We start from the raw sequence: 64,830 nt of genomic DNA on the forward strand, positions 1-64,830 counted from the left end.
GGAATCCCGGATGACTTAATTGAATAGAAATGGCTAACATAGAATAGTGATGAAGGGATTTTTCACTTTCTATTTTGGAAACGTCAAGAATTTTTTGTTACTAGTCCGTCGGGCATATCGGATTACACATTTTAATTGCCCGAGGCGTAACTGATCTAGTCCCGGGCGTCGGGCTAGTGGATTTTTTAACCCCTGGACAGTCTTACTATACAAATCCTTGGTCTTTCTCTGAAAATAAATTAGAAATATACAAACCGCTATCATCCGATGATACCGTGACATGTGTTTGTGTCTTATTTCAGAATCCTCGTAGATGAGAACATTTATTTAATATTTTCTATAATTACCCCTTTGAATTATCTCCTGAATTTCTTTGTTTACTAAGCAAACTGACATACACCGAAGCCCATATATCTTTTTATTCATATAAGCAGCATCTGTTCTTTCGCTCTTGAAGTTGAAAGACGATCTGCCGACACTTGTCAGTCAAGGAAAGACAAAAAACAACGATCAAAGAATAATAAAAGACTAAATATGTCAGCAATTTTAATCTCACATGAGTGCATCGAGTCATATACTCGATGACAACACGACGTCATAAATACACGCTGGTTGGCATTGGCGATCGCATGTCAGGAATGACTGTCTCCTGCACGGTTAACGTGTTCAAGGTAATCATTATTTTTATCTATTAATTTATACAGATAAGTTGTATTTGCCGTTTAAAAAGGTTGAGGAGGTGTATATAGTCCCAGGTATATATGTTCTGCGTCCGTCAGTCACGCTTTTCAAGTTCTTGTTAATGTTTAGGTTTACTGGATTCAGATAAAATAATTAAGTTGATTTTAACATGAAACTCATAAGTAAATACATCATGACAAGTCGTTTTTATCTTAATTCCACTTTTTTATCCATTAATTCCATTTTCAAGATATATTTTATAAACTACATCTGAGATAGATATCTTATAAACTATACTTAAGGATTACATTAGTATTATCTTATACACAAATTGAAAGATCTCACTAATCAAATAAGATATCATATTTATAAAGTATAGTACTAACAAATATATCTTATAAAATGAAAAAGATATCTTATAAAAAGATATCTGATAAATTAATCGTATAGGATATCTTGTCATGATATAGCTTATAAGATATCTTATAAAAAAAATAATTAAGATATTACATAGATTAGATAAGATTAATTTACTGTCTTTGGATTTACTGTACACCTTTTTTGTGTACTTAGTCTTATATCTATTTTGGGCTCTCTCTCTCTGTCTCTTTATCTCCAAAGATGATCTTTTAAAAATTCAACGGATGACATACGACGGACGCAAACTAATGAAAAAGGCTCACACTTGGCAGGACGTACATTGATTGAACTTCATATTGGCCCTATTGGCCTGGAGGCCCGTCGAGTTCCGAAATTATTTCATCTACACTATATAACCTTACTTTGCCAAGGAACCAAATTTGTAAAAAAAAAAAATATTATAGCTATCGGTAGTTTATTGAATAAAACATGGCTATATGTTCGGGCTGTTGTCTCTTTGACACATTCCCCATTTCCATTCTCAATTTTACTATGTGTGTTAACGATGTGATTTTAGCTTGCAGCTTCCCCATTTTGTATCTCTGTATCTGTTTTACCTTAAAAGCTTCCTGAAAAATGTCGAGCGATTCGGGTGGAAAGCTGATTGAACTGGTCAACATATTTACTGGATGTTTTAGAAGGAGGAAAAGTTCTGTCATCCAACCGTTAGATACAAATAATACACAAAGAACAAAGAGACAGATAAAGTTGCCACGCTTTAAGGATGCAATAACACCTTATATATATACACCGAAACGTAAGCGAGTGATCAGAAAAAACGACGCATTTATGCAAGAATTACGAAGTGAATCTTTGTTAGCCTCTGGTTCCACTACAAGTGACAATCCAATTTTAAATATTTGTCTTGGATTTAAGAACGAAGAGCTTAAGCATGGTGGACCAAAGATTTACCATAAATCATATTGCATGTCACACTGGGATAGAGTGCTTTCCTGCAGGAAAGGTTTAAATAGAATGATTGGTTATACAACAGGTTGTAACGAGCCAATAGTTGATAACCTTCCAGCATCACTGTGGATGGAATGTTTGGAGCCAACGCTATCCGTGCTGGTAACGCTGAGTGCAATGAAGCATAGGCGCACCAATTTAAGCATAAAAAGTATATCGGACAGGTGAGCTTAATTAATGGGTTTTAAAAATGAGAATGGAAATGGGGAATATGTCAAAGAGACAACAACCCGACCAAAGATCGGCAAACAGCCGCAGGCTACCAATGCGTCTTCAATACAGCGAGCAAATCACGCACTATCAAATAAGACTGTATAATTGCTTATAAGACACCCAAACAGGGTAGACCGCAAACAAATAAATTGTAAACACCTGCTGACGGCCAACACAGCATTCAACGAAGAACATGATGATTGGGGTCTGGTTGGATAAGTGGTCTTATAAGTTTGACTATCCTATCACTAGCCTGTCAACACTGAGATTATGATTTTGAGTCCCGCATGTGGTTCGACTACAATCTTAATTGACTATAGAATTGTCAGTTTCCTATCGATGTCGGTGGTTTTCTCGAGACACTATGGCCTTGCTCTCCAATAAAACTGGCCACCTCGAATTAGCCAACATTGTCCAAAGTGACATTAAACCCAAATAAATCAATCAACGAACAGTTGAGTATAATTAATAATAATAATTTTGAATAGAACAACCAACGGCATATATCAGCTACTACTGATCTGATCAAACAAAATATATGGAAATATATGCATGCGGTAACTATTTTTTTTTTATCATTCTTTTTCTGAAAGATCAACCATTCTCTGGAAATGTTTGCTTGGTAAACCAATCTATTTGGCCGAGTTTGATATGATTAAGACATTAATTCAATGCAGGGAATGCTTGTATCATACCATAATTTGAATCAAAATTAAAATGCAGTATTATTTTTTTAAGATACAAGTAATAAATACAGATGTTACTATGCATACAAAATGATTTATATTCCAGAACTTTGAACTCAAGAGTAAGAGATTCTCGGGTACTCCATGGGGACTATAACAGAGACCCTTGGATTGGGTTTATAGGTCCTCGTTTTATACGTACAGATCACAATGTGTTATTACCAACTGAAGAAGTAAGGCCATCCAGGATGCTAGACTTTGGTGGAACAGTGCGTTTAAACGTCGACGTTGTTGTTGAGGTAGTATTTTATTCATCGATTATGTATTGCTTGACCCTCAATGCCTCATGGGTGTAATTTTGCAATAAAGATTACTAATATGGAAAATTATATGGCAATTGTACGAAATTGTGTTCTCAAACCGTTAACGTAGGAATGTACCCTAGTTTATACATCAGTCCGAACTGTACGTATCACATTTTCTGACTGCCGGTTTTTTTCCAGACGCATCATGTCATGGCTTCTTGGTATAGTACCAATTTTCATCTGGTTATATCATACCATGTGACACGTTTTTCAGTTCCTTCGACTTTCGCATTAAAATTTAATGCACGTATGTATAATTTCTCGTAATATTTTTCATGTCAACGACATTGAGCGGGGGTATTGTGATTTGTAGAAATAAAATATAAGGTTTAAAAAAATTATTGAGTACCTCAATTAATAATTAACAGAGTAACAAATCCAATTTCGTGCCCTTTCTTTGCATGCATATGATGAAGATCACAATAGATCATATTTCATTTTAAAGACACGCGTCGGACCTCAGGCTTGAGAATTTTACATAAAAAGAAGTTGATATAGTGAATAGTCGCCTTCATGATAAACCACAACACAAATACGAAACAACCTACTCGAAGTCCTCGAACACATCCAGACCCATGCACATGAAAACACGTCCTGTGTATTTTTTTTAGAATAAGGCCGGTTCGGGTTCATTAAAGGTCGAAAAGATAATCTGCATATCAAGCTTTTAATTTTTTTTTTTTAATAATTCATTCATTGCATACAAATAAAATTGAAAAACACATAATTTCAGCGCAATGCACGGTCAACGCGAAGGAATCATAACAGGACCATATTAACCCTTCCTGCGCATGATCCATATGAAATTGAGGAGGACGAGCCTTTGGCATACACATTCCCGGAAAGTGAATTTGATGATGATAGCGATGACAGTGATATTGATGGTATATTTATTGATTCAGATGATGAATTTGTTGCCAACAATATCAACCAATCAGCTTCACCAAACCATCAAGCAACTGGAGACAATGCTCAAATAGTGTATACAGCTAAACCTATAACTCATAACACGAATCAAACCTATATTTCTAAAAGTAGGTTACGGACATGGCGATATCATGCAAATTTTGGTGCCTATACAGTCTTGGAGGCAGATGACCAGAAGCTAGAGAAAGCAAAGACAATGCAGAAACACTGGTCTGAATATCTTGACCATTTATCATCTGGTTGTCAGACAGACAAAGAAGCCGATGAATTGCAGGAAGGGTTATTGGAGGATCCTGCCTATAGGAGACTGTTTTTGAAAGATGCAGTATTATTTTTAGAAGATATTGATAGGCAATCACAACTTAAGGTTTATATATATATACTATTTTATAAGGATGATAAATCTAAAAACTAGAAAACATACAAGTCAGACAATTAAATACTTCAAAGATCTAGATAGTCATCAACAAGTCTAACAATATAACACGTAACATGATGATGTGTTTTTCAGCCAGACTACGAAATAAATTTGAAACCGGGTCTTAATTTCACCAAGGTCGGAAGGAAAAATATTTATGCTTTTGAAATATCCTTTAAAATGCTCCCTCTAGACTAATTCTCATTTATAGGTGGATGGTATTTGTCTTAAATTTTTTTAATGAAAAGCAGTTTGATTATTTTTTTTAAAACTATCTGGCTTCTGCAGTGTTGGTTTGTGTTTATTCTTAGGGACAGTGCAAAGATCACTTGCAATTTTGGTATAAGTTGTTAGATATAGGAAGATATGGTATGAGTACCAATGCGAAAACTCTCATTCCAAGCAACATTTTATAAAACTAAATCAATTTAGGTCAAGGTACGGCCTTCTACATTATTCTGGCAAACGCATATTATTATAGTTGCCGTTCATGAATCATGGAGACAGTATATCTATGTTCCTGATGAATCTGCACGACACATTGCAATATTTCTGGCGTTCGTGGTCCAAAATTAAAGATACAGAAAATAAGATATATGTTCATATATCTTTTGAAACGTAAAGCCACTCAAGGTTTCTTCATACAAACAAGTTTAAACTTAACAGCCTAGGCCTAATTTCAGATTCGGTCGTAAACGTTCTCCAGTAAAAAGTAAACGCTTCTGACGCAAGAAATGTATAAACTGACTGTGCTGTTTTCTTGTTTTTGTTTGCTATACATTTGATGCAAAAGAGTTACCCGGTAACAGATTAGAAAACACTAAGTTCTAATCTATATATATGCGTAATTTTAGATATAACTAGAAATTGTGGCTATTTTGACTAAAAGTTAAATAATATCATTTTTCCTTTCAGCAGAAAGAGGCAGGAGATTCAGTAGAAAACCCGAATGACACCTCCGACAATCAATCAAATACAGTGTCCAATGATTCAAATACCAACTATGTTACCCCTGATGAAGCACGTGATCGATACATCCGCCACAAAAGCTCCATTCAAATAGACAATTCTAACACAAATGACCTTACTATACAGTCAGTTTCAGATACTTCCCACGTGGATGACGAACTACCTTCCCTTCCGGAGACACCTATAAAAAACAAGCAGTTAATGTCCGATGACTATGTCATTTGTAATGTTAAACCAAGATCGACCGAATCTCAAATTAGTTCAGGAGAATCTATGGAGTCAATTTGCACGACTGCTACATATTCCTACAATGATAGCGAAGAATTGTCGTCCGAACCATTACACGAAGCCGTCATCATAGTGACAGACTCGTACGTTATTCCACAACATATTCTAGATAAACATTTGGAATCAAAACAACCTAAACATTTCCCGTCTAATAATGTTTGCGCAGAAATGACCACCTCTTCAGATTTATTGTCTGTCTATGCTGATCGGTCATCTGAGGACATTCATTCGAGTGAAAAGGAATGTGATTCTCCAAAACTAAAATTAAATTATCAAAAAAGTCCAGAAATATGAACAAAAGAAGAAAATCATTTAACAACAAAATGTGTCTGCAACCAGTTACTTAGATGACGCACTAAGTATAAGCTTTAGAATACATTTATTATCAGACGCAGAACTGGTTTTATTATATATACGTCTCAAAATGATTGTCAACATATTGCTCAACTTAATATGCTTCATATTTATAAAGGCTGTCTTTTATGATTTTTTGACATGTTTAATGTATGGATTTCAGAAAAATAAAAATACAGTTTCGTGCATTTGATTTTTGTCATTGTGTATTATTTTATTATAAATGATTTATTATACGTACCAGTAATCTGTGTCATGTATACACAATAAATAAATATGGTCAGTCATAGAGTCTTTTTCGGTTACCGAACTTCAAATACATTATGTATATAAGATTTTTGGGAAAATATATATGTAAGACTCAGATCGACGTCCAAATCTAACGTCATAATCGTTCTTCCCTACGCCTATATCATTCACCTTGCTCTGTCGCTCAGTAATTCTCGTATCAAGAGTTCAAAACGAGACCAGCGACGTCACAATGTGAGAGGAGAAGTTATCAGCGACGTCACAATGCGAGAGGAGACGTTATCAAGCTTGCTTTCGTCAAGCGTAAAACTGTATTAGGGAGAGGAAACAAGGCCATTAATTAATAGAACGATAAACAGATAATCGGGTTTTCTACGTATAGATATCGTAAAATATCAGCCTCTCGACACAATGTGAAATTTTTTAGCTCGTTTGCTACGCTCAATCGCCAAAAAGGTTCACCTTGTGGCTCGCGACTGACATTTTACGATATCAATGTGTAGAAAACCCGATAATCTATACATCAAATAGACGGCCAATGTTATGCCTAATATCTAATTGATGTCCAATGTTGGCTCCTCAGCTAATGGACGTCCAATTCACGGTTAGCTTCTCTAATCGACGTCCAATTTTAGCTTCTCTGATCGACGTCCAATTTTAGCTTCTCTGATCGACGTCCAATTTTAGCTTCTCTGATCGACGTCCAATTTTAGCTTCTCAACTCGTCGTTTCTTTTGGACACAGAATATGACTGAAACTGAAATTTATCTAAAAAAAATATAGTGTTTGAACGGGAATGTTTACTTTTTTTTTATAGTTTGATCTTACAATATTTTAACGTAACCAATAGAATGGCTTTGAGCGATCATGCTACATGCTTCCTACGGATCGGGAAAATGTATACGTAATAACAAACATTATACTATGACATTATCCTAGAGGTACTAAAGACCTGAATCTACGGGCGTTTTCAGCTACTGCCACTCTCCAACATTGTAGACTAGGATGTATAATTCATGACTAAAATCTATCTTTGGTTGATTTTTTTAGTTTTTCTGTATCCACAACTGGATAAAATCATTTTCAACGAGCAATACCTCTTGTTCATTCTGTCCTGTTAATCGTTTATGTTTGTAAGATGTCTCTATATCTTTAATAATTTTCAAGATATAAGACCAAAACGTGAAAAAATAAATTGGTAAAAAAGGTAATTTATAATTACATAAATTAATCGTGTTTACTATTATAAGGTTAACTGACATTTTTGACCATGTTAACTTATTTGTTATCTTGTTCATCGTTTTTATTATTTACGGTTTCTTTCTTTCTATTATAGTTGTTAAGAAAATAGACATAAAACGGAAACTGTCTAATTGATAAAATTTGTCATTTAAGGACAATAACTCCTATAAGAATTCGTCTCGCAGATTTCAGGATGTAGGACAGTATCTCGATCACCATTCTGAACGTTTTATCTATCCACGGTTATTTACAAGATAGTAGATAACGAATATCATCTTATATCGGTGCTTTGAGTGTATTGTTTTTATATTAGTTTGTTTATGAGATTCCTTGCAATCAATTGAATTTAGATATTTACAACTACTTTTTCACACTTTGTTCTACTGTTACACGACCTTACACCATTGTCCCAGGATAGATGAAGGTTTAGGGCTCACAAACCTGTGTAACGCCGCCATAATCTTTATGATTCTGTCTTAAGTCAGGAGCTCGTGGTCTAGTGTTTGTAGTTGTGTGTCTTTTTTTTCTTTCGTAAATTGAATTTTTACAAATAAGGCACACACGAAATGCTGATACATAAGTTTGAGTTTAGGATCGTATATTGTTTATTTTATACTTTTTTTTTTAATTTGGATATACGTTTGAGTATGTTATAAGTCGAATACGAGAATTCGAGTCAAATTGGTGAACTTGAATTTTGACAGCTAGTGCCCCTTTAAGGTTTGTCTAGTGCATGCTTGTAGAAAATTAATATAAAATATGTTGTTTTTTATTGCTCATCTCACACTTAAGTCGTTCGTCACCGTCAACACCCAATTAGGACCCCCATTATCGCACTCGGAAAAGTAACACCAAACTTAGTCGTCATCGTCCTTAGGGTTTCTTTCATATATACAAATATTGAAATGTGGAATGTTTGTCAATGAAACAACTCTGCATGAATGAATCTTGTATTCTCATAAACTAAATACCAGAGACTAAATTATAAGCTAACGCTCAGGATAAAATTCGAATATCACGGCCCAGGCCATGTGTAAATTTCCAACAAATCTATGGCTTTCATGAATTATTTCTTAAGTTTACTAATCGATCTATGGTGGTCATTGATATGGTATACAGACTCTCTTTATTTAATAAACTCTGTGACCGCCGTAGATAGTAAACTTGAAAATGATAGCAGATAGAATTCTGAAAATACACTATTTTCTTTGTATATGTATGTTCAAAGAAAAACGCAAACCGGAAGTCTAATCTGACTTAAAATTTCGTTCAATGACGGGACAATATCCGGATGCATTTGTTCTCGTTTTTCTCCCAAAATAACTCAATCTGAATAATCATATGAATGGATGACAAATGCGACTATGCACTGTACCTATGGGACACAGAGGCGTGTTGATTAATTTATTGTGGAAAGAAGAGAAGCGACACCCAAAATGAGGTCTTCTCGTTTAATAGTATAGATAGAAGATAGCAAAATCAGACTCTTCGCAGATGACAGTATAATCTACCGACAAATTATATCTCAAAACAACTGCCCCAAGCTTCAAGTAGACCCAGTACTAGAAATTATGATATTTTAAAACTTTGATCAAAATTCCAAAAATCTAAAATTTCAACACTTTTTAAAACTTTGAATTGATAAGTGTTACACGGACCGGAGACAATTTTGAGTCGGTACGTAAAACATGCTAAATACTTTTATAGTTATCACCATCTCAGCAGACCTAAAATGGAACACTCACATTCAACAAACCGCTGCTAAAACAAATAAATTCTTGTTTCATCAGAAGAAATCTCAAAGTCCAATCACAAACAATTAAAGAAAGAGCATAACAAACACTTATTAGACCAAATTTAGAATAATGTTGTACTGTATGGGATTCATATACAAATGAAAATATAAGATCACTAGAAAAGGTATAGAGACGGGTGGCAAGGTATGCATGGTATTAGTGTAACAGACATCACAACACCAGCAGTGTGTCTGAGATGCGCACTTATCATAAACATAAACATACAGCATGTGTACAGTCTCTTGGTGCTCTATCATAATGATTGCTAGTACATTCGTACTATAGAAGTCATTATGATATACCATGAAAAGGCAAATATTACTAGAACGCCAACTATAACAATGCCGCTATGTATAGATTATCGGGTTTTCTACACATTGATATCGTAAAATATCAGCCGCGAGCCACAATGTGAACCTTTTTGGCGAGAGAGCGCAGCTGATATTTTACGATATCTATACAGGGGTTAAAAAATCCACTAGCCCGACGCCCGGGACTAGATCAGTTACGCCTCGGGCAATTAAAATGTGTAATCCGATATGCCCGACGGACTAGTAACAAAAAATTCTTGACGTTTCCAAAATAGAAAGTGAAAAATCCCTTCATCACTATTCTATGTTAGCCATTTCTATTCAATTAAGTCATCCGGGATTCCAAGAATTTGAACTGGTTTGTACAGGTCCTGTTGCACATATTTTAAACATAGAACAAATAACTCTGGCATGTCTGGGTGGCCTGGTATCGTGTGTTGATTCTCGTACTTTAAATATCGATTGAGGTATTGTACATTTGTACATTGCTTATCGTGCCGAGATTTTCAATTAACGTTATTTGGGGGTATGATGTATTGATTGGTATTGACATGTCTTGTTGCACAGCTCTTGAGCACGAAACTATGCAACAAAAAAATTCTTAATATTTTAGTACGGGAACCCCAGGAACTTTGTTAGTTTCAAAACGAAAAACAGTAGATGAATGGAGTAACGAGGCGGCTGAAAATTCATCCCCCCCAAATGCTAAATACGACAGGGAAACACCGCGGAAAAAAAATAATGGTGTCCAGGACAGCAGGGCTGTTAAGTCTTCAGCGCGAAACTCACACATGTTCATGCTTATTTGGCGGCATTTTCCTTTGATCTATTGTTTTTTTCGCTTTGATCTTAACAATTTGGCCAACAAATCACGCATTCACTTCCTGAAAAGTTGACAGAACTGGGACACAATGATTACCCTGGCAAGGTTGGCTGTTGCTGATGAAAAAAAAAGACAATGCTCTGTGAATATTGCCGTTAGTTGCCCCAAGCACGCCAATAAAAAGTCTGCTTTGAATGTGTTAACAACTAAGTTAGGTTAAGCACCAAAGGAATAAATAACAGATCAACAAAAAATATTAAATACAGTGTATAATGTCTCCTTCAAAACAAAGGGCACCTACTTTGTATTATGCAGCAAACTCTTACTTTTTAAGGCATACTAGGGCTAGCAGGTCAGTTTTGATGGACTAGCAGTTCTTCCAACAGGGCTAGTAAAATCCTGCTGCCAATAAGTCCTGGGCTAGCTAGCTGTTACACAATTTTTTAACCCCTGCTATACGTAGAAAACCCGATTATCTGTTTATCGTTCTATTAATGATCTTTTTTTCTCTCCCTAAGACCGTTTTACGCTTGACGAAAGCAAGCTTGATAACGTCTCCTCTCGCATTGTGACGTCGCTGATAACTTCTCCTCTCACATTGTGACGTCGCTGATAATGCCTGGTCTCGTTTTGAAGTCTTGATACGACTGAGCGACAGAGCAGGGTGATATAGGCGTATGGAAGGACGATAAAATGTGAAATGCCTTCCATAATGGAAATATAGCCATTCCATGGCATAATCACAACAGTCAGTCTACCACAAGATCTACCCATACAAAATCCTACAGACAAATTCAATCAGTGTTATAAAGACAGCTATAATTACTTTTTTTTAAAACCATCAGAGACTCCAGAAATTACTAAAACACTTTCTGAAGTACTGCAGAAACCTTCAAGGGTGCACTCACTCACGATGTGCTCCTTGCATATGATACCCGGCCACATCTGAAATAAATCTTTTTTTTATCTTAAAAAAAAAAACAAAAAACTTAATTGTACAAACTAAAAATAAAGAAAATTTGCTAAGAAAAAATAATATGAAAATTCGTAATTTTATGACCAAACAAAAGGTATCGAAAACAACATTGATCAATAATTTTTTGTGAATCTATGTTTTGATAAAAAAAAATCCATATCAACTTATTTAAAACTGGTCTACCAGGCCGGAAAGTAAACATCAGCATGTTGATGGTTTTCTGTAACAAAAGTAGAACAAAGTTCCCAGTGGAACTTCTGTTATGTGTAACAAATATACGTCGACACAAGCACGGAAATAATTGATGTTCGTCCAGAATTGTAGTAATATTATATGCTTCTATTCATTTCCGGTTCATGTAATGCCAAAACAATGAATTTTGAAATACACTTTTTAAGCATTTTTAAGAATCTTTGAGTATGCATTGACTCCATACTTATCAGTTATTATCCAAGCAAAATACTGAAAACATAAATGCATTACAAATTGATAAAACATGGCCTAGTAAATACACTGTATTATACACTACAATCACTCATTCTCATTCTCAATCACGAATCCGGGTCTGTTCGCTCCAAATCACGTTCGCACCCTTCCACATTCGCCCCCATTCACTTTCGCACCCCACATGTTCGCACCCGAATTGTGCGAAAAGTTCGTTCGCACCCCACACGTTCGCACCCAATTTTACCGATTTTTTGGAGGTGTATTGGTATAAATATATTTGCCATTGTTTCTAAATAATTCGAGATACTGACAAGTTTTTTTGTGTCATGACAAGTTTATATAAAAAAAAAGTCCTTGTTTTTAAGTCGGATTATGTTATTCTGATAACAACTATTTCATTTATGTGTTGAATAATTCTTAATCGTGTTTTGGTTAGTGTATTGAAATAATTTGTTTTTCACTGTTTCTAGTCAATTAAGTGTGAATCTGACAACATGTTGAACAACTGGTATGCATGGTAAGTGTATTGCTATAATTAATATTTATTTTATTAGTATTTACATCAAAGCAATTTAAAACAACAATCATGATTTATAAACAACAGTAAACAATAACACCAAATTAGGCTGTTTATAAATACCAATTAGCAATAATCATATATAATCAACATTTAATAATCAATCATCAGATTGATAAAAAAAAAATCTATTCAATAAATTCTCAAATTTTATTCAAATAGAATACAATCATTTGTTATATTCATATGAATAATTTCTAACCATGCTAACAATTTAACTTAAATTTTATTAAAAATTGGGCGCGAACATGTAGGGTGCGAACGGACGCGGGGGGCGAAAATGTGAGGTGCGAACGTGTAGGGTGCGAAACTATATTGGGCGCGAACGGACCTGATACCCTCAATCACCATGAACCAGGTTCATCATAACAAACGAACAAATATGGCTGTATTTACATGCCAAAAACTACTCTGAGTACAGAAAGTAATTCAGGTGTTTGTTTATTTTTACACCTTCTGCAGAAAGGAAAAAAAATGCCCATCAAAAACCAAGAAAGATTTTATCTTTCTTAAACACAAAATGCATTTAACTTTTATATATCTAGTGTATGCTAGGCCTTAAAACTTTCCAAACAGCACAGGTAAGTCTGTACACAGAGCAGTTTTTGAGGTGAAAATACGGCCATATTTGTCCATTTGTTATGATGAACCTTAATCTGTTAATATTACATTTGTACCTGAGACTACTGTTATAGTAGTCTCAGTTATTACTGGAATTAGACTATTTATATTGATGTCTGTCTTAGATGATTAGACATTACAAATAGAGAATGTTGGTATGGTCTATGTTTGTTCCTGGTATGGACCATGATCCATTTATACATTATAATTAATCATAAGAACAACAACACCAACAAAAACAAAACAAACAACCATAAGATTACAAATATTTGGGTACCACAATTTCCCGAGGTTACATGAACAAATAAATATCCCAAGGGCAAATTTATTTGTGCCAAAAACATGATTTTACATGGTGCTATACTGCTTTAACTTGTAGAATTAAAAGGTCTGAGACAATTCATTTGTAATTACTCCATATATTAATACCAGAAATCAATTGGTATGCAAAATTTTAAAGTTGTTTACCTTTTGAATAATTACATCCGCCATATTGTTTTCAACAAGTAAGATATGCTAATACATGTAGTTTTCCTGAAGTTAAATTGCACTTTTATTGAGTAATCATGACTAATATCTTAAAATTATATACTTGAATATTATTTTAAGTAGTATATAACACTTTGTTTTTCGAGACAAATCAATTTGTCCTTTGGATATAAATTAGTTCTTGTAATCCTTGGGAAATTGTGGTACCGCAAATAATCCCAGTCTTAGATTTGTACGCCTTTTCGACTCTGTTGGATAATTGTTTAATTATCAAACTGTTTAACATAACACATCTCCTTATTTTTATAAGCTATATATATACATGTACATGTTCAAGCTAAGGATATTTACATAATAACCATATTTCCCTTATTTTACTTGATGGACATCATGAAATTAATCAGAGATTTAATATTCAATGTGATAATACATGTAATAGAAGGTAGACTTTAAAATACTTAAATTACAATAAAATTTTATTTTAGATTACAGACACAGCTACTATGGGTCCACTGACTGGTAAAATAGATGAGAAGACAGAGAAACTAGAAGGAGTTGATATGCATGGTATGTAACACACCTTATCTTAAAGTTTGTGGATCACTGAAATTCTAATGAAGTTATTGCAAAATTCAAAATTGCTATTTTTTCTATTACTTAAGGAATGACTAACGTTTTTTTCTGTCTATGAAGAAATAATATCAAAAATGTGGTGCACATTAGATAATCTGCGTAGTGAGTTATTTAAAGTGTGCAACACATTTTTTATGTTATTTTGAATAGACAGAAAAATATTAGTAATTCCTTATAATTAATACTAAATTCCATTTGAAGCCGTAATGATTCATGAAAAAACATTGATGACAAAATTATGTCTGTGAGCTGATAGACAAAACACTACTAGCCAATCAGAAGACGTGTTACATCCAAAATTAAATTATATTAAATTGCAATATATATTCTGTGTGCATCTTGTCAAGTCTCACTCAAGATTTCAAAATGGCAAAAATCATGTGTATCTGTCAATCCTGAAAAGTTAAAAATAATGTCATGAGCTATGAAAACTTATTTACAATAATTCAATTCACTTAAAATGTTAAATATATTATAGACATGATAGAGTGCAATTTTTTTTTCTAATTGTACACTGAATTGTAGTTTTTGGTTAAGATATAAGAATAAGAATACTTTATTAATCCAATTATGGACCCTTGCTGGTTTTAAATTTCATACAATGATTACAATGATTTGTGTTATAACAATGAAATAATAAATGAAATACATGACAATAGAACACTGTTATTGCATGCACATGGAAGAGAAAGTAATATGGGAGACAATAAATTTCTGTAAGGATTATTCCCCTTTAAACAGATATGGTATTTTGGGCTGCATAAAAATGAAATACAGCCCCAAAATATATAAACAATGATATTAATCTGAGTCCTTAATATGATTGAATGGTTAATTTGAAAAGAAAAGTTATATTGGGTTGATGTCTAAAATTCAAAACAATGAAGCAGTGTATCCATAAGATACATCTTTAACTTGAAAATTATAAAGTGCATTAACAGAATGAACTGAAACATGTTATACTGTATAGCGGGTTATTTTCGCGGTGTGTAAATTTTCGTTTATTTTCGCAGATAGAACAATAAATTCAGCCAATTTAAAAGTGCACATGCAATGGTATTGATAAAAGTTTTTAATCCGCCAAATATTTCGTATTCCTAATTTAATGAAAATAACGAAAAATTTACACCCGTGAAAATAACCCGCTATACAGTACTTCACATGTACTCACACAGTTTTTCTACCAAAAAAAAACAGTATTTTGTTGGAAAAGAAAATCCAATGGAACGAAAGCACCATGTCATTAAAAAAAAGCAGTAAAGCTATGCTTGAATGGTTACATAGGAGGACATGATCTGTTTATTATAATCTGTATAGGTACATGTAGATGTGATCAATCACAATTCAGGCACTGAGACTAAAGTTATTATGATATGAATTCTTATTATTCACAGTCAACACTCTAATCTTCCTTTGAAATACCACTATCAGTAGTACAAAATGTATAAAAATCAGTGACTGGTTTTCAATTTAATGATATTACTTTTTTTAGGTACACTACCACCTATATTACCACTGATTCAACAAAGTGGATTACAAGCTCTGTCACAGGTTCTGGCATCCATACCAACTGATAATCCATTGTACACATCCCAGCTATCAGAACAAGTACAGTCTGTCACTTATAGTCAACAGCCTCTATCTCCCCAGATACCTGACAGTCAACAGTTACAGGCACAACTTTTAGCTACATTACACCAACAAAACCACAGCCAGAATCTCAATTGGAATGAAAGTATTGAATATTTACTACCTCAAGACAAGGACTGTTCAGATAAGATGCAAGCAGTTCAGGCAGTTTCTAAGTCTATACACAAAAAATTAGGACAAGATGGTTCTTTAGAAGATGAGAATGAATCTAGTACTAATGATATTCAGGAGATAGATGACAGTATTGGTAATACAGAAATTAGATGTTTGCCCATGACCTCTGTCAAGTCTAAATCCAGATCTGGAAAAAATAAACCGAGAACATCTAAGAAAAGTCAAAAGATCAAACAATTATTATCACATCAAGTTAAAATAAGACAGGATAAACACTCACTGGTAGCAATAGCACCAAAAGAAGTAGATCATATACCTGGCAATAGCACATCACCAGAAAGACAAAATTCTAGTACAAACTCATCATCAACTTTGCCTAAAAATAAATTAGGTGTTCAAAACAGTACTTCAGTATGTCAAACTTTAGCATCATCAAACAAACCTTCTCAACTATTTGCATCTAATTTAATGAGAAAAGTTCTTCTTCAAGACATGATGTCTAATACCCATACAGAAATGAGCAGTCCAATGACAGGGGTGTCTGTAACTAACCTGATTCAACAAGTAATACCATCATCATCTGTATCTAGCTTACAGTCAGACCCAGTGACCAATCCTGCGCTGTCCAGAACTACACTGTCAACAACTGGTCTCAATACTGTAGGTCTTGCAGGGAACAGTCCTGCATTACCATCAGTTCAATCTCTCAATCAGTTCATGCCAATAGCTGGTTTTCAGTCTGCTCAATCTTTGCAGGGCCCACATGCTACCAATTTACAACCGACAGTTGCACATATGTCTGGTACCAATACATCAGTTCCAAGCATGAACAACTTTTCACTTCCATTTGGTAATGTGTTGCCTGGTTTGCCTTCAGTTCAAAATGGACTAACTTTGTCAAGTGCAACAGGGATACAGACCACACCAAATATCACTCAGCTGTCACCAAGTTCTTTGTCTGTTATCACTTCACTGATTGGTCAGCTTGTCAATTCTGAATCAACTCAACATGGGAAAGATACAGAATTATCTAACACTAACAAACAGTCGCATACCTTACATTCTTTACCTTTAATAGAAAATGAAATGACACTATCCACTGAAGGAGATAACTCTGAAAAAGCCCATCACACTGACAATAGTAACAGCAGAACAAATCAGCAGATACTTGTGGCTGGTTCACAGCAAAATGATATGTCTGCCTTTGAACCAACTACAATATTACAACAGGAAAAGCAACCCGGACAGCCAGGATCTATATTAATTAAATCTACAAGTGGAGAAAATGTGACAGTTAATTATCAACACATTCAATCAGTTTTGAGTTCTTTAATATCTAGCTTACAAGGGCAATTGGATGCTACTAGAAAACTGTATTCACCAATTATGAGTACATCTGTGCAAAATGGTTCTAGTCATGCTCAAATTGGATCTGGTCTCAACCAACCAATACTGGATATAACTGGTTCTAATCAATTACCTGATATCCCATACTCCTTTGTACCACTTCCTATTAATCCAATTCAACCAGATCATCAAAATAATAATACAGTTGATCAAAACATCTTATCTTGCAATTCAGCTGTAGAAATTGCTCAAAACTTAACATGTGAAACTAGAACTTGTCATCAGACGACTCCAAATCAAACTATCAGGAATAGCATAGATGTTGATGGTCACTTGATAAATGAGTCAGACATGACTGGAGGAAACCAGATAGAAGGAGACCAGATAGGACATGTTGGAGATAGATTGGTGGATGAATCATTTTTGTCTGAACAGTCTGGTATGTTTAAAGCATCTCCATATTTTATTAATTTATGAAAGTACAGAAAAAAAAAAAATATTTTAGTTTTGTTTCAAAGTTTATATTTATACCTTAAAATACAAGATTTAATGATATCCTGGCATGACTGGCAATATTTATGAAATTATCATATTTTGCAATAACTCTATTAATTTAAAAAGATTTATTTGGAAAAAAAATATTTAAAGAAGTCGTTTTAAATAGAAAAAAAAATATGTTGTGATTAAAAACATGAGTATTATTGAAATTAATGAAATTATAACCTATCCATGGAAATATTGAAAACTTATTATTAAACAATTTTAAACATATTCATCCACATTGTGCCATTACCATGATTACTTCTAAGTTTCTGTTTACAAAATATATTGCACCTTGGCTTTTGTTATTTGTCAAGATTGATATTCACTTGGTTTTTTCCATGCATCTTGAACACTGTTGATAATATCACTTTAAATACTCTTATTAAAATCAAAGTATACATATGAATGTCTTTGACTTTTCAGAAGCCCTTTATGAGGAGCAACATTTCTTGTACAACAAAAGCATTGACTTTCTGAATTCAAGAGGTCATAGTTCATCTGTAACTATAAATAACATTGAGGAAGGTTTGGTGAACCATGATACAATGCACCTTACAGATGATTCAGGTAATTTTGTAATTTAATTCTTATTTATTTTGTTTCTATATAAAACTTTAAATAAGAAGATGTGATATGATTGCCAATGAGACAAATCTCAATAGAGACCAAATATATTTGAACTATATGTCACATTGCAGCCTTCCAAAATGAGCAAAACACATCCGTGTAGTGAGCTGAAAAAGGTCCAGAGAGACTAATATAAAACAATTCAAACAGGAAAACTAAGGGCCTGATTTATGCACAAAACAGACGAAAATAATATGATGTACAGTAACAAAAGACGACCACTTCAATACAGGCTTCTGACTTAGGACAGGTACATCAAGAATGTGACAAGGTTAATCATGTTTGCTGGCTCAATACCCCTTGCTCTTATGTGGGACAGGATGTTACAGTAAAACATAAGTAGCTATAAAATCAGTTAAAATAGTTTATACATTTAATTATATTTCTACCTGAAGGTTCATGTTTTTTTTTTATAAAAAGATATTTCCCTTTCTTGAGTTGCATAGATTTCATATATATAATCAAAAATATGTAGAAAAGAAATTAAGAAACTGCAGGAATGCCCTTGTTTTGGACATGTTCTGATTGGAGTAGATGTAATTTCCATGGACACTGAGTCAAAATGATTTAATTCAAGAGTATAGAAGCTGAATTTCCAAACTGGTCCATTTTAAGCAAGAAGAGTGCTCAAATTGGTGCTTTTTTTATTGCAGGTTGCCAAGATATAACAGAATCAAACACATTAAAGGCACAAATGTTGCTAACACAAGACCAAGAGGAAGATTTCACTGATGTCCCAAATATGTTTAAACAGTGTAAGTGTTTTAAAGATTTTTAGCAATATTTAGTTGCAGCATCAATATGAAAATTCCTGATTCTGTCTTGGCTGTGTATATATCAATCCTTCCTTAATTAGTTTCTGTATTTAATTATTTAAGAGACATATTGTTAAAAATGTACCATCAATTTTGTTCAAGTCAACCAAAAAGCGTCAAAAAATGGAATTTGAGTACTTCTAAGTGCTATCAGGTTTAAAAGACCACTCTATAGAACAAACTACATAAGGTTTGATTGGTCCAAATCTAAGGTTTAGAATTGGATAACCAATAGCCTGACATTAGAACATAGCAAAAAATAAAGAAACACATTTATGTAACACTATCATGCAGTGCTCTCCCCAGATATTTCATATGGCATCCTGGTAAAAAAAGAAATTTGAACTACCATATTTTTTTCTAAAAATTAAATCATCACATCCATAACACAATCTATAAGAAAATCAATTTAGATAGCATCACATTACCATGATGCTAAAAGGTCCATGTTGATTAGTAGTATGTAGGGAAGAAGGACCTTTTTTATGTCAGGATTATTGGGTCTTTATTGTTGTGAGAATTAAGGATTTACACTTATTAGAACTTGGGAATTAATGGTTAATTTATTTGAATCTGGGAAAGTTTTTTTTTTTTTTAAATTCAGGATTCAGCATTTATATTTTAGTGAATTCTGGATGACACACCTCCCCTCCTACTCAGGTATCTCCCCCTCTCTCATGCTCAGGTTTTACCAAGTTTACAAAGGACAAAAATAAGGAAGATTTTGATTAACATTATATAAGTTAATAACTATTTATTTCCTTTTTGTGCTTTTCTAAAAATAAAATGTTTGATATTCAATAAATACATGTGTAATTCTGTTTAATTATTTTTTGTTTGTTTAATTATTGATATGTGTTTCAAAATTGTCACTTCAGATTGCCTATCCTGTAAAGCAGCCATGTTGAATGAAGATTGTCAATTTCATAAGATTGGCTACAATCATATAAAAGATACTCCAATTTTGTCTAAAGCCAGAACATCAATACCTAGTTGTCTGACCCTGCAGCCTACATCAACATTTGGATATAATGTTTATTTGGGTGTGTAAATTAATAGATATTAGATACTCTGATAGTATAACATTAAGATTATAGAAATAAGAAAGTTTTAAACAACTAAAATGTAATTGAAAAAAAATATCTTATTGTTGAGTATAATCTATGTTTTGATTGTATTGTATCTTGGAAATGAAATTGAGAATGGAAATAGGGGATGTGATAAAAAAGGGACAACAACCTGACCAAAGAGCAGAAAACAGCTGAAGGCCACCTAGGGTTGTATATAAATGAGAAGATAAGTTATGATTGCCAATTAATGAGACAACTATGGACCAGAGATCAAATAATGTAGCTATAACTATTTTAAAGTAACACTTTATATACTTTGATCAGGAAACCCCATTCATCTCTAAAAAGTCTTTTCACAAATTATTTTTTTAAGGTTTTGTTCACAACTGTAGAAAAAAGTAGTTCAAATATAGAAATATGGTGTACAGTTTCCAGATAGATAAAAGTATTAGTTTTTTTTTTTTTTTTTTTTTTAAAGATTTTTACATTTCAAAATAAGTTAAAAACGAATAATGTTGGTGTTCATTAGGAATTTTTTGAAGTGAGAAATGTTGAATATGGAACATTTAAATATTGTCTTGTTTGCCTTATGAGTCATAGTGTACATAGTGTAATGTTTGTTTTTCATTTTAGGAGTGTGGACTAAAGAAAATATCCCAGCTCACACAAAGTTTGGTCCATTGGCTGGTAAAATTGAAAGTGAATGTGAAAGAAATTCAGAAACTGTTCAATGTTTTCCTGCTTGGAAGGTTTGTTTTTGTTGACAGCTTTGTCAAATAGTATAAAAAAATCATTCATGTTTGTTTTCAGATAAAAAAAAAAAACTATAGATAACACATACATTCAAATACATGTATTTGTAATACTCAAACTCCAAATTACCAAATTATTGTTTTATAAAGGGTGTGCATTACAGTTGAGATCTTTCATTATTTGGTTCCTTATAATTTTGAAACTAAGTATATGTTGATATACTCTCTTCTATACTATTAAACGAGAAGACCTCATTTTTTGTGTCGCTTCTCTTCTTTCCACAATAAATTAATCAACACACCTCTGTGTCCTATAGGTACAGTACATAGTCGCATTTGTCATCCATTCATATGATAATTCAGATTGAGTTATTTGGGAGAAAAACGAGAAAAAAGGCATCCGGATATTGTCCGGTCATCTGACGAAATTTTAAGTCAGATTAGACTTCCGGTTTGCGTTCTTCTGTATACTTTGAACATACATATACAAAGAATAAAGTGTATTTTCAGAATTCTATCTGCTATCATTTTCAAGTTTACTATCCAGGGCGGTCACAGAGTTTATTAAATAGAGAGGGTCTGTATACTATATCAATGACCACCATGGATCGATTAGTAAAACTTAGAATTGAAAGTAAATACACTATATTTATATAGTAATGAATGTTCATAATATACAGTTAAGCGCTAAAAATATTCATGTGAACTTTTGATACCTTTTCTGAAATTCTCCAGTCATTAAATCTTTACAAAATTCATCGATTACAAAAAAAAAGAAGATGTGGTATGATTGCCATGTTGAGACAACTCTCCACAAGAGACCAATATGACACAGAAATTAACAACTATAGGTCACCGTACAACCTTCAACAACGAGCAAAGCCCATACTGCATACTGAGCTTTAAAAGGCCCCGAACTGACAATGTAAAACAATTCAAACTAGAAACTAGCGGCCTTATTAATGTACAAAAAATGAATGAAAAACAAATATGTAACAAATATGTAACACATAAACAAACGACAACCACTGAATTACGATTTTTTGGGTGTGTTCTAGTTTAATATATAAATAGAGATATAGCCTTACTTTTTGAGATATTTTAGTGTTATTTTCATATGTGTGTGGTAAAAAGTTTTTTTCAATTGTGCTTCAACTTATGGAAGTCTAGGCTTAGCAAATGGTTGTATATTTTATTTTCTAATATAACTTGATTTGTTGCTGTATTATCTGAAATAGTGAATTGGTCTGACAGCGTTACAAGAATAAGTAAAACAATGAATTAGGTCATTAGTTAAAGGAGGAAGATATTTTTGACTGCCAATGAAAATGAGGAAAAAATTGTCACTTTCACCACATGGGGATGCAAATTCTGCTAGTCTTGCTATGTGATGAAGTGTTACTATATGTTTGAAATAAATTGAAATGTTATAAAATATTTACATGAATGCATAATGAATCCATTTGCAATTGTTGATCTCATAAATGTTAGAGATTATTTCAAGAACAGCAGCAGAAGGGAACAGTCATGTTTTTTATCTAACCTAAGTATGAATTTGAAATCCCAAATTTTAGATGTATACATTTTATATAACGTTTTCCCTAGATATTTTTGGAGACCCGATCTGAGATGATTGATGGAAGTGATGAGAATGAGTGTAATTGGATGATGTTTTTGAAACCCGCACGATGTGAGAAAACCCAGAATCTCATAGCACATCAGTTAGGCAGACATATTTATTTTTTCACTACCAAGGAAGTGTTCTGTGGTCAGGAGCTACTGTATTGGTTCTCAAAAGAATATGCCACTTTGTCAGGTATTGTTAGCTGGTATTTCCTGCTTTCAAAGATTTTATATTATACTGTGGTTTCATTAATATTCCTTGGATGCCAATTTTCATGGATTTAGTGTGTAAAAAGAAACCACAAATTTAAATGTTAAATAAATTACAAATCTTATAAGGGAATGTATGCAGACATTGAATTAAATTTCCACAATATGGATGTTTTCCTCAATCCATGAAAGTTTTTACCCATGAAAATAAATGAATCCACAGTATATCAATAAATATTGTAATTTATTGGTGAGAAAAAAAGTGAGATACAAGACAAGAATTGAGAAGAGAAGACAAGACAAATACTTTATGAAAGTCTCATTTTAATTATGTACATACATATAAAAAATAGACATATATACATGCATTTGAAATTGTTATATGATTGCAAACTTTCTGTGTTGTATAATGGATAGAATACATTTTCTTTGTTGTTGCCCTAGCATCAAATAAAGGTTAATATGACGCGACTCTATAAGATTTTCACCATTTTGAATTTATATCTGCTTTTTTAATTTATTTTTGATTAATTATATTTATACAGAATTTGCATATAAATGTTAAAAGCATCCTTTTTTTTAATTATAGGATATCCCTGTCTACCAGGTGAAGCTAGTCTGTCAGAGTGCCCAATTTGTGGTAAAGTGTTCATTGACAAGTCCACAAGAAAGCTTCACATGAAGGAACATCCTCATTACCAGAAGTTTAAATGTCACATATGTGATCATTTATATTCTTCGTTGTCTTCATTAAAAAGACATACAATGTTACACATGGGAGTAAAGCCTCATATTTGTCATGTCTGTCACAAAACCTTCAATGATAGCAGTAACCTTAAAGTACATCTCAAAGTTCATACAGGTATGTATTACACAACAAATTTGACCTGATTGGGAATAGCTTAAATTGCTTGATGTCATTTTAGCATACTCTGAGGAAAAAATGTATTATATTGAGATTAGTTACACCTACCAATTTTTAGATACATTGTCATTCATACCTAAAAGTGAGATTTTTTTTTACCTCAAAGGTTTGTTAAAATTTATACCAATATGAAAAAAGAAATTTAGGGCATATATCAATGAGGCATCAAAATACATCTAGAGATCAGTATAACTGTACCTTCTTCATATAAAAATAGCCTAAATAAATTGAGAATGGAAATTGGGAATGTGTCAAAGAGAATACAACAAATCAGAAAACAGACCAAGACCATCAATGGTCTTCAACACAGCAAGACAATCCCTTAATCAGATGCAGGTTATAGCTGGCATGTAAACAAAAATGTGTACTAGTTCAGTGTCAATAAAAGTTGTGTATTTATTTAATAGACTATCAAAGACCTGCAATCAACACAAATTTTTAAAGGTGCATATACATTCATTATTTGTTTAAAGATTGGTTGCAATTAGCCCATTATAGCATTTTCTAAGTTTTTATGCCCTGATTGAACAGAGCCAATATGTTTTCTTTCCATGTAATAGTCTGTCACAGTAATGGTCATGTCAACTTGAAACTTTTAAAATACATGTATACACATTCATTATGACGTGAACTTCAAAATTTTTATACCAAATTACAGTTATAACCCTGATGACATCAGAGTCCTTCAATCAACACACAATTCTTCAAATTACAAAATAATATAAGGATTATATATATGACAAAATAGTAAAAGTATGACATGATTATTTTATTTTTCAGGTATGAAGGTATTTACCTGTAACATATGTCAGAAAACATTCCGACAAAAGGCTCATCTAAAAACACATCTACTGATACATACTGGACAAAAGAATCTCAAATGTTATTTCTGTGATAAAACATTCGCACGTGAAGGGGACAGGAAACAACACGAATATCAGCACACGAAAGAAAAAACGTTTAAATGTGAGGAGTGTGGTAAAGTTTTCTATAAACTACAGAATTATAAACGCCATTTGTTAATTCACACAGGAGTAAGAGACTTTGAATGTCAGTTTTGTATGAAAACTTTCGGACGTAAATTTCATCTACAGAGACATATGGAGAAGTGTCAAGCTAGGAATGAGATATTTGAAGAAAAGGATTTAATACTCAATAATGTTGATCTGAAGGGCATTTTGAATTCTTAATTGTGCAATATTTGTATACATTTTTTTCATTTGATATGATTGTCATTAAAAACATCTTTTGAAGAGAAGTTTATACAAAAATAAGAGTAGCCGACTGTTTCCAATTTGTCTCCACTTGCCAATAATGGCAAGAGTCACTTGATCTTATAGAATGTGATCAAGTTTGTTATTTTCAGACAGTAAATGGTAAACCTTAATCTTTCTGAGCATGGTCACATTCCACATGCCCCCACATTGACACTTGGCAAACAAAGTATCACCATATTCCTTAGTTCAAAAGACTCATAACTCCTTAAAAATTGAATTGATAAAAAATCTTATGGATATGCACAACTACATATTATATCCCCCTTTAACTACAAATTTCATAAAATTCTGTTGAGAAGTTGTCAGAGGAGTTGTGAAGACAACAGTTTTAAAAAAAAATTGAATAACAACTTGCTGACCATATGCACATCTACATAAAATTGAGAATGAATGGGGAATATGTCAAAGAGACAACAACCTGACCAAAGTGAAGACAACAACCAAAGGCCACCAATTAGTCTTAAACGCAGCGAGAAAATCCTGCATCCGGAGCCTGGACAGTGGTCCTCAGCTGGCCCCTAAATATATATGGATGTCACAGTATACTCCAAAAAAAATATAAAAGAACTAAAATTAAAAAACATACAAGACTAACAAAGGCCAGAGGCTCCCGACTTGGGACAGACGCAAAATGTGGCGGGTGAAACATGTTTTGTGAGATCTCAACCCTCCATTTATACCTCTAGCCAGTGTAGAATAAAAAAACGCATAGCAATACCCACAGTAAAACTCAGTTTTAAAAGAAGTCTGAGTCTGATGTCATAATAGTAACAAAAGAAACTAAGCAAAATGACAATGATACATGAACAGGCATTCTGTGTGCATTGCATGGAAATACATAGTCCCCTAGCGATTAAAGATTCATTGTATTGGAACAAAATTCAAATTTGATTTATAACTTGTCATGGTTAAAACTATATCCAAGGACCATAACTCTGCACGAAATCATTAGAACGGAACAAAATTCGAACTAGATCTCACTTGTGATGATAAAACTGTATCACAATTTTCAAATCGATATCTTTAAACATGACAAAAATAAGTGGGGAAAACTGACAATTTGAGTGCTTTTTTAAGTCCAAGGACCATAACTCTGCATTAAATCATCAGACTTGAACTAAATTCACACTTGAACTGTTACTTTTTCATGATTAAACTATATACCCAAAGTGCAGAAAACTGATTGTTTCAGGGAATTTTTTAACTCGTAAGGACTATAATTTACCCAAAATCATCAGACCAGAAAGAAATTCAAATTTGCTCTGTAACTTTTCATGATAAAACAATACCCCAAATATCAAAACAATATCTTCAAGCATTAAGAAAACTAGAGGCTCTCAAGAGCCTTTGTTGCTCACCTGACTCCACTTTGGTTTTGGAAATCATGTAAAAATAAATAAAAATCATAACAGATACCCAAATAATGATTGAGGCCAAATTTGGTTTAATATTGGCCCCATAATTTAATACAGTAATTAAAATCCTGGTTGCCATCTTCAACAGTAAATCAGCAACAAAGTAGCAACAGTTCATCAGCACCCAATAAGGAACACTTATGCCATGTTTGGTTTCATTCCATTCAGGGGTTCACTAAAAGAAGACATTTGTATGTATTTCCCTAAGGGTTCTATGTTAAACTAAGTCTCCCCCTGGTGGCCATCTTAGATGAAAGATCAGCTTTAAAGTATCAACACTTGATCAGCCCCTCATACGGTACATTTATGCCATGTTTGGTTTCATTCCATTCCGATAAAAGAAGACATTTGTATGTATTTCCCTTAGGGTCCTATGTTTAACTAACCCCCAGCCCATCTTCGGGCCAGGTGAGCTAACTAGTATAGACAAGAGTGCACACGCTGAAATGTCTCGCCTTCTTTACTAATCATTGATGTTATGTTGATAGACCTACCGGTAAATATAAAGCTTTATTACAACTGTCACATAAACTCAACATTAACCAAGAAAACGAAACATTGATCAAGAAACCATGAAAATGAGGTCAAGGTCAGATGAACCATGCCAGGCAGACATGTACAGCTAACAATTCTTCAATTGCTTATAAATTAAGAAAAACAGACCAAAGCACAAACACTTAACACTTAGCAATGGACAGGGAAAATGAGGTAAAGGTCAAATAAAATGTGCGTAACAGACATATAGATCATAAAATATTTCCATACACCAAATATAGTTGACCTAATACATAAAGTATTAGAAAAATAGACCAAAACTCAAAAACTTAACTTTGACCACTGAACCATGAAAATGAGGTCAAGGTCAGATGAGACCTGTCAGCTAGACATGTACACCTTACAACCATTCCATACACCAAATATAGTAGACCTATTGCATATAGTATAAGAAAAACAGACCAAAACACAAAAAACTTAACTATAACCACTGAACCATGAAAATGAGGTCAAGGTCAGATGACACCTGCCAGTTGGACATGTACACCTTACAGTCCTTCCATACACTGAATATACTAGACCTATTGTTTATAGTATCTGAAATATGGACTTTACCACCAAAACTTTACCTTGTTCACTGATCCATGAAATGAGGTTGAGGTCAGGTGAAAACTGTCTGACGGGCATGAGGACCTTGCAAGGTATGCACAAACCAAATATAGTTATCCAATTACTTATGATAAGAGAGAATTTAACATTACAAAAAATCTTAACTTTTTTTTCAAATAGTCACTGAACCATGAAAATGAGGTCAAGGACATTGGACTGTGTGACTGACAGAAAGTTCGTAACATGAGGCATCTATATACAAAGTATGAAGCATCCAGGTCTTCTACCTTTTAAAATATAAAGCTTTGAAGAAGTGAGCTAACACTGCCGCCGCCGCCAGATCACTACCCCTATGTCGAGCTTTCTGCAACAAAAGTTGCAGGCTCCACAAATACTGATATGACGGATGGACAGTTAGACAGACAGAGTGCAAATCTAAAGTCCCCTTTGACTTTGTTGGTAGGGGACTAGTTAACAAAGGACTACAAGCAGTTACTGACATTAACATGCCAGTTCCAGACCTTAATTAAACTGATTGAAAGATTATGTCTAAATCAAGTTCAATCCCTCCTGTTGGGAATTTAGTATCATAACCTACAAGAATTTGTGCATTAAAGAATCGTGTAATGGAAAGGTTTACATATATAGGTAACCAACTAGCTTGACCAAACACATATTTATGTACCTTTCTCTATCAGGAATCTTCTGAGTTGTTGCTATTATGTTTTTGCCTAATGAGAATTTAGTTATCTAGTTGCTGTCTCATTAAAATTTTCTAAAAGTATATTTACATTAAGACAGTTGGCATTATTTTGCCCCAGTTTGTTGAATGTTGAGTTGTTGACTTTAATTTAAATATAGTTTTGCAATTCTATATGTATAGATCCTAAATATGGTTTCTGAGGGATAGCTAAATTTTGATAGCATTCATTCACAGTTGTGTCGAGGACTAATTATATAATTGAAAAAAATATTTATAAATACTCTCACAAGCTTTGACTCCAAAATTTATCTTTCAAATTAACATGCATTTACCAGGGACATTAACAAAAATTCTTTTTAAAGAGTCAGTTTCTGTGGTTGTCATTTACATTCATCAGATAACTGTAAAACAACAGAAAATCAAGTAAATTACACACAACTATGGAATAACTAAGCTGTTTATGCCAATACACTGCCTCAAATTAAATTTGAAAAAATAGTGAATGTGTCCATGTATATTGGACACAGATGATGCTCCCACTTGGATATCATTTAAAGTTATAAAGGGACATAAATGAAGGACCGTAAAAGTGACACTACCGAAATGTGCACTTGATCTGATTTTTGTGGTAATAAGTATTAAGTTTCATAACATTTGGTTGAGGCAAACTAAAGTTAGAAAACGGAAAGGAAAAAATTAGCAATTTTTATGTTTATAACGGGGCAGAACTCAAGAGCAGTAAAATTGACTCCACCCAATTTCAACCTTGATTTGTATTATGTGATAATAAGTGTTGTTTACAAGTTTCATAACATTTGATTCATACAAACTTAAGTTAAGAGAGTAGAAATGAAACAGCATTACTCTTGAACGGTTATAGTGACACCACCAAAATTCAAACTTTATGTGTGTTTTGTGGTAATAAGCATCTTAACATTTGGTTGAGGCAAACTAAAGTTAGAAAACAGACACCATCTATGGGACATACGGACGGACAAAGGTAAAACTTACAATCGTTCATCAGGCTACACAAATAGTTGAACTATAGCTTGTAGTATATAAGAAACAGACTATACCATGAAAACTTAAAAAAGACCAATGAACCATTATCAGTTCAAGGTCAGATGAATCTTGCTAGCCAGACATTTCCACATTACAATAATTCTGTATACTGTACCAATAATAGATGACCTATTGATTATATCTTGGAAAGACAACTCTACTACTGAAACTTAATACTGAGATATGAACCATGAAAATGAGGTCAAGGACATATGCTACCTCATAGACAAATATGTTCACCTTGCAAACACCAAATATAGTTGACTTATAGTTGTTAATGTCTGTGTGATTTTGGTCTTTTGTGGATAGTTGTCTCATTGGCAATCATACATCTTCTTTTTTATATAATTATTACTTATTGATATTCAATTGTAGCATTAGTGAACAGACCAAAACACAAACATAGCAGTGAATATGAAAGTATGAAAAACATGAAACCGTCAAGGGTACTTATCTGACATATATCACTCAATACACCAAATATAGTTGTAATGCTGTTGTAAGTACCAAAGTAACAGACCAAATCAAGTTGCTTTTACCTTGATCACTGATACACAAAATGAGGTCCAGTTCAAGTGAACCATGACAAGTAGAATTTGAAAGGAACTCATATACTTAATATAGTTACTCTATTTAAAATTAAGAAATTCACATGACAAAAATCAAACAGTCTTTGAACTTTGTAAATGTCAAGGAAAATGGACATAACAGAAATTTTGGTAACATTAGGCATCTTTAATCAAGGAATAAGGTCACTTTAAAGCCTGCAGGTCTTCTACCCTTAGGGCTATTCCAGAAAAAAATGTATGGGAGGGTTGGAAGGCAGTTTTTGTCAGCACCCGCCACCCAGACAATTGTAATTGAGAATTATAGTGCATTATAGTGTGAAAAGTTGCTCAGATACCCATCCCCCATGTATTATTAATATAATGTGCCTTCCAACCCCTCCATACATTTTTTTTCTGGAATAGCCCTTATGAAATATACAGCCTTAAACAAATAGTTTACTGGTAATACTGAAATTTCCCATTCAGATGATATTCCTCACAGACAAGATACAAATTGAAGTAACATATTTATGGTGTCTCGAACATAGTTTGGAGATGATGAAAAAAAGCATCATATGTTGATGCCTTATGTGTTCAAGGACACGAAGAGGACAAAGTAAGTAAGTAAGAATAAGCAACTACATAAATTGAAAAAGATTTTTAATTTTAATATTCAGCACTTCTTTTTTTATCTTATTAGTTATATAAACTCAAAAGGATACCACAAATTTCAAAAGTCAATTTAGATTTTGTCTCTATCAATTTTTGTTTTGTTCATTTCATGCTTATTTTATAATTTTAAACACTTTATCTCAAATTAAAATAAAATACTAATTTTATATTGATTTAAAATTCTCCTTTACTTTAACCAAATCAACATTGCATTTCATTGCCAAATTGTTTAATTTTTATGAATGAATAGCAAGATTTCCCCCCTTAAAATGACATCATATATTATAAATAAGTATATTTTTAAACAACCCTATTAATTTAAAGTTTCTAAATGAATTTATTATAAAAATGTTGTAACAGAAGAATATCTAGATAACACTAAGGATGAGGATATGAGACAATGAAATGAATAAATGACTTTATATTATACACAATAATATAGAAACAAAGCCGTACATCTATAACATCTAGTTTCAATGACTTCCAATTTATGTTACCCTTTATGGCATTTAAATTGGTTAATAATTATGATCCCATTTGATAATCTTATTATTTTAATTTTCAAATTCATTGTGCACTATAAGTGCATTTAACAACCAATGAGAACATTCTCTCAATGGAGTGTTTACATTGTAAAATCTTATCAATATACACTGTACACATCTATGACAGTTATACATTCAAATGTTTAAATGTTTTTTAGCATGTTTAGGATATTGGCTTCTGAAATTTTCAAAGCAAATTCATCCAAATTATGTAAGAATAAAAATAGGTTATCGTGTTATTGCTTCTGATTGAAGCATTAAAAGAATTGGTATATTTAGCAAGAAAATTATCACAGAAATAGATCAGAGCAAAAATCTAAGGAAATAGAAATGATCAGAAGTATGTTATATTAATTGCAGATCAAAATCTCAAAACTCAAGGGTTACGAAAATATAAAGAAATAGTAGAAAAATAGAAGCTAATATCCTAAAATATTATAACAGTAACTAGTAACAAATTAAAAAATACATAAATATATAATATGTTTACTTGGAACTCTTGTATTTAGTTATTAATATACTGTCTATTCCCCATAGAGCTCATAATTTCAATAATATTATTCTCTCTTTGAACTTGAATGATTCAAACATCTTCAATTCAACTTATTGACCTGAACTAATAAAATATGTGTTTTGAATCAGTGTTGTCCATTAATTTTCAAAAAAGGTGACAATTGTTGTTTTATGGTCAGATATGCAAACAGATAAATAAGCTCAACAGAACAGACAGTATTAAAGTATATACAGACATAACCATTAAACTAACCGAATAGTCTTGTTTTCTTTAAGAATTTTATTTCAATTTAATAATAGGTTAATGCATTTTTTTTGGGATTGTTTTTCATAAATGGCACAAGTTTTTAAAAAATAAAAGTATGAGCTCAATATCATTAAAAGATAGCATATGAATCTTTTAATCAAAGAAGCCATTAATTAATGCTAATAAGTTTTAAGACAAAATTTGCTGCCTTATTCCACAGGATGTGTATGAGATTTTAAACATATCCTCGATTAAATCTAAACAGAAAATGAACATTCATGCTTTAATATCAAATGAATATCCAAGTCAAAATATGGTAGAAATCACAGTAATGTCTTTCACAAATCAAATCAAGTTCGTAGTCAAATTTCTTCATAACTGAAATAGAAAACATAATGCATATTAATCAAGTTGAATAAGTATAAACATTGATAAACAAGATATAATAAAATGTCAATCTTTTTAAGAGTGAGAATGGAAGTATGAATAAGGCATCAGTATTTCAATATTTTGTGTGCTAAAATAATTTTTTACTTTTGTAGACAGTGGACATGGTGGAAAGCATTTGTTTAAAAAAATTCAAATCCATGACTGTATGAAGTGTATGAATTTAAAATAGCCAAAAATCCATGAAAGGTAGTACTCACAAATAAAACATCACTGTTTCATTGTGTTGTCCAGAAATGACAATGTTATCTATTAGTTCATGTCAATATTTATATACAAGACAGGATTTTAAATCATTAATTTATTTCTTTAAACTGCATATGAATAGATTAAGTGGTTAATATTATTCATATCACCAAAAAAAAGTTTGCCAATGACTAACATGACTAAAAAGTATAACAAGTTGAACTAAAATATACCTCTAGGCCTGTTTTAAGTATTCCATAAACAAGAAGTTCAAAGTCATGGATGTGAAATCACATCAGACAGATAGCAAGCTCCATTGAAGCTTGTATCCCCATATTAGAAAGTCTTGATTTGTAGTTTCTCAGTAAAATGTGATGAAAAGGCCATTATTGGTAAGAATATATATATTGAGTGAACAGGAAGTTGATAGACGACAAATCTGAAAATGAATGGCACAGTAGAAGATTGATGATAAATTTCAGAAACTCTGATCTGTTGCGCCTTAAAAAAGAGTGAACATTTTTTTATGTGAAGGACGAAACACAGACAGATGTTAATCTAAATTCCCTCATACTGTGGAGGGGTGACTTTAAAAACAAAACTGGTGTGGGTATACATACATCATCAATGTCTTCATCCTCGTCATCAACATCGTCGAAAATGATATTATCTCCTCCTTGCTCCTCATCAAATGCAGCATCATTAATTCTGGCTGTAATGGAAAATATATTGTTTTGTTAAACAGGTTGAGAATTAGACTCAAAGCATAATTTTGTTAATAAATGCAATCTTTGGTGAAAGGTTTGATCGCTATTGTGATCATGATGTACATGTTTAATAATAATGATGTGGATGCTAGCAATTTATTTGTTTTATGATAAATCATTATTTTGAAAATGGTGAGTCCAGACAGATTTTGATGAGTCCATGACTCATGTCTCGCCTTAACGAGAACCCTAAATTTATAAGCTTAAGAAAATGTCTGTCAGAAGTAACAAAAAACAATTTAAAAGTCACATGTTTGACTATAAAGCCAGAACCAAATAACTTCAAAACTTGAGGTGAGCACAATACCACTTTTACTTAAAGAAGTAATCATCTCTAATATGTCCGATGCAAGGTTATTTAAAATCTTCTACAAGAATAATAAAACTTAACAGTCCAAGTCACAGGATTTCTTTGACTGAAGATTATCATGGTTAAACACAATTTGTCTGCATCATACACTTGCTTAAAATTAAGAATGTCTATATATGATAGCCCTCAGATGTTAAGATATTCAATAACTCATCTCTTTGGAATCTTAGGAAAATTCCAATGCATGTTTCTTTGACAGTTCTGCCATAGATCTTTGTTTTAATATTGATAAAAACAAACCTGATTCTGGCAATTCTCCATATGCTTTTAAGTTTCTAGCTTCATCTGGTGTATATTTTAATATAACATCTGCTTTTGTATCTTGATAGTCTCTTAAACCAAGTAATATAATATCACCACCATTTATCCATACCTTAAAGGAGAGTTTAGTTTTATGGTAAAAGTATTTACTTATTACTCATCATACATTAGTATGTTTTTAAACAATTAGTCAATCAAAACAAATAAATTTTTAAGCTAAAGGGTTTATTTCATTCATATATTTTATCATAGTGTCGGCAAACAACTGTCTACAAAACATATATTTCGGAGTTGACTATGTGATATGGGCTTTGCTCATTGTTGAAGGCTGTGCAGTGACCTACAGTTGTAAATATCTGTGTTGATTTGTTTTTTGAGAAGACTTGTCTCATTGGCATTCATACCACATCTTCATTTTTTTATATCTTTATTTTATTGTGTTTTGTCATCTATTTTTAATTCTAAAACTTGTATTTTCTGATAAAGAATTAATCTGATTTGTCTAAATTTCATAAATACACCTGTATATGATTTTCTTTCCCTGTTATTAATTTTATGATTGTGTATTTTTTTTAAATCAAAGCTTGTTGGTAGGTTAAAATATCTTGCGAGTTACATTTTCATGATTTACTTTAGGCTAAATGTAAAAGAAAGCTTTTAATTCATTATCCAAACACAGAGACACACTGTTATCTTTTTGTATGACTTATCATGATGAAACTAAGCTAAACAAGCAAAAAGGATCAACATTTTTTTTTCATACAAACAGTCCCTGAAAAGATTATAATTTTCTGGTATTAACGTAATCAAGTATTAGCAAACTAAAAATGTTCAGTTTATAACACACTTATTGTTATTTTACCTTTTTCCTTAACTTTCCTCGTATGTGACACAATCTTTTGACACCATCAAAACACATAGCTTCAAGTCTGCCGTTTCCAAGCATCTTTGTCACCTGGGCATATTCTGGATTTAAAAGTAAACAAATGGTTAGTTCTATAGCAAGTATCATACAAGTACAATGCAATTATCTATTAATCTGTGTTAAGTTGCATTTTTATACAAAACTCAATTTAACATCATGAACATGTTAAATATTACAATGTAAGTATCAGTTGAATTAAATACATAAAAACTTAAACAAGATTTACTTTGAAACTTAAATGAAATATTTCTATTTGAACAAAATAAATGGGGAATGTGTACATGGGACAACAATATGATAAATATGAGTGAGCTGATTTCAAAGCTGAAAGTTGTCTTTTATTACAAGTAAAAGTAGAAAAGTTTTAGTAAACTATATAAAGAATGCTATCCAAATTCTTATCACAAACAATTAATGGTGAATGTGCTCACTATTTTCGTAATGGCTTAGGCATAACTTGGTTCACTATGGTAAGGGATTATTTGACATACCTTGTCCATCTTCTTTAAACACCAATTCACGCTTTTCATTTTCATTTTCATTCTTTCCTCTTCTTCGATTCTTACCTCCCTTTCCTAGAAAAATGAAGAAAAAAAATGTTTTACATACATTGTATATCATCCTTAACACACTAGAATGTGTATCCATCTGATGAGTTAAGCCATTTTCAACTGATTTTTATCGCTTTTTTTATGTTGTACTGTTACACCACTGTTTTGTGTAAGGGGAGGGTTGGGCGCCAGCTAATTTATTTAACCCCACCACATTCTCTAGTGCCAGTCCCAGGTCAGAAGTCTGTAATTCAGTGGTTATTGTTTGATGCTGTGTAACATATTTTTCTTTCTTTCATCATTTTGTACCTAAATTAGGTTGTTTGTTTTCTCATTTGAATTGTTTTACATTTGTCATTTCAGGGTCTTTTACAAATGGTTTATAGCTGACTATGTGGTATGGACTTTTCTCATTGTTGAAGGCTGTACAGTGACCTATATTTTTAATTTCTATGTCATTTGATGTCTTGTGTGAAGAGTTGTCTCATTTGCAATCATAGAATAAACTAAAATGGGTAATTGGTTACTTTTGAGTCTGGATTGGTAAAAAGTGCCCCCTACTTTGACCTGGATATCAATCTACTGATATCTTTTTGGTTTGACTGTTTTCGCTGAGTGTCCTGGTGGATCTCTCTGAGTACTTCGGTTTCCTACACCATTAGGCATAACAGAATTCCAAATGTCATAGCACTCCCTTAGAGTTGGGGTGGGGATTGTCCTTCTAAATATTATTGATTCATCGTTTACGTGACAGGAAACCAAACAGGAAACCAATCTTTATTTTCTTTATTTTGCACAATATATTTCAAAAGACATAAATGAACACCATTACTAGTGTTACTTGCTTCATGTTAATATTTAAAATCTATTTTCAATGTTAAATTAAAGTTTTTTTCAAATGCGACAGGACACCATAAGAAACCGAAAGCATTTTTTTAGTTTTATTTTATTGCAAAATCTGCTTAAAATAATCTGAACAGTATACTTTTTCTTAAAATCCATCTTAAATGTAACAGTATTATAAAACTCCTAAATATGTGCTTGTTTTGAAAACAATTAGTACAATTTAATCAGAAATTTCCATATTTTCTTCATTGATACAGGATACCATAATCGTTGTACCTTGATGTTTTAGCCAAAAAAATGTATTTATATTTGGTTTTGAAATTCCAGTTATATACAATTTATTCCAAATCATTGGCAATGTAAAATTCTTTAAATCCAGTAAAGAAAAAAACTTTTAACTTGGAATTAAAATCTTTAAAATAGGCACCATGTGATATTTGTGACCTGTACACCATCTACATGGTTTCCACATTTTAACCTACTTTAGTGGGCTAAAATCAATAAAGTACTTCCTCTCATGTCATGCATGGTAAAAGTTTACTTCTCCTTTGACAAGTTTATTGCGTTTCTGAAAAGTGTTTGCAGAACATGAATAAAAAAAAATAATTAAAAATTGTGACAAAGATACCAACTTTGTACATTCCAAGTGTAATGGTACATTAACATGTATTTTTTATTAAATTATCTTTATTCACCTAAAATATCCAGTAATATTTACTGCTGAAGCAAAATCAATCCAACGAGCATCGGCACAATGATAAGAGACGTAATGTCGATTGAATTTTCCAAGGACCCTTTACATCGTTATCTGGAAACAAGTGTGTTATAACGTCTGTAAAATCTGAACTCGATTTAGTCAAGTCATTGGGGATTTATTTTCACACAAGATCGTATGTAACATTAAGCACATAGGAAAAATAATAGACCCCAGGCACAATCTCTTTGAAAATTGTATTTTCCTTTTTTAAACAAGACGAAACAAGTCTACAGATTATGTTTGCTAACATCCCGTTGGAAACAAAAACAATGTTTAGACCTAGTATTTCATATATCCGGCTGTAAGGGTGTGATCACATGTTAGTCACATGTTTCACGTATGACCGGAAATGATTAGAACTTAACGACAAAAACAATTTTAATAAAAAAAAAAGGAAATAACTGGACTTCTGTTTCGTTTGAAATGTAACGCATAACGATAACGTCATTTTCTAACTTAATTATTACGAAGAACAAAACTAGAATGTAAATCATCTCTGATTTACCTGTTTGAACATCTCGCGAGAGTTCATATTTACATATTGTTATAAAGAATTCTATTACAACAAAGCAGATTACATCATCTAAAATTTGCGTTACGAAATTGGAAACCAAAATAACGCTTGTGTTCTTACACTGCTACAGAAATACTTATAGTTCTCGGCATTTTCTTCTGACTATTCTTATTGGGTGATGTTCATTATTTTTTGAAAGCAAAAGTTACGAATTTGCCGGTGACGATTATCTATAAATCAGTCAGCGTTATGCACTTTGGAAGCGAAAAGTAACGCGAGAAACGACACAAAAATACGGTCATATAATCTTTGAAATTTGATAATTTCAATTTTTTTTCTGGGGAAGAGTAGCATACACTTGTATGTTGATAAAAATAAAGGCATCTTTAGATGTAGTTACAACTTTTCTTACAGTAACACACATTTTTATCACTTTTCTATAGTTATAGGAAACGAGCCCAATAGCAAATTATGGTCCATATCTCCATTATGAATCCTGAAAGGGAATGTACATGGATTCCACTGTACCCAATACCCTTGCAGCTAAAAGGGGTGATTTGAATATCGGAGGAATATACCAGCACATACATATAATTTTGACCTTAGGACATGTAGGATCAGGTTTAAGAATAAGACAACCCCTCAGATTCTTAGGTATTAACATGACTAAGGTGGTTAAAAGGTTAACCACCTCATCTTATCCAACAAATATTTAAACCCTAAATTGTCATGGAACCATTAAAATTAAATTGTTCAGTAGAACAGGTTGTCTTTTGACTTTTCTGTTATGTTTGCAATAGAAGTGACAACTTCAATCATTATGTCATCTTCAAAAGATTTAAATATCATGATAATCTTTTCACGTCATTGCCATGAAAAGGAACTTAATTGTTATGACATGTTATATACATTTATTCGTTTTTTCCTTCCTAACATGTGGTACACATTTTTATGTTTCCTTAGAAATATCTTATGGTATATTTTAAATGTCAATGTTTACCTTTATTTTTAGGCATATCTGCTTTAATATGTCTGCTTTAATTGATGATTCTTTCTGTATTTACTTCTGTAAATTAGTTTCTTTTGTATAATTCGCAAAAACAGAAGTGAATGGCCGTGGTTTCCCAGTTACCGGAAGTAATAAATCCGACTGGATTGTGGTACATTTTACAGTAACAAGACAATTCATCACCACGACACATCGGCACTTAGGTCCGAAAACATTTCGGCATCCATTTTGGACATATCGGGATCAGTTCATTTCGAGACCAAGACAATCCAGCATCCGGCACCTTATCTTTGTTTTTCTATATATTTATATATGTTGTGTACAAGTTGTACGAAATTTGCCGAAAATTCACTGATAACTTGTACAATAAGTTATATTATATTAGTCCATCAGCTAGTTTTCAAAAGCTCTAGTTAAGGAGTTTGTGTTACACCCCAGGGTACCGCAATTTTTTTTTGGATAGAATTCAACTTCAGTATCTTATTGATAAAATACAAGGTGTTAGACCAAAAAAAAATGTCCAAAAGATGTTTAAAAACGTCCCTTACAATGGTCCCCTTATTTAGCTATCACCACTAAGTAATTTTTAATTAAAATTTTTAATATAAAGCGATTGAAAAAAAAAATAAAGTATAGGTTAAAACAACTAAAACAGATATAAAACTATCATATTTAATGTAAAACTAAAGATTTTTTGTTTTAAGAAAGTGTGTATTTACATTACAAACAATTCGATTGTTTTGGGTTAAAATTAAGGCATATTTTCTCATTTCATGAAGAAATTCGTAATACAATTGTCCGTTTTTGTGAATTAAACTTTAAAATTGACCAGTATGCAATGTTTAAACTATTTGCAGTATGTATATATCGTCTAAAATATGAATTATTCAATAAAACATATGTACGTGCAAATACTCGTAAAATACCGGAAATCATCAAATTACCGTCTTCGATTCAGTCAACAATATATTCATACCTGAGTGCACACATACGCACTTTAATCTCATAAATTTGCAACTGAAAACAAACATTTAATTGTCGATTATGTTGTTTTTGTGAGACAAATTATTTTAGAAAGTAAATGTGTAACAAAATATTTATGAAAAAATTACAAATTAAAGTTAATTTTTTGCGTTTGAAAAGGTGCACTCTATCGAACTCAATAAAGGTGTGCTTGTTTACATTTTGTGTTTTAGCTATGTGGTGATTGAGTTACGATTGTTAAGTCATTCAATCGACAAGCATTGCTTTGAACGTAGGTCAAATAGTCAGTTGGGAAATTTGTTAAGACTTTTTACTTTCTTTGGCACACAATTATGTCGATTTGACATACCATCTGGTTATTATTTATTTGCTTTTCGTAATATATACATTGTTCCTCATTTGATAGTGTTTTTTATCATTTTTCTTTCCTTCTTGATTGGATATATTGCTTCACTATTGTTTTATAAATTTTGTACATATTGTCACACTACATGTGCTTTTATAGCAGTCATTGGGAAACGGTTTGGCGATGCAGGGCTGGGCGATCTGCTGTTGGAGTTATTGGGTCAGGTTCTTTGACTGGTGTATTTGCAGGTAAAACATTATAATCGAGCGCTGCGATTGCTCAAAATTGTTTTTGAAGCTTTTAAACGATTACGTTGGGAAGCATTTGGCTCTTGGCTTAATTCAAATGATGAGAATGAATTTTTCGATCCTAATTTTCAGCATCTGTTCTGTCAATCTTAGCTCAAATCAGACAAAATTTAACAGAAAACAAATTAAAAACCTTGCTAATTTCACCTTATGTTGGTAAACTATTTGAGGCCTTTAGTGTATATTGTAATCTAAGTGAGGGACTAATGAAAAAGTTCTGGAATTCTTACATAGAAATGGTCGAACTTTTATTGGCATTTATAAGAGCAACAAGGGAAGGTAATTGGGAACTTCATTTGGCTTGTGTTGAAAAAATGTTACCATGGTTTTTCGCATGACGTCAAAACTATCCGGGGGGACCCGATATATGTCAGTCTATTTGCTTCATATGCAAAAACTGCCAAATACATATCCTGATACCCATGTATATCTTTCATCTGGTGGTTTTTGTGTTGAGAGAAGCTCTCATGGATTTTCTAGATCTCCAGTTGACCAAACAATCGAGCAAACGTTGAACAGAGATACCGAAACAAGAGATGTCGTTGTTGGTTTCAGTTTGAATAAAGGTTCTGTTAAACGTTGGTTGCTAAATGCACATGAAAGAGCTTCAATATCATCAAAATGTCGAGATTTGGCATGAATAGTTAATCCTGAAACATCCACAAAAACAGAACTTGACAAAACTCGAATGAAATGAAATGAAACTGACGTTTTGAAATTGGTTCAAACACTGCAAAGGTGGACAAACCCATTTGAGACATCTGAGCAGCTATCAGGCTTGTCCTCGGGCACTGTTTCTTCCTCTGAATTAATGTGCGACGCCTATAAAAAGGGAAAGTTGGCATCAGACAATTTCATCAGTGAACGGCTTGTTCAAAAGTCAATCGGCATTTTCAAACCAATTAAAAGACAATCATTGCTTACATTTTCAACAAAGGAAATAAAAGGTAAGCAGTTAATAACTGATATATGAACAACAACACATTGAAAGTAGATATAGAGTAATAGCCCAGACAAGACAGTTGGATATGCGAGAGGTCCTCAAGTTTGAATTTTGTCCTCTTCCATAGTCTCTTGCAAACGTTGATGGTACACTAGTAAAGACAAATAAATCTGTCATTGCTGGTCTTATAGAAAAGGGCGTTGAACAAATGCAAGCTATTCCTGAGGAAAGTATGTGGATATTTGATGGCATGGCAGTCATTCAATCCATCACAAAGATACCAAGTACTTTTTCTGATTTGGCAAATGTTGTTTTTAAAACCATCCTTTCAGTTTCAAAAAGAGCTCCCCGCATTGATTTTGTCACTGATCAGTATCCCACAATATCCATAAAAAATTAGAACGGGATCGCAGGTCCTTAGGAGGGCAAATCATAACAATAATTTCGAGACCATCACAATCGTGTCCTCGGCAATGGAAGAAATTGTTGTCAGTTGGTAGAAACAAAGTTGCTTTTGTTAAATTTTTGTGTCGGAATGGAGTAAACAATCCTATAGATTTTATACACTTGAAGGAATTGATTTATTTGTATCACTGTTGAAAATGAAACAGTGATAAGTGTAAAATGTAAAAAAGCTTCTAAGCAAACAGGAAGAAGCCGACACAAAAATGTTTCTTCATGCAAAACACGCAGCTGACAAAGGTAACGATTCCATTGTAATAAAATCAATCTGATGTGGAAGTATTGGCCTGCTATTTTCAGAATCGCATAATAAATAATAAATACAATATTTATAGAGCGCATTATATAATAACAAAAACTACTCTAAGCGCTTCACATTTAAAAATATATAAATACAAAAATACATAAATCATAGATTACAAAGCACTATCTTAAAAGAATCAAACAAGCATATAAAAATTTATAAGATACTTAAAAAAAGAAAAAACAGAAATAAAAGAAATGAAAAATGCATGTACCCTAAAATATACAAAACTGTCTAAAACTAATGCAGTCAATTAAAAGTATATAAAATCTACAAGAAATCCTTAAAAGCAGTCCGAAATAAATGAGTCTTGAGTTGCTTTTTAAAACCATCTAAAGAATTTACACTCCGTAAAGACAATGGCAAATTGTTCCAGAGTGTAGGTGCAGCCTTGTCAAAACGCCTCTCACCGTAGCTTTTTGTTCGAACGTCATTTGGAGGATGTAGAAGCATACTATTTTCCGACCTGAGGGATCTACTTGGCTTGTATGGAGAAATTAAATTTTGAAGGTAACTAGGAGCCTTGCCATGCTGTGCTTTATAAACATATAAAAGAAGTTTATATTGGCAACGGTAATGTACGGGTAGCCAGTGTAATGATATTAAAACAGGCGTAATTGAGTCAAATTTCCTTTTTCGTGTTATCAAACGCGCTGCTGTGTTTTGGACCCGCTGCAATTTACTGATAATGTTGGTGTTAGTACCGTACAACAATGCATTGCCATAGTCCAGCCTTGATGTAACTAGGGAGCACACTAGTGTTTTACAGGCTTCAACTGAAATTAAAGCTCGAATTCTACCAATATTCCAAATTTAGTAAAAACAAGCCTTAGTGATCGCACTGGCTTGATGTTCCATACTGATGGTTTTATCAAAGTACATTCCCAGATTTTTCACACAAGAAACGTCGCTTAACACTGTTCCATCAAATGTCAGACGAAAATCTGAAAGATGCTTCAATTGATGTTTTGGTGCAAAAATTATTAATTCTGTCTTGTCTTCATTAAGTTTCAACATGTTGGCACTCATCCAATCACCAATATCTGACAAACATTTTTCTAGTCGTTTGGACAGATCGCACCAGTCTCCTTTCGGTCTTATGATTTGATAAACCTGAGTGTCGTCTGCGTACGAATGGTATGACATTCCATGGCGCCTACAAATTTCGCCTACTGGTTTTGCAAAAATACAATATAGTTTCGGCCCCAAGACCGAGCCCTGCGGTACACCAAAATCAAGTTTGATATCGTCAGATTGTACTGATCCTATAGCAACACGTTGAGTCCTGTTTATAAGATACGATTTTAACCATAGCAAAGCATCTCCGGTAACGCCAAAAGAATATTCCAAACGATCAAAAAGAATCTGATGGTCGATGGTATCAAAAGCGGCCGAAAGATCGAGCATGATCGCATCAGTTCAAATATTATTCTTCTGATAGGTACGTCTTCCAAATGCAGATTATTAAATGTGCAATCAATGTGCGCAAAATTTGGGGAGAATGTTTGTAGAGCACTGACAGGATTTCACGCCTTTAGTGGTTGTGATTCAGTTAGTGCTTTGTCTGGTAAGGGAAAAAGCAAAGCATTTGGCGTTTTGAATCGTTCTGTGGAGTTTTCAGAAGGTCTATCCCGTCTTGGTGAAAATTTTAAAGAGGTAGGCGAAGAACTGTCAAAAACACTCGATAGGTTTTTGTGTGCTATATATGGATACGATTATAATAACATCAATGGATTTAAGATTTTTTTTGCAATGCAAAAAACATTCATTGTCATCTACTGACTAAACAAAAGATGCAATGTTAAAGCACATCAAACGATTCAACATTCAGGCAAAGATTTGGAAATCTACTCTATAACACAACACTGTTCCATCGCCAAACAACCATGATTGGATTGTTAAGAACGATTTGATCAGCATCAATTGGCTAGACCAACCGCCAGCGTTAGATGCTTTATTGATACTGATAAGCTGTTCATGTATAGCTGCGCTGGTTGTGCCACCAAAAGATGTTCATGTATTCGACAAGGTTTATCCTGTACAGATGGCTGCAAATATACAAGTGATTGTAGCAACAAGAATAATCAAATCGTTGATATGGCTGACGATGACGACGAAGATGATGAAGATGATGGGGATGATGATTCGGTAGATGGCGTTGACGAAAATGAAGATGATTCTATGGATTGACCTTCTTCATGACCTTAAAAAGTGGTGATTCTGTTGTTAAAAAAACTTTGATATAGACCTTGAAACCCTGACAGTTCTTTTAATTGTTTAGTACTATGTGTGTTTTTCAATGACTGTGATGTACATTGCTTATGTTTGTGTTTGTCATTGATTCCATGTTTTTTTCCCTTTCTTACCTTTGAATTTTGTTCAACTGCCTTTAGTTACTTTATGCTTTATGTTTCAATGTAAAAATATACCCTTTTTTATCAAGAAAACTAGTATGTATGCTTTGGTTCATTCAACATCATGAATTTTGGATATTACCCTCCCCCTTTTTTTCTTGGTCCTATACGATTTAAAAATCAAATAAAAATTAGCCTCCGTATTAATAAGATATGATTTGTTCAATTTAAGGGTAATTGTACCGAATACTTGGTTATTTTTTCTTTTTTCTGTATATATGTGTGAAACAAAATTTTTGATATACTCTTAAAAAAGACCCCTTTTAACCCCTTTTGGACACTTTTTCAAAAGTCTAACACCTCTTAAAATATTCTTCAGACATTACTCTTTAGACTTATACCAAAAAATTGCGGTACCCTGGGGTGTAACACAGAATTGAAATTTTGCCTTACCAGCTGATGGACTATATATTTTGGTGGAAAAAGCTTTGATACACACAACAGAATTGTAATTTTTTTTTTATATTTGAATTGATTTGAGTTGAGTTGTTCTTATTTGAGCCATGTTGTCAAATTGGTTGACGAGCAATAAGTATATTTTCAAAGCTAGTTCCCCTTATGATCATCGGATAGTGGCAAGTTTTGATTAAAGTTTGGCATAGTGGTTTCAGACTGAGAGTAGAAGATTTTTGTACAGGTATTACGACCCCTAGTTGTAAAAAAAGCTCTGTTGGCCTCTGAGCAATGTGAGCTGAAATAAATTGCTTCACCGAGTGCAGCTGTATACGACCCGGAGGTCCAACCCTGAACAGTTGGAGCAAAATGGACACAATATTCGCCCTTGATACAGGTCTTAATTTGGATTGTAATAAAATATTTGACACATAATATGTTTCTGACACAGAATAACTATAGTCAATGAACTTGAATTTGTTATGTGATTTGAATGTATATTCATTTTTTTGCTGTGTGCAATACACTATGCTGTTGTAAATCCCCTTCCCCCTTTTATTTTAGCAAAAAATAATTATATTTGAAGAAATTTTCTCTTTAATTTCTGTTATCTTGAGAACAAATTGTCTCCTATCCCCACCAACATTTTTTTACCCCCCCCCCCCCCCTCAATTCAAATAATTATTTAACATGGAGTTTGCAACCATAATAACCCATTTAAATATATCATAAGTCTTAAAATAGAAAATGACATACATGATCATGGCTAAAATTAAATTACCATTTATCAGCATTTAAAAAAAAGTAAATTCCAAAAAATAAATTGACAGCTAACCACCTCAAGACAATACATTTCTTTATACATAATTTTAAAGCAGTCTAAGGAAGGCAATTCAAAATGTTGTGTTTGAATTACCTCCCTTACACGGCTTTTAAATTATGTTTTGTACTTTAGTAATTGTCAGTTAACCAGGACAACCTTGTTTGCCCCGTATTCCTAAACAGTTTGAGCCATAACCCCTCAAAGCCAATCCTTACCTTTCCTTTGAGGTATGGAAACTTGTTGTATAATTTCAGAGAGATCCATACGTCATTCCACAAGTTATTGTCTGAAAACTAGAAATAGTTTATTTGAGCCCCTTTTTGGACCCATATTCCTAAACGAGGAGTGAAGATACCAGAGGGACAGTCAATCTCATAGATTGAAAATAAACTGACAAACAGACAAATAATAGTACACAAGACACAACATAGAAAACTAAAGACTAAGCAACACAAACCCCATCAAAAACCAGGGGTAATCTCAGGTGCTCTGGAAGGTAAGCAGATCTTGCTCTACATGTGGCACCCTTCGTGTTACTCATGTCATTTAAAATCCTGTAAAAAGTCTTATTCGGTAGGTCACATCCCTGATAAGGGAAGGGTATTGTAGTAACGATATAAGGTGCATATCCGATATCATCTGTGAAACGGTTATTCCATAATGGTCAACCAACTCGTAAACTGTTGGGACCATAACCCCCAAAATCAATCCCAACCTTCCTTTTGTGGTCATAAAACTTGTGTTTAAATTTCATAGACTTCTATTAACTTATACTAAAGTTATTGTCAGGAAACCAAATATCAACGACGACCTGATACCGATTTAAGACTTCAAATTTTTTTTGCAGTCGTATAAAAAAGATGAAGAAAAAAGTGTCTGTTCTTTTTTACTGTCATACTCCAAAGTGTTTTCATCTTTCAAAAGCATCCTTGCCACACCCTGACTAAAAGTTATCAAGTGCCAAGCAGACACTATCCTGTACATTACTTTTTATTTGTAGTACAATTATACCAATGCTTTCATAGTTTTAATTATGGCACACCAAATACAAATTTAAATCTTCAACTAAAATTTAAACAATATATTAGTTTTGCAAAGAGTTTTGCCAGCACATATATTGTTGGTAGAATTACATTCATGCATTAAGAAACTCGATTTTATGTTTTATTTTTTTTATTTTTAGATAAAATATCTGTGTGATTTTGAAACTGATTAAATATAAACCTACAGAAAGCTCAGTTTACTTTTTATACATGTGTTAACATTTTGTATCTTGTTATGTGTGTAAACAGTGGATTCAATAAAGGAATAAACATCATTATATCAGCAGTATTACAAAGTATATTTTGATACTTGTATTCAGATGTTGAGGTTAATTAAAGTACAAAATGAACAGTACAGGACAAAATTTCCCAAATTAAGTAATGAATCATCATTTTGATATGCAATTTAGCAATACATCATTAAGAACACTAGTAGAAAGATAACTTTGAATTTGCAACCAGAATTTTAGATTTCAACAAAAAGTCTTTTTTTATGCTTATTGTGAAAATAAACAAATTTCAAAAACATCCTTGTAGTCAATTGTGAAAAAACTCCCAGTAAATTTGAGGATTTCAAAACCAAAAAAAAAACCAGATGCTCCGCAGGGCGTAGCTTTATACGACCGCAGAGGTTGAACCCTGAACGGTTGGGGCAAGTATGGACACAACATTCAAGCTGGATTCAGCTCTAAATTTGGATTGGGATTAAATAGTTGACACAGCATAGGTTTCTGACACAGAATGAATGTGTTCTAATGAACTTAAAATTTTTGTTTTCTCTTAGAGCAATTCACTATGCTGTTGAATATTAATCCTCTCAAAACAAGAATGTGTCCTCAGTACACGAATGCCCCACTCGCACTATCATTTTCCATGTTCAGTGGACCGTGAAATTGGGGTAAAAACTCTAATTTGGCATTAAAATTAGAAAGATCATATCATAGGGGACATGTGTACTAAGTTTGAAGTCGATTGGACTTAAACTTCATCAAAAACTACCTTGACCAAAAACTTTAACCTGAAGCGGGACAGACGGACGGACGAACGGACGGACGAACGGACAGACGGACGGACGGACGCACAGACCAGAAAACATAATGCCCCTCTACTATCGTAGGTGGGGCATAAAAATGTTTGAAGAAATTTTCTTTTTTATTTATGAAATTTCAAATGAGAAAAATTGAACCCAATTTTTTTAATCACATCCCCCTTTCCCTTATTCCAAAACTAATCTCAATTAAAATTTCTAATGGAGTTTGCAACAATAACTACTCATTTAAATACATCATAAAATATTAAGATGTAAAAAAAAACTGCTTGTTATCACTGAATGTTATTTATTATAATTTATCAGTTGGTAGTAAAAAGTGAATATACATTGTATATTGTATATTGTATATAACAAAGATTTAAGTTGATTCTGGACAAAGAAAGATAACTCCAATTAAAAAAAAAATCTTGCTATTGCACAATATTTTGCAATTAGATATTTCTTGCTTACTATTCTGGACAAAGAAAGATAACTCTAATTAAAAAAAAATTTGCTATTTCACAATATTGTGCAATTAGATATTTCTTGCCATTGCGCAATACTGTGCAATTGAAAAGACTTGCTATTGCACAACACTTAATATAACAATTTTAGATCCTGATTTGGACCAACTTGAAAACTGGGCCCATAATAAAAAATCTAAGTACATTTTTGGATTCAGCATATCAAAGAACCCCAAGATTTCAATTTTTGTTGAAATCAGACTAAGTTTAATTTTGGACCCTTTGGACTTTAGTGTAGACCAATTTAAAAACAGGACCAAAAATGAAGAATCTACATACACAGTTAGATTTGGTATATCAAAGAACCCCATTTATTCAATTTTTGATGAAATCAAACAAAGTTTAATTTTGGACCCCGATTTGGACCAAGTTGAAAACTGGGCCAATAATCAAGAATCTAAGTACATTTTTAGATTCAGCATATCAAAGAACCTAACTGATTCATTTTTTGTCAAAATCAAACTAAGTTTAATTTTGGACCCTTTGGACCTTAATGTAGACCAATTTGAAAACGGGACCAAAAGTTAAGAATCTACATACACAGTCATGACAGTTAGATTCGGCATATCAAAGAACCCCATTTATTCAATTTTTGATGAAATCAAAGTTTAATTTTGGACCCCGATTTGGACCAAGTTGAAAACTGGGCCAATAATCAAGAATCTAAGTACATTTTTAGATTCAGCATATCAAAGAACCTAACTGATTCATTTTTTGTCAAAATCAAACTAAGTTTAATTTTGGACCCTTTGGACCTTAATGTAGACCAATTTGAAAACGGGACCAAAAGTTAAGAATCTACATACACAGTCATGACAGTTAGATTCGGCATATCAAAGAACCCCAATTATTCAATTTTGATGAAATCAAACAAAGTTTAATTTTGGACCCTTTGGGCCCCTTATTTTGTTGGGACCAAAACTCCCAAAATCAATACCAACCTTCCTTTTATGGTCATAAACCTTGTGTTTAAATTTCATAGATTTCTAATTACTTATACTAACGTTATGGTGCGAAAACCAAGAATAATGCTTATTTGGGTCTCTTTTTGGCCCCTAATTCCTAAACTGTTGGGACCTAAACTCCCAAAATCAATACCAACCTTCCTTTTGTAGTCATTAACATTGTGTTTAAATTTCATTGATTTCTATTAACTTAAACTAAAGTTATAGTGCGAAAACCAAGAAAATGCTTATTTGGGCCCTTTTTGGCCCCTAATTCCTAAAATGTTGGGACCAAAACTCCCAAAATCAATACCAACCTTCCTTTTGTGGTCATAAACCTTGTGTTAAAATTTCATAGATTTCCATTCACTTTTACTAAAGTTAGAGTGCGAAAAATAAAGTATTCGGACGCCGGACGACGACGACGACGACGCCAACGTGATAGCAATATACGACGAAAATTTTTTCAAATTTTGCGGTCGTATAAAAAAATGCAAAGAGAACATTTTGGTGTAGTTTATAAAGTGCAATATATGTCTGGACTGACTCTGGAGTAGACAAAACACGTTTGGAATACCAAAATAAAGCTTAGTATCTTTGATGAATATTTGATAGATTCTTAGAGTTAGACATGCACAACAAAAAAGGAATTGGTCTCTTACTGTCAGATAAACATACAAATAAGAAGATGTGGTATATTGCCAATGAGACAACTCTCAACAAGAAACAAAGTGACAAAGGAATTAACAACTATATATCTCTGTACCTCCTTCAAGTTGAGCCAAACCCATAGTCTTTTTTTAATGTTATGTTTCATGTGTTTTTGTAGTGAATATGTATAAACTAATATAGTTATTTGTTATTAAACGTGTCAAAGTACAGGTTGTGTGCATTTCTTCATTCTAATGATCATCTTCAAGCTGAGACATTTTCACGTATGTGGTTAAATTTTCAGGCTACGAAGTGAGATTACTGTTTCAGTAAATTAGCAAACCCCTGAGTATCCTTTTGTGATGTGGCTCCTCGTGCTAAAAAATCCCATTTTTAACACAATAAGGTTCTTCGAAAAATTAATACTTTGAACACATTTAATAGCTCCATGGTTTTTACACATTTATTCTGTGTTCCCCTACTTTCTAAATTAACACAGATGGTTAAGCTCAGTCACTTGTTTATCATAGAAATGTGTCAGATATCACTACACAGAGATTTGTTTTTATGCCCCACCTACGATAGTAGAGCGGCATTATGTTTTCTGGTCTGTGCCTCCGTTCGTCCGTCTGCTTCAGGTTAAAGTTTTTGGTCAAGGTAGTTTTTGAAGAAGTTGAAGTCCAATCAACTTGAAACTTAGTACACTAGTTCCCCATGATATGATCTTTCTAATTTAATGCCAAATTATAGTTTTGACCCCAATTTCATGGTCCACTGAACATAGAAAATGATAGTGCGAAGTTCAGGTTAAAGTTTTTGGTCAAGGTAGTTTTTGATGAAGTTAAAGTTACATCAACTTGAAACTTAGTACACATGTTCCCTATGATATGATCTTTCTAATTTCAATTCCAAATTAAAGTTTTGACCCCAATTTCACGGTCCACTGAACATAGAAAATGATAGTGCGAGTGGGGCATTTGTGTACTATTGACACATTCTTGTTTACACATGTCTTTTGAGTTCCTCATTTCAAGGTCCATTAGGGATATTGTCCCAGATTTATTCAAATATGTATTAGAATAATTTGATAAAAAATATTGCAATCTGAACCTCATCATATTGTTCTTATTAGTAAAAAATGGCATTAATTTCTAAAAGTATGGTATATATTCTACCTGCAAACCAACCAAATTATAAGTTTTAATATGCTTTAAGAATGACTTGCATTGTATCAACAGAAAAGTTTTTTTTCTTCTGATTTATGAAATAAATATGTTTATACAAACAATCATATATAGATGTATGGCCAGCTTTCAGTGTCAATATAAAACAATAAACAATAATTATTTAAATCAATATATTTATCTTTTATAATAATACAAATTAAGCTTCTAATTGAGATAGTGTTTCATTTCTAATCAATCCATTTTCTCCAAGTGATTCCTGTAAAATATCTTGATTCTCAATAAAATATTCCCTGAACCACTGAATATGCTCCCTCTTTTGCTCAGCAGTTATAAAGGCATTCTTGGACAATGCTACAACAACATGATTCATAAATTGTCTTAATGGACCTTTCTTGGGAAAGTCCTCTGTTAAATGTTCTAGAAAGATATGTTCATGGAATCCGGTTTTCTGTTCTAATTCCCAACCTGTAAGAAATTGAATATATATTATCGTACTATAATTACAAGCAAAGTTGATGAGCAACGACTGATGTTCATTCATGATCCTTTATGTTAACGATGTCTTTAAACTAAATCTATTGGATGTGTACTGATTGATATACATTTTTTAGTCATTGTCACATTCTTTATGAAACTGTCACAAGTCAGAGGCCCATTATTGAGTGGTTGTTGTTGTTGTTGTTGTCATTGTTTTGTTTTTTGTTTTGTTTATTTGTTTATAATTTAATTTTAGATGTAACACGTCTTCTGATTGGCTGACGTTATTTTGTTATCAGCCCAGACATAATTTAGTCATGTGATTGTGACATCATCAACGTTTTTTCATGGTTTTCTACAGTTTAAAATTGAATTTAGAATTAAATTATAAGAAATGACTAATATTTTTTCTGTCTATTCGAAATAACATAAAAAATGTGGTCCACACTGTTAAATAACCTGCTACGCTCGTTATTCAGTGTGTACCACATTTTTATGGTATTTCTAATAGACAGAAAAAAAATTACAGTCATTCCTTAAATAAATCAGGATGTTCATTTTCCTGTTTAAATTGATTTCTATTTGTCATTTAAGCCTTTTATAACTTGTTATAGACACAATATGGGTTTAGCTAATTGTTGAAGGTTGTACTCTGGTGGAGATTTATCCCATTTGCAATTATTTCACATCTACTAATTTGTATTTTCAAATAGAAATTTGAATTAGAAGTGGCTCTGTGAATAATGAAACAGACTACACAATCCAAACATCATCCAATAATCAACAATATATACGAAAATCATTTTTTAAGTGTATTATTTGATCAATATCAAATTTGATTTCCATTATTTCATGGATGCCAAATATCAATGCTTCATCATTTATACCCCTTCTTTACAAAGAAAATATTATATTTTTTGGTAAACAAATATAAAATCAGTGAAATATGACACAAAAATTATTCTAAATATACCAAACAAGAGTGCACACACTGAAATTTCTCGCATCTTTACTAATCATTGATATTATGTTGATAGTCCTAAATATAAAGCTTTATTATAAATGTCACATAAACTTAACATTGACCAAGAAAACTTAACATTTACCAATGAACCATTAAAATGAGGTCAAGGTCAGAAAACCATGCCAGGCAAGCATGTACAGCTAACAATTCTTCCATACAACAAATATAGTTGACCTATTGCTTATAGTTTATGAAAAACAGACCAAAACACAAAACCTAACACTGTGCAATGAACCATGAAAATGAGGTCAAGGTCAAATAAAACCTGCACAACTGACATATAGATCATAAAATATTTCCATACACCAAATATAGTTGACCTATTGCATTTAGTATTAGAAAAAAGACCAAAAACTCAAAAACTTAACTTTGACCACTGAACCATGAAAATGAGGTCAAAGTCAGATGACACATGCCACCTAGACATGTACACCTTACAATCATTTCATACACCAAATATAGTAGACCTATTGCATACAGTATAAGAAAAACAGACCAAAACACAAAAACTTAACTATAACCACAGAACCATGAAAATAAGGTCAAGGTCAGATGACACCTGCCAGCTAGACATGTACACCTTACAATCATTTCATACACCAAATATAGTAGACCTATCACTAATAGTATCTGAGAAATGGACTTGACCACCAAAGCTTAACCTTGCTCACTGATCCATGAAATGAGGTTGAGGTCAAGTGAAAACTATATGATGGGCACGAGGACCTTGCAAGGTAAGCACATACCAAATATAGTTATCCTATTACTTATAATAAGAGAGAATTTAACATTACAAAAAATCTTAACCTTTTAAGTAGTCACTGAACAATGAAAATGAGGTCAATGACATTGGACAAGTGACTGACTGAAACTTCACAACATGAGGCATCCATATACAAAGTATGAAACATCCAGGTCTCACACCTTCTAAAATATAAAGCTTTTAAGAAGTTAGCTAACACTGCCGTAGCCGCTGCCAGATCACTATCCCTATGTCAAGCTTTCTGCGACAAAAGTCGCAGGCTCAACAAAAATAATATGTTAATCAAAAACATTACATTCCATAGACCAAAGGTGATTTGCACATGCCATGATGTCACAAAGGTCAAACATAAGGTCAGTAAAAGTATCATCCTGGAACAAAACACTGTTGAATATATCATCTTAATGGAATAATGCATTTGTAACAATTGTTACAGTTACCCACTTCCCAGTAAAGTGCTTATTCCAAATAATCTCTTTAGATAGGAAAGGTACAACCAATGTACAGCCTCTAAGACATTAACCCACCTTGTTCATTATCAATAGGGAAATGCCACAATTTCCCTTGCTTTGTCCAAACAATCATCTCTTCAAAACCATTTTTAGGTGCTGCAGTTTGTAACTTTGTAAGCTCTTCTTTCTCCAATACATCCCATAATGTTTCTACAGAAATACAAGGTTAAATATTATATGCAATGTTTTTTTTCATTTCATGTAAGATTTCCTATTTACAATAATAAAAAAATTAAGTCTGAATATGAATTCTTTTTCTATAGCAATTTTTATCTAAAAGAAGAATGTGTCTGCAGAAAACACCTGCTAAAAGTTGATAATGATATGTGAAAATACTTTTGGGATAAACAGAAGGAAGAATAGAGGGTCAAGGGTAACACTTATTGCCCCCTTCACCTAGCAGCTGAGGTATAAAAATCCAGCAAATAACATCTTCATAAAATTAGAACAAAACATTGCCACTTTTAACATATTTATTTACAGCATTAAAGGGGGGACTAGCTACGACATATATAAAAAATCTAAAGTTTGATTTTTTTTGTTCAATCAATGATGAAAGTGAAAAAGTGAAATAACAATTCATTTTTTACAGCCAAAAAGGTTCAATTTTGTCAAATTACGCTAAGAAACATTGATAATTAGTTCTTGCAAGTGATGAGTCGTCTTCTTTAAATCCGTATTAATGTGAACTTCAATTTAACCCCTAGCTAGAGATTGACAATGCATGCATTGTACATGTACTGGTTATTTATGGAAAAAGAAGGTCAACAATGAAAGTGAAACTACGGTAAATTAAAATTAAGAAATTTTGTACAACTTACATTTGATTTATAATTAAACAATGCACATTCCAATCTGTCAGTATAATTATACTATGCTATGTATATTAAGTTATGAAAGGAATTATTTTGGGAAAATAACTGAAAAGTTAATAACCAGGAATGTGTCCAAAGTACAAGAATGCCCCACTCGCACTATCATTTACCATGTTCAATGGACCGTGAAATTGGATAAACAAGAATGTGTCCCCAGTACACAAATGCCCCACTCGCACTATCATTTTCTATGTTCAGTGGACCGTGAAATTGGGGTAAACCCTCCAATTTGGCATTAAAATTAAAAAGATCATATCATAGGGAACATGTATACTAAGTTTGAAGTCGATTGGACTTCAACTTCATCAAAAACTACCTTGACCAAAAACTTTAACCTGAAGCGGGACAGACGGACGAACAAATGAACGGACGGACGAATGAACGGACGGACGAACGAACGCACAGACCAGAAAACATAATGCCCCTCTACTATCGTAGGTGGGGCATAAAAATATAATTAGGCATTAAAATAGAAAGATAATATCATAGGGGACATGTGTACTAAGTTTCAAGTTGATTGGACTTCAACTTCATCAAAAACTACCTTGACCAAAAACTTTAACCTGAAACATGCACTTTCATTTTCTATGTTCAGTGGACCGTGAAATTGGGGTCAAAAGTTTAATTTGGCTTTCAAATTAGAAAGATCATATTATAAGGAACATGTGTACTAAGTTTCAAGTTGATTGGACTTCAACATCATCAAAAACTACCTTGACCAAAAACTTTAACCTGAAGCGGGACAGACGGACGAACGAACAGACGGACAAACGAACAGACAGACGGACGGACACACAGACCAGAAAACATAATGCCCCTCTACTATCGTAGGTGGGGCATAAAAATGACCTCATGAGTTTAACATCAAAACATAAGACAAACAAACCTTTTTCTTTTTTTACTTCAGTCTTAATGTCTTCTGGAGAAAATATGCCCAATCTGTCTCCCTCAAAAAGTTTGAAATCTCTATCTGCTCTAAAAAATATAATATATACATTTTGATATTAAAATTTTGTAGGTATTTTTTTGTCTTCTTATATGCAAGATGATGTGAAGAAACTAATTTGATCTTGGCCAATCAATTGCTAAAAGAACAGTTTGCCATACAAGTTAAAGGTCAATTTATAGGTGCTATATATAGGCTATATTTGAACTATTGTGAACAAAGATGCATCCATTTGTGACTGCCATCAATTTAACAGAAGCTGCCATTCATGTTTTGAATATGATTCAAACTCAGAAATTTAAAATAAATTGATATCTGTCTGACAGGTCGATCTGGACTTAATTTTCTAATTTCTTCAGTCTGAATGTGTTTTTATCTTTGACTCAATAATCCTAGTTTACTTACACTTGTTTTAACAGGAAAGTCCTTAGTGCAAAACGATTATGGAATTACATATATGTTTGAAAGTTTAAATCACAAAGATGGGCTGATGGTTACAAAGTATAATTGTCATTGATTTCAGTAATCATGAAATATATGTGTCTAACTTGAAAGAACACTTTCGCACACAATTGAGTTGTTATTGTAGCCTGTCCATGTTAACTGTTTCTGATCTTAATCTTTAATTTTGCTGTTTGATTTGGTAATGAATATGTAAAATGTGAAATTAAAAAATTGAAAATTTACTGGTACAAACATGGTAAATGTAAAAAAAGACAATATATCATAAAATAATATAAGAATATGTTAAAAGACAAAACTGCAACTCTTCAGATGTCATGATCATACATATTTAAAGTTTAAAGAAAAAAAAAGGTTGAAAATTTCTAGATCTATCATGTATATTCTCAAAAACATGGATAAATAAAATAATATTCAAAACTTGATTTATAAAATAATTTTCAAAACAGTTAAGTCCTAATAAATCATTTACCCTGGTTGTCTGGTCCATTTCCTAGGTCCACGCTGATCAGAGGATTTTCTATCAGGATATTTCCTTTCAACTCCCTGGGGGTTTGGCTTTTTCATGGCATGATAATCTGAGGAAAAAATCACACTCTGATAAACAAGCACCAAAAACATCATATGAATATTTTTACTTTCTTAGATTTTTTTAAATCATGTGCAGGAAACGCGGGAGAAAATAATTGCCTTACAGACAACAACACATATCTTTTACAATATTCATACAACTCCTCAAGCTGCAAATAAACCTAAATTAATTCCTGATCTACAGAGGGCAAATTTAAGTAAGACTACTTACAAAACTCAGTCATTTTTTTAATTGTCAGATACAAAATATGATAAAATAAAATATAATTTACTGTAATAAGCTTTTGTACTTACCATAATTTTCTGAATCTTGATATCTAACTGCTGACATATCATCAAACATACCACTGAAAATAAACAAAAAAAACTTAATCAAAATGTGATTCAGATCATTCCTCAAATGCTCCCTGTCACTCCCTTTAAATATCTTTTATAAACTTTGACTGATTCTCGTATTAAGCTAAGAAATAAAATTTTCAAGGAAACATAAATAATTGTTTGCATTTATTGTAATTACAAAATAAGGGGGCACTTCAATATTTAATTGATAGGGGTATTGCTGGGGTTCTGTTACACCCCCCTTTTCAAACAATTTAGATTTTAACAAGAATGTGTCAATAGTACACGAATGCCCCACTTGCACTATCATTTTCTATGTTTAGTGGACCGTGAAATTGGGGTCAAAACTTTAATTTGGAATTAAAATTAGAAAGATCATATCATAGGGAACATGTGTACTAAGTTTCAAAATGATGTAACTTTAACTTCATCAAAAACTACCTTGACCAAAAACTTTAACCTGAACTTCGCACTATCATTTTCTATGTTCAGTGGACCATGAAATTGGGGTCAAAACTATAATTTGGCATTAAAATTAGAAAGATCATATCATGGGGAACAAGTGTACTAAGTTTCAAGTTGATTGGACTTCAACTTCTTCAAAAACTACCTTGACCAAAAACTTTAACCTGAAGCGGACAGACGAACGGAGGCACAGACGAACGGACGGACTGACGGATGAACAGAGGCACAGACCAGAAAACATAATGCCCCTCTACTATCGTAGGTATGGCATAAAAATGTATACCTTATCATATATTGCATAGGTTAAAATGTAACCTTTTTCCATATTGTTTGGATTTTATGTGGTGTTTTATGTAAGAGTAAAGTGCCAAAGTGACAAAAGAGGGAAAATTGGTTGATAAAAATACGGCCTGTGACACCAAAAAGATGAAAAACTATCACTAAGAAATAATGGGAACTTTATTGACCTTATCATATATTTCTGATAGTTTTCACAACCTATTCACAAATTTTTAAGCTTGAAATAGTGACCTATTCCATTGGTATGTCCTATCAGCTTGTATATTGGAAGTGGCCCTCATCTATCAGACTTAAAAATTTTTACATTTTCTAGAATCTTGGTTATAAACCACATAACTACCTCAAAGCCTGTACTTCTTTTCTGTTATCTCTTTTATCATCTCTTTGTCCTCTACGCTTGGATCTGCCTTCTAAAATAAATATATCTATGTTTTGCCATGGCTTGTGTAACTCAAGTCAATAACTTTAACTAAAGTTTGATACATACAAATTGAAGTCACTGATATTTAAATCAATAAAAACCTCACATGTACGAAATCTTTGAGCAAATTATCTTTATCAAATGCATGAGGTTGATAATATAAATAAGAATATTAATGTGCCCATAGTACACGGATGCCCCACTTGCACTATCATATTCTAAGTTCAGTGGACCATGAAATCAGGGTTGGCAAAGTATTACCCGCACAGGAAAACCTGGTGGGAATTCCCGGGTTTTCTCGGGCTGGGCAATACTCCCAGAAACGGGTAATACTGGGCAATATAATTTTTTAAGCCAATAAGGTTTTTTCAACACAAAATGATATAGACTTATTGAAGTTTCATAGTATTATTTCTAAATATATACATTTTATACAGATAACCATTGAGAGTAATTTCTAGAAGATTGAAAATTCAGTTTCATTCTATTCTACACTACTTAAATAAAAACCCTGCATGGTCATGCCATTAACAATTATAGAAATGAAAGCTGAATATTGTTATATAAACATATCTGTGTCCTAATCTGAATAATTACTTATTAATTAGTGATGTAAATTTGTACATATATCTAATAAAGTATGCAAAAGTAATTTTACTTACATGTTATTTTTAATTCTTCTTGTTAGTTATATACATTTGAAAAAAAAAATCTTGTGATTTATATATATGTTAACAGTTTGACCAATCTACATGATCTAGACAGATGGGCGATTTAAAAGACTTTTAGAAGAATTATGTAGAAAGGCCTTTTCCATCAATATTTGTCTAATGCGTGTCTACATGTACACTTGTCTCTTACTTGCTAGAATTAGACTTTCTCAAATGCATACACTTGTATTATCAGACTCTCAAACAAGAAAACTTATTTATAAATCAAAATGTGTTTATCAAATACATGTATCTTAAATGTATTACATTTGAGTTTGATCACTGATTTCTCTTTAAAATTCAGACCAGTATTCTATATTACCCAGTATTGCCCAGTAAAACCCAGTAAAACCCGGGTTTTCCCAGTATTTCCCACTGGGCTGGGCAATACTCATAAAACCCGGGTTTTTGCCAACCCTGCATGAAATTGGGATAAAAACTCTAATTTGGCATTAAAATTAAAAAGATAATATCAGAGGGAACATATTATGTACTTAGTTCCAAGTTTATTGGACTTTAACTTCATAATAAACTACCCTGACCAAAAACTTTAACCTGAAGCGGGACAGACGGGCAAATGGACAGAATGATGGACAAACAAAGGGACAGACAAACAAACCGATGCAGACCAAAAAACATAATGCCCCTAGGTGGGTCATAAACAAACTAATTTATATCATTAAGTTAAATGAAGTGTACACAAATGCTCAACATAAAGGTTCAAGATTATAATACCTCCTCTGTGTTTGACTTGATCTGTTGTCATTTTGCTTAAAATGGAACTGAAACAAACAGGACAAACAATAAATATACTGACGTTTATAGCAATAATTGCAATGCACAATTTCTGATATTGGTCTTAATATTAATGTATATAAAATAATTTTTAATTTTCTTTGAATAGCAATTTTTTTTAAAACAAGCAAGAGTCAGAAATGATTATATTATTTTAATAATTTCCAACACTGTTCTTCAGAGATAAAAAGTGTCATGAATGCTTAAAGTTTGATTTCCTTCACAACTATTTAGAAACTAAGCACTGAAAACTGTAATTAAGAAAATCAAATTATCCTTAAAACATTAATTAAATAAGATACATTACAATGATAGTAATTGTGTTGTCTATTTACCCTAAATTTTGTTGTCCATTTGTATCTTCCCTCTCAGGTTTTGTCATTTTCATCATTTTGAGTTTTTGTATTAAATCTGTAGCTACGTGTCTTCCCTTTTCACCAGATATCTTGTTAGACAAGTCTTCAGCAGCAGACTGTAATGTTTTGTCCAAAGGATCATCTTCACTTTATAATAAAAAATATTTTGTTTATACAATCATGATACACAAGCCTTTGTTTCTGGCAGACTTCTTATCATAAATTATACTAAAATGTAATACAATGTACTTCCTTATTTCATTTTTAGTTTAGATAAGGGTTTATTTATAAGCATAGAACACAATTATTTTCCAAAGGAAATTTTTGCAGCTGACATTTGTCAATGCAATATAGCATACTTGAAAACCCGGCCACATTCTTTATATAACTGTCTCAAGTCATGGGCCTGTAGTTCCCTTATAGAATATAAACAGTAATACATGACATACAAGTTACACTTGTGTAAAGAAATATTCAGCAATATTCAAGACAAAACTCAACATTTTTTTCAAAGAATAGTATTTAAAAGTTTGTCTTTATAACTAAAAATTTTACTGCAAGTTTGTAGTTACATGAAGGGTGCCAAAAGTGGAACAGAATCTGCTTATCCTTCAGGATAACCTGAGATTTTACATGTTTTTTTTGGTGGGTTTTGTATTGATCAGTTTAATATATCATGTTATTTAGTATATTGTTCATTGTTGTTTGTCTTTCAGGTTTTTTCTTATTTTTTCATTTCATTGTTAGTTTATTTTCAACTTGTGAGTTTTAATTTCCCTTTTGGGATCTATCACCTCTCTTTTGCTACTTCAACAAGTTATACAAGAAATCAATCAAATAATAAGTATAACATACCTTTCTCCTTGGTGAGGATCATTTGGTTTTTTTCTACTAAGTAAATTTGTTGTACTAAATATACTTCTGGTAGGAAACGTTATTTTAAACCTGAAACAGTAAATATTTTAAAATTACTTACATTGGAGGATAAATAAAGAAATAGAAATTTACTATAATGAAGAGGTTATTTACATAAAACTTAAATTCTGATGGAGTTAAAATGTGTGCTTTTGTAGATTTCATGCCATAAATTGAAATATACATTGTAGTATAACAATCTGTACATGTATATATACAAACACTTCAATTGTTATAAAATATTTTTATGAATTTGTATAAATTTTTGTCAATCACGCATGCACAATAACATGTTTTCTTCAGTATTGAAGCCTTGTTGACCTTAAAGAACTTGACAGAAGCAAAGAATTGTGACATCCATTTTGGATCAACAATTATGAACATTTTAATATTGGACAGGCTCTGACGTCCCACAGCACTTGCATGTCTTGCAAAAGAGCCAGCCCTTGGCGGTTGGAACTTGGACATCAGAGCAATCCCTAATTATGACATTTCAAGCGCCACAAGTCAGAATCTAGTCCAAATAATTATGACGTCTTGCAAGGGTATTTTCTTTTTTTCTGGTCAAAGGATAGTCACAATAATAATGACGTCTTGAAAGGCTATTATATTTTTTTTCTTTGACGCCTTAAGAAAAAAAATATCCAGCTATGTTGGTAAGTTGTTCACTTATGGACATTTTTTCTTATTTTTTCTGTGAATTAGCTTTGATTTTTTGTTACCCTGTATTGTCAAGCTAGGTTACTCATCATTGTTTCTTTGTCACTCAGTGTACGATGTTGTTCCATACTAAAGCTGCTGACCCTGTCTGTTTACATTCAAATTCCCATGGCGTCAAAACCATGTGATGCCTTGAATCGTTTTACCCAATGAAATTGCTCTATTGTCAATTAGGGGATTTTTTCAGTCTAAGGCAATTATATTATTTGTTTGAGTGATATTGCTTTGAAATAGTTTGCAATAATTTGGGAGTTTATTCAACGGGAAACCTCAATTTTAGCCATGACATTCGACATCAATAGAATTTTGTATGAATATTTACCTATGGACATGATGGTAAGAATATTGAACTTTTTATATTGAATCAAAAAAAATTCTAAGAAAAATGAAAGTAAATCGTTTTTTTATTAACCTACTCTATATTCCTGAAAAGAAATTATGGCATGAACATTGTTTTTTTCATATAGTTTTCCTTTCATATTTGGATGGTTTTTTTGCGGGAAAATCTCGTAAGACGTAAGGTGCTTGTCATTTTGAAATTCATAAATATACAATTTGCTCGATCTTATTTGAGTGCCACTAAGATTGATTACGCTGAATGGAATGTACACAGAGGCTGGAAGTGGGATTTTGTGAAGTTCTAAATTATTTTAGGCATTAGGAAGTCAGGTTTGAAATGGCCATTAGAAAAATAATGTTTTTGTACAATACTTTTGAATAACAATGAAAACATATCTTTAGAAATGGTTTTTTATTTAGAAGAGTAGAAAAAAAACGTATTCTGCACTAATTATAAGGGCTGGTATTAGCGTAGTGACGTCAATGCGTAGTTTTCCCATGTGATAAGTACAAACACAAATACCGAAAGAATCAACAATATGACCGATTTTAGACTACTGTAGGATAATATGGGGACGAAGTCCCCTATTACAGTAGAAAATTCAATAAAAAAAAAAAAAAAAAAACAAATCAGGAAAATTTCCCGAATTTTTTTATTGTATTAATCAACTCAAAATCGTTAAAAAAAATGTCAGATCTGGAATGTCGTGTTTTTGAATTTCCAGATCTACGCAGAAATCTACTTCTGTTTGCGGTCTTGTTTGCATGAGACTTTGAATAAAATGTATATATATCAGTCTAAGAAAGGAACTCAATAAAAGTTCAGTTATAAAAAAGACGTTACCTAATGACAGTGTTTCTTTGTTTACATTGAAAATGATATCATAACGTCACAACTAAATTCCTAACAACAGAACCATAATCCGCAACGTTACGGTATTTCTGTTTCTCTTTTTAACATGTTTGATTTTAAAAAAAAACCATACAGACTTCGTCCCCATTTCACAGGTAATGCCTGCCTCATATTATGGGGACGAAGTCCCCTATTACAGTAGAAAATTCAATAAAAAAAAAAAAAAAAAAAAAAATCGGGAAAATTTCCCGAATTTTTCATTGTACTAATGAACTAAAAATCTTCAATTTTTTTTTGGTCACGTTTTTTAATTTCCGGATCTGCGCAGAACACATAACTCTTCTTCCTTTTTCTGTTCTTGTTGTCGTGAGACTTTGATTAGTCTAGTAAAATATAGGAACTAAAGGAACACAATACCAATATTTAATTTTTAATCATTCTTTGTCTTTAATATAAATAAACGTTACCTGATGCATTGCGTTTCTTTGTTTACATTGAACATGACGCCATAACTTAAATAACGTCACAATTAAAATCCCTAACAACAGAACCCAAATTGGAAACGTTACAGTATTTCCGTTTCTTTTTATTTAACAAATATTTAAGTTACAAAAAATTTTATTTAAACAAACTTCGTCCCCATTCACAGGTAATGCCTGCCTCATATTAGCCTTTAAAGACGTCATAATTATTTGGACTAGTCAAAGGAAGGCATCCCAGAAAAAAATAGCCATACCAGGGCAGTTGTCATAATTATTTGGACTAGTCAGAATCGATCTATGGACCTTCAGCACTGCAGCCATGGGCTTTAACCACAAGACCACGAAATCAGTGCGCATATATCCGCGATAGGATCCTGCATTGAATAACATACATTATTTACACTCACAGATACAATTTACAAATTTCACAAAAGCCAGTGTCGAAATGTTTGATTTTTTCTTTGCCATAGTGATTTTAAAATAATCTAATCACTGAAAGGATTGAAACATCAAATGTTCCGATTGTTAAAACAAAAATTCTAACCCATTTGTCAGAGAGTTTGCAGAACTCCTGCATTTCAAACAACTTCTACAAATCTGCAACATTTTCAAGGACGCTGACATCTTGAAGCTTCGCACTAAATAACCGGGGAAGCTTTACAAAAAAATATTTCAAACCCTTTAAACTTGTATTATTGGGAATTTTTGATTAAATAATTTTAATTACTTGTACAAATAGTGGTAATAAAAAACTAAATTCTTTGGTGTCTTTCTAAAACCTTTTCTGCGTAATAGTCACGTGGTAATCTACTTTCGTTTTCCTGTTTCGTTTTGACTGCTGTGCTTCAAATTTATGTTACTAAGATGAGATTAGTGTGTCAAATACCATTGTTTATTCTATTTTCAAGCATATTTAATGCAAATGAATCAACAAACCTTCTCAAGAACAATCAAAAACACAAAGGACGATTAAAATATGAAATATTAAATCGTTTGACTAAAACAAAGGAGCATTTAATTCAGTTACAATCCTTCAACGTTTCCACAGACTTTGGTCACATTCCAATATATGATATATGTACAGCGTTTCTAAAAGAATTTGGACAAAATTCAGCAGATTTTATAAAATGTTCAGTGGAGAAAGCTCGACCATTCAGATTTTGTGAAAGTTGTGTTAGGGAATACAAAAGAGCAATTACCACTTTTGAGGACATTCTTCAGGTAATGATACTGCATTTGACAACTGCTTAGGTTTATATCCTTCATTTAATAACAAGCCA

At 32.4% G+C, this 64,830-nt stretch overlaps 5 protein-coding genes across 6 annotated transcripts in view; 3 read left to right on the forward strand and 2 right to left on the reverse strand.

The window, feature by feature from the left end:
* Positions 1-576: 576 nt before the first annotated feature.
* On the forward strand, positions 577-6,483 carry LOC139490670 (uncharacterized). 2 transcript variants are annotated; one of them, XM_071277585.1, is made up of 5 exons: positions 577-671; positions 1,667-2,234; positions 3,076-3,268; positions 4,068-4,628; positions 5,595-6,483. In XM_071277585.1, the coding sequence occupies exons 2-5, from the start codon at positions 1,678-1,680 to the stop codon at positions 6,228-6,230; spliced, it is 1,947 nt and encodes a 648-aa protein (XP_071133686.1). In that variant the 5' UTR covers positions 577-671; positions 1,667-1,677; the 3' UTR covers positions 6,231-6,483. The 2 variants fall into 2 exon arrangements, with proteins under 2 accessions (XP_071133686.1, XP_071133687.1); XM_071277586.1 differs by having other exon boundaries at positions 5,598-6,483.
* Positions 6,484-11,441: 4,958 nt separating this feature from the next.
* On the forward strand, positions 11,442-25,383 carry LOC139490669 (uncharacterized). Its single transcript, XM_071277584.1, has 10 exons — positions 11,442-11,459; positions 14,307-14,388; positions 15,947-18,004; positions 18,532-18,675; positions 19,389-19,490; positions 20,429-20,593; positions 21,254-21,369; positions 22,978-23,188; positions 23,795-24,067; positions 24,911-25,383. The coding sequence occupies exons 2-10, from the start codon at positions 14,325-14,327 to the stop codon at positions 25,318-25,320; spliced, it is 3,543 nt and encodes a 1,180-aa protein (XP_071133685.1). The 5' UTR covers positions 11,442-11,459; positions 14,307-14,324; the 3' UTR covers positions 25,321-25,383.
* A 5,503-nt stretch (positions 25,384-30,886) lies between these two features.
* On the reverse strand, positions 30,887-38,997 carry LOC139490674 (eukaryotic translation initiation factor 1A, X-chromosomal-like). The gene is made up of 6 exons (XM_071277591.1): positions 38,841-38,997; positions 35,664-35,747; positions 35,110-35,213; positions 34,227-34,359; positions 33,470-33,561; positions 30,887-32,594 (listed from the first exon to the last, which is right to left on the reverse strand). Exons 1-6 carry the CDS (start codon positions 38,854-38,856, stop codon positions 32,589-32,591), a joined length of 435 nt encoding a protein of 144 aa, XP_071133692.1. The 5' UTR covers positions 38,857-38,997; the 3' UTR covers positions 30,887-32,588.
* Positions 38,998-51,361: 12,364 nt separating this feature from the next.
* Positions 51,362-64,196, reverse strand: LOC139490627 (small ribosomal subunit protein mS31-like). Its single transcript, XM_071277522.1, has 10 exons — positions 64,095-64,196; positions 61,097-61,186; positions 60,221-60,388; positions 59,826-59,872; positions 58,300-58,369; positions 57,150-57,202; positions 56,737-56,842; positions 55,743-55,831; positions 53,997-54,131; positions 51,362-51,670 (listed from the first exon to the last, which is right to left on the reverse strand). The coding sequence occupies exons 1-10, from the start codon at positions 64,172-64,174 to the stop codon at positions 51,402-51,404; spliced, it is 1,107 nt and encodes a 368-aa protein (XP_071133623.1). The 5' UTR covers positions 64,175-64,196; the 3' UTR covers positions 51,362-51,401.
* Positions 64,197-64,361: 165 nt separating this feature from the next.
* The window catches only part of LOC139490628 (osteopetrosis-associated transmembrane protein 1-like), a 4,180-nt gene continuing 3,711 nt past the window's right edge, over positions 64,362-64,830 (forward strand). Inside the window, exon 1 of the mRNA XM_071277523.1 lies at positions 64,362-64,771. Within this exon, the coding sequence (XP_071133624.1) occupies positions 64,415-64,771 (357 nt within the window). The 5' untranslated portion in view covers positions 64,362-64,414. The remainder of the gene's footprint in view (positions 64,772-64,830) is intronic.

Source organism: Mytilus edulis, chromosome 10, assembly GCF_963676685.1.
Source record: "Mytilus edulis chromosome 10, xbMytEdul2.2, whole genome shotgun sequence".
Lineage (NCBI taxonomy): Eukaryota > Metazoa > Mollusca > Bivalvia > Mytilida > Mytilidae > Mytilus > Mytilus edulis.

Excerpts from the sequence above, each read along its gene's own strand:
- LOC139490670 (XM_071277585.1), top strand. The coding sequence starts at position 1,678 with ATGTCGAGCGATTCGGGTGGAAAGCTGATTGAACTGGTCAACATATTT. Across the intron at positions 2,235-3,075 it reads ATAAAAAGTATATCGGACAG|AACTTTGAACTCAAGAGTAA; the intron begins GTGAGCTTAATT and ends TTTATATTCCAG. Across the intron at positions 4,629-5,594 it reads ATAGGCAATCACAACTTAAG|CAGAAAGAGGCAGGAGATTC; the intron begins GTTTATATATAT and ends TTTTCCTTTCAG.
- LOC139490674 (XM_071277591.1), bottom strand. Across the intron at positions 35,214-35,663 it reads GTTTAAAGAAGATGGACAAG|AATATGCCCAGGTGACAAAG; the intron begins GTATGTCAAATA and ends TTTTAAATCCAG. Across the intron at positions 34,360-35,109 it reads GAGGAAAGTTAAGGAAAAAG|GTATGGATAAATGGTGGTGA; the intron begins GTAAAATAACAA and ends CTCTCCTTTAAG.
- LOC139490627 (XM_071277522.1), bottom strand. The coding sequence starts at position 64,174 with ATGTCAGCGTCCTTGAAAATGTTGCAGATTTGTAGAAGTTGTTTGAAA. Across the intron at positions 59,873-60,220 it reads AATGGACAACAAAATTTAGG|TTCCATTTTAAGCAAAATGA; the intron begins GTAAATAGACAA and ends TGTTTGTTTCAG. Across the intron at positions 54,132-55,742 it reads TGAAGTAAAAAAAGAAAAAG|AAACATTATGGGATGTATTG; the intron begins GTTTGTTTGTCT and ends GTATTTCTGTAG.
- LOC139490669 (XM_071277584.1), top strand. The coding sequence starts at position 14,325 with ATGGGTCCACTGACTGGTAAAATAGATGAGAAGACAGAGAAACTAGAA. Across the intron at positions 18,676-19,388 it reads GCACCTTACAGATGATTCAG|GTTGCCAAGATATAACAGAA; the intron begins GTAATTTTGTAA and ends TTTTTATTGCAG. Across the intron at positions 20,594-21,253 it reads TGGATATAATGTTTATTTGG|GAGTGTGGACTAAAGAAAAT; the intron begins GTGTGTAAATTA and ends TTTTCATTTTAG.